Below are 72,089 nucleotides of genomic sequence, written 5' to 3' on the forward strand. Positions count from 1 at the left end.
ATGAAATTTATCCATATTGTTTCGTATACCAGAAATTTATTTAAAAAGTTTCTAACTAGTATTCAATTAGGTAGTTTATCTATTCACCTAGTAAATGATATTTGGATTGTTTCTAGCTTTTTAAATTCATTTTAATTAGTTTCTCTAGAGATTACCGTATGAAATCTTAAATTAATAGTCTTCTAAGAAGTTATATTGAAATATATTACATGCCACTTCAAAAATCATATTTCACAACTGTGTAAATGTTGTGAATCTTGTAATAGTTTAATTTCATTTGCTCCTTTCTTTTTGCTGTGGTTTCCATATATTGTAATTATTTATAGATTATAGGTGGATATTACAATGCTATTATTTTTGTTTCATACCTTCACTTTCCCTTTAAAGAAATGAAAATAAGAAAAATACTATTTTTTTATACATATTTATTGGAGTATAATTGCTTTACAATGGTGTGTTAGTTTCTGCTTTATAACAAAGTGAGTCAGCTATACATACACATATATCCCCATCTCCACTCCCTCTTGCTTCTCCCTCCCATGCTCCCTAATACACCACTCTAGGTGGTCACAAATCACCAAGCTGATATGCCTGTGCTATGTGGCTGCTTCCCACTCGCTATCTATTTTACATTTGGTAGTGTATATATGTTCATGCTACTCTCTCACTTCGTCCCAGCTTACCCTCCCCACTCCCTGTGCCCTTAAGTCCATTCTCTACATCTGCACCTTTATTTCTGTCCTGCCCCTAGGTTCTTCAGAAACTTTTTTTTTTTAGATTCCATATATATGTGTTAGCATATGGTATTTGTTTTTCTCTTTCTGACTAACTTCACTCTGTATGACAGACTCTAAGACCAACTAACTCACTACAAATAACTCAATTTCATTTCTCTTTATGGCTGAGTAATATTCCATTGTATATATATGCCACATCCTCTTTATCCATTCATCTGTCGATGGACACATAGGTTGATTCCATGTCCTGGCTATTGTAAATAGAGCTGCAATGAACATGGTGGTACATGACTCTTTTTGAATTATGGTTTTCTCTGGATATATGCCCAGTAGTGGGATTGCTGGCTTATATGCTAATTCTATTTTTAGTTTTTTAAGGAACATCCATACTGTTCTCCATAGTGGCTGTACCAATTTATAGTCCCACCAACAGTGCAAGAGGTTTCCCATTTCTCCACACCCTCTCCAGCATTTATTGTTTGTAGATTTTTTGATGATAGCCATTCTGATTGGTGTGAGGTGATACCTCATTGTAGTTTTGATTTACATTCCTCTAATGATTAGTGATGTTGAGCGTCCTTTCATGTGTTTGTTGGCATACTGTATATCTTCTTTGGAGAAATGTCTGTTTAGGTCTTCTGCCCTTTTTTGGATTGGGATTTTTGTTTTTTTGATATTGAGCTGCATGATTTGCTTGTATGTTTTGGAGATTAATCCTTTGTCAGTTGCTTCATTTGCAAATATTTTCTCCCATTCTGAGGGTTGTCTTTTTGTTGTATGTTTTTTTATGCTGTGTAAAAGTTTTTAAGTTTCATTAGGCCCCATTTGTTTATTTTTGTTTTTATTTCCATTTCTCTAGGAGGTGGGTCAAAAATGATCTTGCTGTGATATATGTCACAGAGTGTTCTGCTTATGTTTTCCTCTAAGAGTTTTATAGTGTCTGGCCTTACATTTAGGTTTTTAATCCATTTTGAGTTTATTTTTGTGTATGGTGTTAGGGAGTGCTCTAATTTCATTCTTTTACATGTGGCTGTCCAGTTTTCCCAGCACCATTTATTGAAGAGGCTGTCTTTTCTCCACTGTATATTCTTGCCTCCTTTATTAAAAATAAGGTGACCATATGTGCATGGATTTATCTCTGGGTTTTCTATCCTGTTCCATTGATCTATACTTCTGTTTTTGTGCCAGTACATTACTGTCTTGATTACTGTAGCTTTGTAGTATAGTCTGAAGTCCAGGAGTCTGATTCCTCCAGCTCCATTTTTCTTTCTCAAAATTGTTTGGACTGTTCACAGTATTTTGTGTTTCCACACAAATTGTGAAATTTTTTGTTCTAGTTCTGTGAAAGATGCCATTGGTAGTTTTATATGGATTGCACTGAATTTATAGGTTGCTTTTGGTATTATAGTCATCTGCACAATGTTGACTCTTCCAATCCAAGAACATGGTATATCTCTCCACGTGTTTGTATCAACTTTAATTTCTTTCATCAGTGTCTTATAGTTTTCTGCATACAGGTGTTTTGTCTCCTAAGGTAAGTTTATTCCTAGGTATTTTATTCTTTTTGTTGCAATGGTAAATGGCAGTGTTTCCTTAATTTCTCTTTCAGGTTTTTCATCCTTAGTGTATAGGAAAACAAAAGATTTCTGTACATTAATTTTGTATCCTTCTACTTTACCAAATTTATTGATTAGCTCTAGTAGTTTTCTGTTAGCATCTTTAGGATTCGCTACCGATAGTATCATGTCATCTGCAAACAGTGACAGTTTTATTTCTTCTTTTCCGATTTAGAATCCTTTTATTTGTTTTTCTTCACCGATTGCCATGGCTAGGACTTCCAAAACTATGTTGAATGATAGTGGCAAGCGTGGACATCGTTGTCATTTTCCTGATCACAGAGGAGCTACTTTCAGTTTTTCACCATTGAGAACGATGTTGGCTGTGGGTTTGTCATATATGGCCTTTATTATGTTGAAGTAAGTTCCCTCTATGCCTACTTTCTGGAAGGTTTTTATCATAAATGGGTGTTGAATTTTGTCAAAAGCTTTTTCTGCATCTATTGAGATGATCATATGGTTTTTATTCTTCAACTTGTCAATATGTGTATCACATTGATTGATTTGCGTATACTGAATCATTCTTGCATTCGTGGCATAAACCCCACTTGATAGGTGTATCATCCTTTTAATGTGCTGTTGGATTCTGTTTGCTAGTATTTTGTTGAGTATTTTTGCATCAATGTTCATCAGTGATATTGGCCTGTAGTTTTCTTTCTCTGTGACATCTTTTTCTGGTTTTGGTATCAGGGTGATGTTGGCCTCGTAGAACGAGTTTGGGAATGTTCCTCCCTCTGCTATATTTTGGAAGAGTTTGAGCAGGATAAGTGTTAGCTCTTCTCTAAAAGTTTGATAGAATTTGACTGTGAAGCCATCTGGTCCTGGGCTTTTGTGGTTGGAAGTTTTTTTTTTAAACATCTTTATAATTGCTTTACAATGGTGTGTAAGTTTCTGCTTTACAACTAAGTGAATCAGTTGTACATATACATATGTCCCTATATCTCTTTCCTCTTGCATTTCCCTCCCTCCCATCCTCCCTATCCCACCCCTCTAGGTGGTCACAAACCACTGAGCTGATCTTCCTGTGCTATGCAGCTGCTTTCCACTAGCTATCTATTTTACATTTGGTAGTGTATATATGTCCATGCCACTCTCTCACTTTGTCCCAGTTTACCCTTCCTCCTCCCCGTATCCTCAATTTCATTCTCTAGTAGGTCTGCATCTTTATTCCCATCTTGCGCCTAGGTTATTCTGACCATTTTCTTTCTTTTTTTTTTTTTTTTTTTTTTTTTTTTTTTTTTTTTGAGACACTTAGGTTTCTTCCATGTCCTTGCTATTGTAAATAGTGCTGCAATGAACATTTTGGTACATGACTCTTTTTGAATTATGGTTTTCTCAGGGTATATGCCCAGTAGTGGGATTGCTGGGTTGTATGGTAGTTCTATTTTTAGTTTTTTAATGGAACCTCCATAATTTTCTCCATAGTGGTGTATCAATGTACATTACCACCAACAGTGCAAGAGGATTCCCATTTCTCCACACCCTCTCCAGCATTTATTGTTTGTAGATTTTTAATGATGGCCATTCTGACCAGTGTGAGATGATATCTCATTGTAGTTTTGATTTGCATTTCTCTAATGATTAATGATGTTGAGCATTCTTTCATGTGTTTGTTGGCAAACTGTATGTCTTCTTTGGAGAAATGTCTATTTAGGTCTTCTGCCCATTTTTGGATTGGGTTGTTTGTTTTTTTGATATTGACCTGCATGTTTTGCTTGTTGTTTTGGAGATTAATCATTTGTCAGTTGCTTCATTTGCAAATATTTTCTCCCATTCTGAGGGTTGTGTTTTTGTCTTGCTTATGGTTTCCTTTGTTGTGCAAAAGCTTTTAAGTTTCATTAGGACTGTCTGCAAACAGTGACAGCTATTTCTTCTTTTCCAATTTGGATTCATTTTATTTCTTTTCCTTCTCTGATTGCTGTGGCTAAAACTTCAAGTACTATGTTGAATAATAGTGGTGAGTGTGGGAAACGGTGTCCTTTTCCTGATCTTAGTGGAAATGGTTTCAGTTTTTCACCATTTAGGACAATGTTGGCTGAGGGTTTGTCATGTATGGCCTTTATCATGTTGAGGAAAGTTCCCTCTGTGCCTAGTTTCTGGACGGTTTTTATCATAAATGGGTGCTGAATTTTGTCGAAAGCTTTCTCTGCATCTATTGAGATGATCATATGGTTTTTCTCCTTCAATTTGTTAATATGGTGTAACACGTTGATTGACTTGCATATATTGAAGAATCCTTGCATTCCTGGGTTAACTCCCACTTGCTCATAATGTATGATCCTTTTAATGTGCTGTTGGATTCTATTTGCTAGTATTTTGTTGAGGATTTTTGCATCTATGTTCATCAGTGATATTGGCCTGTAGTTTTCTTTCTTTGTGACAGCTTTGTCTGGTTTTGGTATCAGGGTGATGGTGGCCTCGTAGAATGAGTTTGGGAATGTTCCTCCCTCTGCTATATTTTGGAAGAGTTTGAGAGGAATATGTTTTAGCTCCTCTCTAAATATTTGATAGAATTCGCCTGTGAAGACATCTGGTCCTGGGCTTTTGTTTGTTGGAAGATTTTTAATCATATTTTCCATTTCAGTGCTTGTGATTGGTTTGTTTATATTTTCTATTTCTTCCTGGTTCAGTCTCAGAAGGTTGTGCATTTCTAAGAACTTGGCCATTTCTTCCAGGTTGTCCATTTTATTGGCATCTCGTTGCTTGTAGTAATCTCTCATGATCCTTTGTATTTCTGCAGTGTCAGTTGTTACTTCTTTTTCATTTCTAATTCTGTTGATTTGAGTCTTCTCCCTTTTCTTCTTAATGAGCCTGGCTAATGGTTTATCAATTTTGGTTATCTTCTCAAAGAACTAGCTTTTAGTTTTATTGATCTTTGGTATCGTTTCTTTCATTTCTTTTTCATTTATTTCTGATCTGATCTTTATGATTTCTTTCCTTCTGCTAACTTTGGGGTTTTTTTGTTCTTCCTTTTCTAATTGCTTTAGGTATAAGGTTAGGTTGTTTATTTGAGCTGTTTCTTGTTTCCTGAGGTAGGATTGTATTGCTATAAACTTCCTTCTTAGTACTGTTTTTGTTGCATCCCATAGGTTAGGGGTCGTCGTGTTTTCATTGTCATTTGTTTCTAGGCATTTTTTGATTTCCTCTTTATTTCTTCAGTGTTCTCTTCGTTATTAAGTAGTGTATTGTTTAGCCTCCATGTGTTTGTATTTTTTTACAGATTTCTTTCTGTAATTGATATCTAGTCTCATAGCATTGTGGGCAGAAAAGATACTTGATGTGTTTTCAATTTTCTTAAATTTACCAAGGCTTGACTTGTTCCACTATATATGATCTATCCTAGAGAATGTTCCATGAGCGCTTGAGAAGAAAGTGTATTCTGTTGTTTTTGGATGGAATGTCCTATAAATATCAATTAAGTCCATCTTGTTTAATGTACCATTTATAGATTCTGTTTCCTTGTTTATTTTCATTTTGGATGATCTGCCCATTGGTGAAAGTTGGGTTTTAAAGTCCCCTAGTATGATTGTGTTACTGTCGATTTCCCCTTTTATGGCTGTTAGTATTTGCCTAATGTATGGAGGTGCTCCTATGTTGGGTGCATAAATATTTACAATTTTTATATCTTCTTCTTGGATTGATCCTTTGCTCATTATGTAGTGTCCTTCTTTGTCTCTTGTAATAGTCTTTATTTTAAAGTTTATTTTGTTTGATGTGAGAATTGCTACTCCAGCTTTCTTTTGATTTCCGTTTGCATGGAATATCTTTTTCCATCCCCTCACTTTCAGTCTGTATGTGTCCCTAGGTCTGAAGTGGGTCTCTTGTAGACAGCATATATATGGGTCTTGTTTTTGTGTCTATTCTGCCAGTCTGTGTCTTTTAGTTAGAACATTTAATCCATTTGCATTTAAGGTTAGTATTGATATGTATGTTCCTATTCCATTTTCTTAATTGTTTTGGGTTTGTTATTGAAGGTCTTTTCCTTCTCTTGTGTTTCCTGCCTTGAGATGTTCCTCTGCCGTTTGTTTTAAAGTCGGTTTGTTGGTGTTGAATTCTCTTAGCTGTTGCTTGTCTGTAAAGTTTTTAATTTTTCTGTCAAATCTGAATGAGATCCTTGCTGGGTAGAGTAATCTTGGTTGTAGGTTTTTCCCTTTCATCCCTTTAAATATGTCCTGCCACTCCCTTCTGACTTGCAGAGTTTCTGCTGAAAGATCAGCTGTTAACCTTATGGGGATTCCCTTGTATGTTATTTTTTATGTTTCCCTTGCTGCTTTTAATATTTTTCTTTGTATTTAATTTTTGATAGTTTGAATAATAAGTGTCTTGGCATGTTTCTCCTTTGATTTATCCTGCATGGGACTCTCTGTGCTTCCTGGATTTGATTGCCTCTTTCCTTTCCTATATTAGGGAACTTTTCAACTATAATCTCTTCACATATTTTCTCAGTCTCTTTCTTTTTCTCTTCTTCTTCTGGGACCCCTATAATTCAAATGTTGGTGCCTTTAATGTTGTCCCAGATTTCTCTAAGACTGTTCTCAATTCTTTTCATTCTTTTTTATTTATTCTGCTTTCTGGTGGTTATTTATACTGTTTTACCTTCCAGGTCACTTATCCATTCTTCTGCCTCAGTTATTCTGTTATTGATTCCTTCTAGAGAATTTTTAATTCCATTTATTGTGATGTGCATCATTGTTTTTTTGCTCTTTGGTTCTTCTAGTTCCTTGTTAAACTTTTCTTTTATTTTCTCCAATCTATTTCCAAGATTTTGGATCATCTTTACTATCATTACTCTTAATTCTTTTTCAGGTAGACTGCCGATTTCTTGTTTTATTTTTTTTTTTGGTCTCATGGGTTTTTGCCTTGCTCCCTCATCTGCTGTGTATTTCTGTGTCTTCTCATTTTCCTTAGTTACTCTGTTTTGGGTTTACTTTTCACAGGCTGCAGGTTTGTAGTTCCCACTGTTTTCAGTGTCTGCCCCCAGTGGCTAAGGTTGGTTCATTGGGTTGTGTAGGCTTCCTGGTGGAGGGAACTAATGCCTGTGTTCCGGTGGATGAGGCTGGATCATTTGTTTTCTGGTGGGCAAGACCTTGCCCGGTAGTGTGTTTTGGGGTGTCTGTGACCTTATTATGATTTTAGGCAGCCTCTGTGCTAATGGGTGCAGTTGTGTTCATTTCTTGCTAGTTGTTTGGCATAGGGTGTCCAGCACTGTATCTTGCTCCTGGTTGATTTGAGCTGGGTCCTAGCATTGAGATGGAGATCTCTTGGAGAGCTTTTGCCCTTTGATATTACATGGAGCTTGGAAGTGTCTGGTGGACAAATGTCCTGAACTCAGCTCTCCCTCCTGAGAAGCACAGGTTGGCCAGAGCACCAAGAGCCTGTTATCCACATGCCCAGAAGAAAAGGGAGAAAAAAAGAAAGAAGGAAAGAAAAAAATAATGTTACTAAAATAGAAAATAAAATATATTTAAAATTTTTAAAATTAAGAAGTAATAAAGAAAAAAGAAAGAAAAATAGAAGAGAGCAACCAATCCAAAAACCAAATCCACCAATGGTAGCAAGTGCTAAAAACTCTACTAAAAAAAAAAAAGAAGACAGAACTCTAGGACATATGGTAAAAACAACGCTATAGAGACAAAATCACAGAAAGAAGCATATATATACACACTCATAAAAGGAGAAAAAAATTCTATATATAAAAAAAAGGAAGAGAGCAACCAAATCAATAAACAAATCTACCAGTGATAATAAACTCTAAATACTAAACTAAGATAAACATAAAATGAGAAAAATATTAGATGCAGAAAGGAAACCCCAAGTCTACAGTCACTCCCAAAGTCCACCGCCTCAGTGTTGGGATGATGTGTTATCTTTTCAGGTATTCCAGAGATGCAGGGTACATCAAGTTGATTGTGGAGATTTAATCTGCTCCTGAGGCTTCTGGGAGAGATTTCCCTTTCTCTTCATTGTTTGCACAGGTCCTGGAGTTCAGCTTTGGATTTGGCCCTGCCTCTGTGTGTAGGTTGCCTGAGGGTGTCTGTTCCCTGCCCAGACAGGACGGAGTTAAAGTAGCAGCTGATTAGGGGGCTCTGGCTCACTAAGGCCGGGGGAAGGGAGCGGTACGGGATGCGGGGTGAGCCTGCAGTGGCAGAGGCCAGCGTGACGTTGCACCAGCCTGAGGCATGCCATGCATTCTCCCGGGGAAGTTGTCCCTGGATCATGGGACCTTGGCAGTGGCATGCTGCACAGGCTCCAGGGTGGGGAGGTGAGGATAGTGACCTGTGCTCGCACACAGGGTTCTTGGTGGCTGCATCCATAGCCTTAGCAACACATGACCGTCTCTTGTGTCCATGCTGATAGCTGCGGCTCATGCCCGTCTCTGGACCTCATTTAGGAGGTGCTTTGAATACCCTCTCCTTGCACACCCCGAAACATTGGTCTCTTGCCTCTTAAGCAGTTACAGACTTTTTCCTGGACTCCTTCCCGGCTAGCTGTGGCACACTAGCCCCCTTCAGGCTGTGTTCCCTCAGCCAACCCCAGTCCTCTCCCTGGGATCTGACCTCTGAAGCCGGAGCCTCAGCTCCCAGACCCCACCCGCCCCGGCGGGTGAGCAGACAAGCCTCTTGGGCTGGTGAGTGCTGGTCAGCACCGATCCTCTGTGCGGGAATCTCCCCGCTTTGCCCTCCACACCCCTGTTGCTGTGCTCTCCTCTGCGGCTCCGAAGCTTCCCCCCTCCGGCACCCATAATCTCCACCCATGAAGGGAGTGTGTGGAAACGTTTCTTCCTTCACAGCTCCCTCCCACTGGTGCAGGTCCCATCCCTCTTCTTTTGTCTCTGTTTTTTCTTTTGCCCTACCCAGGTACGTGGGGAGTTTCTTGCCTTTTGGGAGGTCTGAGGTCTTCTGCCAGCGTTCAGTAGGTGTTCTGTAGGAGCTGTTCCATGTGTAGATGTATTTCTGATGTATTTGTGGGGAGGAAGGTGATCTCAGCGTCTTACTCTTCCGCCATCTTGAAGGTCTCTCTCCAAAAATACTATTCTTTTTCATTTAGACACATATTACTTTTTCCTGAGCTCTTCTTTCCTTTATATAATCAGTTCCCATTCTGTATCATTTTCTTTCAGCTTGAAATCATATTCCTTTACCATTTCTTATGATATATATATATGTTGGCAACACTTTTTTCATCTTTCATTCATCTAAAAATAAATTTGTTTTGTCCTCGCTTTGTGGAATATGTTCAATAGACCCATAATTCTGGGTGGAAAATCTCCCCCTCTGTTCCCTCTCCCCTTCCCCAAATTCCAGTTCTTTAAATATGGACATTTCTTTGTGTTCTGACTTCCATTGTTTCTAATGAAAAAAGAATTGTCACTATTTTTTCCTTTTGTATGTAATGTACCATTTACCTCTGGGGGCTTCTAAGATTTTTCTCTTTATCTTTGATTTTCAGCAGTAAGTATGACTGTGATGTGAATAGGTTTGGTTTTATTTTTATTTTTTCTACTGGAAGTTAGGTAAACTTTTGGGATCTGTACATCGATATTTTTCACCAAATTTGGGAAAAATTTGGTCACAACTCCTTTACATATTTTCTCTGCTCCATTTTCTCTCTCCCCTTATTATGGGACTCTATGTACACATATATTAAATTTCTTAATGTCTTCCCACAGGGCAATGAAAATCTATTTTTTTTCTACCCTATTTCTCTGCTTTTCAGAGAGGTTAATTTCCATGGATGTCTTAAAGTTTATTGACTTTTCCTAATGCTATTTCCAATCTTTTATTAATGGCAAATAGCGACTATCTTAAAATTTCAGAGGTTATAATTTTCAGAGTTAGTATTTCTATTCACCTTAAAAAGATAATTTCCATTTCTTGATGGAGATTTTCCATCACATCACTTATTAAGACCTATTTTTGTTTAAATCCTTCAACCTGTTTAACAGTTGCTTTAAAGTCATTGTCTGCCAGTTTTATTGTTGGGTCATTACACTTTGATTTATATTTTTCTTGATGATGGATACTATTTTTCCTGCAGCTTTGAATGCATAGAAATTTTTTTATTTTATTGCAAGCTGGACACTGTGGAGTATATATTGTAGAGTTTGGGCTATATTGTCTTCCTTTAAAGAACATTGAGTTTTTTTCTGACAGGCAATTGATTCCCAGAAGGTTTCCTTCATCTTACTGAAGCTCTGTTTAATGTTTCTAAGGACACGTCTAGAGTAGCTGTAAACTAAGATATGGTTCTTAAGAAACTCCTGAGTCCTGGCCATTCTGGAGTTTCAGCTGTGTGCTTAGGATATTAACAATGCTTTTCACTCTCAGTGGGCCAGTATTTCATATTATTCTTTAAAACATCTCCATACCACCATCAACCTTGTAGCAGTAGCAGTCACTCTGATAGATGTTATAGAATCTCACACTGAATATGCATAGGCTAGGACTTGTCCAGGGATCTGAAGAAAACCCCCTTCTTCAGACACTCACCTATGGTATTCTGTTGCCTCTTACTCTCTGCTGTTCTGTGCTACACTTCTAGGTGCTTCTGGAGCCGTGCACTTGGACCTTTTCCTCCTCAGCTCAGTGAGACCACTGAGCTGTGCCTGGGCTCTAATTCTCTGTGCAGTGCTTGGGAAATTATATATACATATATCCCGGCAGAGAACAATATAAATCATGGGGCTTACCTGTTTTGTTTCCCCTATCTCAAGAATTGTAGGGACTTCCCTGGTGGCGCAGTGGTTGAGAGTCCGCCTGCCGATGCAGGGGACACGGGTTCGTGCCCCGGTCCGGGAAGATCCCACATGCCGCGGAGCGGCTGGGCCCGTGAGCCATGGCTGCTGAGCCTGCGCGTCCAGAGCCTGTGCTCCGCAACGGGAGAGGCCACAACAGTGAGAGGCCCGCGTACCACAAACAAACAAACAAACAAAAAATTGTAGTACTGGGACTGCCCTTGTGGTCTAGTGGTGATGAGTCTGCCTTCCAATGCAGGGGACGTGGGTTCAATCCCTGGTCGGGGAAATAAGATCCCACATGCCACAGGGCAACTAAGCCGATGCGTCACAACTACTGAGCTAGCACCTCAATGTGCTTGCCACAAACTACAGAGCCCACATGCTCTGGAACCTGGGTGCCACAACTACAGAGCCTACATGTCCTGGAGCCTGCATGCCACAACTAGAGAGAAGCCTGTGCACTGCAACTAGGGAGCCCACCTGCTGCGACTAAGACCTGATGAAGAAAAAAAAAAAAGAAAGAAAGAATTGTATTACTCTGTTGCCCACTATCCAATGACCGAAAGTAGTAGCCTTATATATTTTGTCCTGTTTTTGTTTGTTTAGGGCAGTGAGATAAGTCTAAGTCTGGTACCTGTTAATCCAACATAGCAGGAATGAGGAATCTTTCAACTGAGTATTATTTTTAAAATTTATTTTATTGAAGTGTAGCTGATTTACAATGTTGTGTTAATTTCTGCTGTACAGGCAAGTCATTCAGTTATATATATATATATATATATATATATATATATTCTTTTACATTATGGTTTGTCAAAGGATATTGAATATAGTTCCCTGTACTATATAGTAGGACCTGTTTTTTTATCCATTCTATATATAATAGTTTGCATCTGCTAATCCCAAACTCCCACTCCATCCTTCTTTCATCCCCCCATCCCCTTTGTAATCACAAGTCTCTTCTCTATGTCTTTGAGTCTATTTCTGTTTTGTAAATAAATTCATTTGTGTCATATTTTAGATCCCACACATAAGTGATATCATATGGTATTTGTGTTTCACTTTCTGACTTACTTCACTTAGTATGACAATCTCTAGGTCCATCTATGTTGCTGAAAATGGCATTATTTCATTCTTTTTTATGGCTGAGTAGTATTCCATTGTGTGTGTGTGTGTGTGTGTGTGTGTGTGTGTGTATCATATTTTCTTTATCTGTTGATGGACACTTAATTTGCTTCCATGTCTTGACTATTGTGAATAGTGCTCCAATGAACATTGAGGTGCATGTGTCTTTTTGAATTATGGTTTTCTCTGGATATGCACCCAGGAGTGGGATTGCTGGATCATATGGTAACTGTATTTTTAGTTTCTTAAGGAACCTCCATACTGTTCTCCATAGTGGCTGTATCAATTTACATTCCCATCAACAGTGTAAGAGGGTTCCCTTTTCTCCTCATTCTCTTCAGCATTTATTATTTGTAGATTTTTTAATGATGGCCATTCTGACCGGTGTGAGGTGGCACCTCATTGTAGGTTTTATTTGCATTTCTCAACTGAGTACTATTTTTTTCTATAAATTTATTTATTTTTTTATTTTTGGCTGTGCTGGGTCTTCATTGCTGCATGCAGGCTTTCTCTAGTTGGGGTGAGCGAGGGCTACTCTTTGTTGCAGTGCACGGGCTTCTCATTGCAGTCGCTTCTCTTGTTGTGGAGCATGAGCTCTAGGCATGTGGGCTTCAGTAGTTGTGGCATGTGGGCTCAGTAGTTGTGGCTTGCAGGCTCTAGAGTGCAGGCTCAGTAGTTGTGGTGCACAGGTTTCATTGCTCCGTGGCATGTGGGATCTTCCTGGACCAGGGCTTGAACCCGTGTCCCCTGTATTGGCAGATGGATCCTTAACCACTGTGCCATGAGGGAAGCCCCTGAGTACTATTTTTTTTTTAATTAATTAATTTTTTTTGCGGTATGCGGGCCTCTCACTGTTGTGGCCTCTCCCATCGCAGAGCACAGGCTCCGGATGCGCAGGCCCAGTGGCCATGGCTCACAGGCCCAGCCGCTCTGCGGCACGTGGGATCTTCCTGGACCGGGGCATGAACCCGCGTCCCCTGCATCGGCAGGCGGACTCTCAACCAATGTGCCACCAGGGAAGACCCTGAGTACTATTTTTGATGATAGGAATATACATAATCATTGTTAAAATTCACTGTGTATGCCACTTTGTTATATGGGAGCCTTGAGTTGCAAGGTAGAGAATTCATTATTAGTTCAGAAATGTGGGTCTACAGCACATAATCAGAGGTCAAACACATTTGTGACTGACTGACTGACAATTTTTTCATAGTTGATGAGAATTTTGTTTCCAAATTCAGATTCTTTCCCTGTTATTCCCAGATTACACAAGCATCTTCACAAAGTGACAGAGATTTTCACATACACAATTCAGGATCAAGCAGGAAATGGCCAGTCTGTGTTGTCACCTGTAACAGGAACATTGATTTTATTTTGTTCATGGTGAAAGGTTAAGGAAAAAAATAAAAGAGAAAAGAGAAATGTTGTATTAAACTTTTTAAACTGCCAATCGGTATGAATCAAATAATCCTTCCCTTATCCCCACTTGCTCTTTCCCTTTAATTCTTTTCTTCATTATATATATTTATTTCTTCTTTTGATTTGTCTTTAATGTTAAGCATTGGATACACATACAGACTTTGCTTTATTTCTCCTTCCTTTTTATACTCTATTCTATCATTAACCACTAGATCAAGGATATAACTAAAGACATTTTAAAACATCTAAATCCATTTCTAAGTCAACTGTAAAATGGTCTTCCTTTTGACAAGTTATTTGAAGGATCCATCTATGTAAGCCTTTAAGTCAGATCTGGAGGAGCAATGCCCGAAAAAAGAAAAATGTCTGTTTATTTTAAAATGTTAAATCAAGCAATTCTTAACTATGAAGTTGGTTTTCAATATGACTTTCATAACACAGTACATCTATTTGCGTTGTTGCTGTTGTTTATGGTCTGTTCCCCTTTTGAAAAGTTATAGAGAATTTTGCTCTTTTTGAATTTAGTGTTTATGGTTTCATGTTGTAATACTTTAGATAGTTCCCCATAAGTCTCTTGGCAAAGGAGCATCAAAACACAGAAGTTTGAGTTACTAATTTTAATATTTTCATTTTAATATAATTCTTTTGCCTCTGGTTTCTTAGCACACTACCCATTTTGGTATTTTCCCCCATTCCTGGAAGAAAAATGACCCTAGGTTCTGTCAACTGACACACCAGCAAACCTTTGTGTCCTGAAATGTTCCTGGAAAAATCTATTCATGGTACGTTGACTCAGCACTGCCCCACTGACCATTCAGCTGCAGAACTAAATTCTTCTCTCAGATACACATTTACACAGCTCCTGTTCACAGTCATATCAAGTTTTAAATGGTGCTGAAATTTCTGATACTGTAAGAAACAGTGGAAAGTGCACCTAACGTGGAACCAGATAAACCTGGATTTGATTCTTGGCTCCATTGCTTGCAAGCTCTGTAGCCCCTCTAAACCACAGATTCCTCACTAGTAACATTCAAATCATAAATATCATTCATATGTCCCACGTAGATAATGTACCTTGCAGCATTTATGGGCCAACATAGGAGCTCTTAGCAAGTGTATCGTATTTGTAATTCTTTATAAATACTAGTCACTTAACTTCAGAAAGCCTGGAGGTAATAGATTCTCATTTCACCAGAGTTGATTTATCAAACAATTAAATGCTTTTTTTTTGTTTAATTAATTCATCTTGTCTTGAGGGAGTCCACACCACCCTTCAGATAGTTGGAGTCAGCGGGCTATCCCATATTGACCAAGTGACTGGGAGCAAAGGTTTTCTGGCTAACTTGGCAATGGACATTTCTCAAAGGAAAACAAAAATGGTTTGTTTTGCAAAAGTCTAAATTCTTTACTCTCTGCAGTAGATCTCATTCGAAGCTCACATCTTACTAGGTTTTTGTTAAGCTGTTTTTAAAGATAAACCACAGGCCCTGTAGCCAGAGAGAAACTGAATAAAAATCCCAACGTTTCTACTTCCTAGCTGCATGCCATCACTCAAATTGCCTATTTTTTATGAATCTCATCTTTATTGCTCATTAAATGGGAATAACATAACCTACTTTTTAGGGTGTTTGTCATGATTAAATGAGGTAGCCTATGTAAAAATGTTCACCCTTGACTGCCATCAAATGTTAACTGCCTTTCCACTTCTCCCTTCTGCCTCTGATCTATGCTACTGAATAATGACTTGAAAGATCTCCTGGATTTTAGAAGCCAACATGTTCAATCTTATGACCAAAAAAGTATATCTTGTACTCTGGTCATTTGTGTTGGTCTAAAAATCCATGCAATTTCTGAATCTGAATTTTACCTTAAAGTTTTAGCATGCAAACCTATATGTGACTGAAATTGTATAAGTAGAATAATTTAAACCATTTGGCATTTCTCTTAATATTATTAAATGGAATACTTCATTGATTGCAAACTGTGAAGCCTACCATGATTTTGGTCACACATTTGGGATAATTCATGTCATATCTAGAATTTTACTCATGTATCAAGATGCCCCTGTGTGATATGTATGACATCAGAGGCCCAAAGTTTTTGAATCAGTGATGAAAAAATGAAAAAACCTGGATTGATATTAGGGCACCTCCCTGTCTGGCTCCAATTAGGCTTTGTTATTTAGAGCATAATATCAAATACCTTGGTAAGTGTACAGATTTGAGATTATTGTGTAACTGTCTTTGGGGTTCCAAGGGACTAAACTGTGTAAATCATTCTAGAAGGAAGTGAATTTTAGTGTGGGAAATAAGTACATAAAAGACAGGTTTTGTGATGAAATGAGAGAAAAGCTTTTTTTCATTTCCCTGGGTCTGAGAGACAGTTTGGTGTAGGTACAGAGCCATAGAGATGACCTGAGCCTTTCTGGCAATGGGGATGGGAAACTGCACTTGGTTCCAGGGAAGCAGCCAAGATGGCTCAGGGAGATGGCCTTTAAAGAACATTGGGAGTTGTCTGGGCTCCTACAGTTTATTGTAAATCATTCTGTATCTTGCTTGTTGCCCTTCCATCATCCCCTGGACCATCTATTAACCTTCATCAAGAGTAATGGAATCTTTCTTATTTTGTGAGAGATTGAAAAGAAGGGCATGTTCTCTACTTGGAACAATATAAGAAAGTAATAGCTATATTGGCTCTCCTGTGTCTAGAGTGGTGATTGCAGCTATGGTAACCAGCAAGGATAGCTGTGTACATTGAAGCAGTGAGCTCTCAGAGGTTGCTGGCAGCAAAAGCAATCAACGGTGGTCCATCAGGAGGGGAAGAACTGGGTTGAAACCCCACAGAGACATTTTTCTGGAGATGGTGCCCTGGAAATCACTGACAAAACTGTGAATATACAAGGGTCTAATTACCAGCAAAGAAGGCAGTGGAAGCTCTTATTTTTGGAACTTGAATTATACATTGACTAAATAGAATTTATTCATAGACTGTTTTGAATTAACATTTTAACATTTATAGTAAGAATTCAGAAAAAATTAAATTATTCGGATTCAGTTATGAAAATATAGTTAATATATTGTATGTTAATCTTGGAAGTGGAGTATTTTAAGCAAGATCATAAAGATTTGTAATCCTTGCCACTAAGAAACATAAATATTTTCCAGATTGGGAAATTGAAAAAAAAACGGGTTGCAGTGGGAAGAAGAGACTGAAGGAATGGAATGACAGGACTTTTATCTCTACACGAGGAACATGTGGCCATGTTGGGGGAGGAGATTTCAGAGCAGCTCTTTGGTGAAGGTCATAGAACACAGTTTATAAAGATATTTGATATAAAGAGAAGGTACAGACTTGAAGCATTTGAGCTGCATAATTACTATCACTTTAAAAAAGCAAAAATTGTTCATTATCTCTTTTTTTTTTTTTTTTTTGCGGTAAGCGGGCCTCTCACTGCTGTGGCCTCTTCCGTTGTGGAGCACAGATTCCAGACGCGCAGGATCAGCGGCCATGGCTCACGGGCCCAGCCGCTCCGCGGCATGTGGGATCCTCGCGGACCCGGGGCACGAACCCGTGTTCCCTGCGTTGGCAAGCAGACTCTCAACCACTGTACCACCACGGAAGTCCCTGCTCATTACCTTTTAATCAGCTTATCTTCTTGTCTCTGTGATGGTACTTCTCCAGCAAGGATGTACCGCTTTATATGGATTATTTTCCTTTCTTTCCAACAGAGCTTGAAATAAACATTTGTGTTAGCATTCTTGTATGCGCTAAAGCATTGGGAAGTTAGCCACCTTTTACTTTTAGGATTTAACATTAAACCAACAGACAATTACAAAGACTACCTAAAGTTCCACATTGTTCCTTAAGAAAATATCTCACTAAGTTAAACCTCTGATTTTATTGGCTCTCTTCTAGGTACAGAACCTCAAAAGGCTGAAGAATATTAAGGATACCATAACATTTTAGCTTTGGAAGTTATCTTAAATGTCATCTTGTCTGATCCTCTTAACAATTCAGGGATCTTTTCTGCATGATCTCTAATGTTTCTTCTGTTTAAATGTCCTACTTCTTATTCTTTATAAGTAATACCATTCGGAGCAACTCAAGAAGTTTTGAACTTTCTGAGGTTTAAGCTATTAATCTTCAAATTACACATAGAGAAGGCCCTGATAAACTTTACCACCCTCTTGCCCCCTTTAGAGACTCAGTAGTCTCCTCTGATCAACAATGAACTTCCCTCCTTTTTCATGGGAGGTTAAGCCCAGTGACCTTTAAGATCTCTGCCTGCTCAAAATCTCTCTCGTTTGGAAGCCTATAGTCGAGAGGCATGTGGAAACTTTGATGTCACCAGATCTCTCTCTAGCTATGTGAGCAGATCACAGATGTTGGGAGATCCTCACTCGTTATTGAGAGATCCAGAGCTCTTTCTTTACTGTGGGATTCTCTGTTTGGGATGCTTCCTCAATTGTCTCTCTGTGGTTCGTCAGAATTAATGTGAATGGAGAGAAACCGTCAACCACAGTGTAGCTAGACACACACTTGAAGTGCTCAGGGATGCAGCTGAACGTGAACCGTAAGCTCTGATTCATAGTAGTGGTCCTGGCGCAGGCAACAGAACACCCCAGGACCTTCTGTAAAATGAGGAAAGCTACAACAGGATTTAATCAGGCAGGATGTTGAAGTATTATACTCATGGTTGGGTCCTCTTCTCCCATCTGTGTAGTATCTCCACATCTCTGCTGCTTCCTTGGACCTGGTGGGTTCTTAGTCTACTTAGCAGGATGTGATGTTAAGCCTTGGATAGTTTGGTAGACATGACTTTCAGAGTTTTGTGTCAACGGTATGGTCCGCAACTATTCACTGAATACCTATTGCCTTCTGGCATAATGCCAGAGGCTTCACCAGCTTTGTCTTACAGTTTTTTTCAGCACTAACCTATAAAGTAGGCATTATTACCTTCAGTTTACAGATAAAGAAACTGAGACACTGAGAAGGTTAAGCAATGGGCTCAAATCACATGGCTAATGAGTGGCACAGTTGTATTTGAATACAAGTTCCTGTATTAGTTTCTAGAGCTGCTATAACCAATTACATAAACTTAGTAGCTTAAAAGAACAAAATTTACTACCTTATAGTACTATAGGTCAGAAATCCAACATGGTCCCCACTGGGCTAAAATCAAGGTACCCATAAGAGCTTCTTTTCTTTCTGGATGCTCTTTGGGTGAATTGGTTTCCTTGCCTTTTCCAGCTTCTAGAACCCACATGCATTCCTTGACTTGTGGCCCTCTTTTTCCATCTTCAGAGCTAGCAACATGGAATCTCACTGACTCTGCTTCCATTATCACATCTCTTTCTCTCCACAGCTGGGAAAGGTTCTTAGATTTTAGGGACCTATCTAAGAGGATTGGGCCTAGGAGAATCTCTGCATCTCAAGCGTCTTAACCACATCTGCAAGTCACTTTGCCATGTAATATATCAAATTAACAAGTTCCTGAGATTAGGATGTAAACATCTGGGGGACATTATTCTGCCTAGCACCCCTCCTTTTGATTCTATTTTCATAAACCTATTGTTCCAGACTAGCCTTTGTTCATAAATTTCGTGACATTTCCAGCATCTAACTTATTCCTGACAAATGGTGAACACTCAATAAATATTTTTGAGCAAATGAATAAATATACTAACATACCAGAATTTGGTGGGGTTGTTTCCCTGCACACAAATGGACTAATAATGGTTGATTCAAGGGGTAATTGTTTGTAACATCATTCTAGACTCTTAAATTGGAGGATAAAGGTTAATCAGTTTTCCCAGAGGAGCAGAGATGCTTACTCGGTGTGCAGTTGAAGCAATACGATGTGCTTTTGCTGCAGAACCCTGGGTAATTAGATGACAGCATTGCTAATGCATGTATTATTGGGAATATTATGAATGCAACTGATCTCTGCTTTAAAGGTGATCCCTTTGGTCTGGGATCCTTCTGGGAAAAGAATATTCAGAAATTTCAAGTAAGCTAAAAAAATTCAAAAGAAAGAATTGATGAAGTTTTCCTTATAAGTTTTTTTTTTTTTTTTAAACCTGGTTCGACTGGAGACTGGGTGTATGCAATTAGTCAGGATGCCAGAAAATAAGCCCCTTACGGATGCACATTAATTGGAGTCAGTGGGAATACTGCAGGAATGCTTCTCTGAATTAAACACATCTAGCATGAGAGGAGGAAAATTGAAGTCTGACAATTTGGTGAAAAATAATTGTTTCTGGTGTTAAGCTTCACTGGACAGGGGGGCAGAATGGGAACCCTGGAGGTGATGACTGAACAAAGGTGGGCTAGCTGATGCATTGCGAAGACCAGTCTGAATGCTGAGACTTGAGGATGGGCTTGGAGCCAGTAAGCTCCCAGGGTAGTGGTACAAGAAACTGCGATCGGTACTAAACCAATTTTTAGACAAAGTGTGAAATTAGATCATGGATCATCAGGGTACATAACAAAATAATACCTTGACTAGGTTTTGGCACCTTTATGCGGTTAAAGAATGCTGTTTAAACAGGGAGTGAAAGATGGCACAGTGCCTTTGGCAGGCTTTCAAAATGCCCAGCATCTCTCTTTGGCTTGCCTCTAGTCTCCCTAGAGACAGGTACCTATAGACGTTACACGAACCCAAACAGGCAGCTGAGCAAGGAAAGCAAACTATAAAGGGGAGACGGTGTGCCTTTAACGAAAAACTGAGGGTGTAGATGTGGGCTTCCCCAAACAGAGATAAATACATGCATTTCTCAGCGGTACTGGAAAATAACTGTGAACAGAACAGCAATGTCACTTCCAATTACTGAATGCTTGAGTTAGGAGAGGCAAATGTTTTATTAATAAACAGGTGGTTAGAGCATTATTTGTTCCCAGCTATCAGAGTCTAGGAGGGCAGGGGAGGCCAAGCTGAAAGTTCCGACAAGAGAAATGATTTACTGATTTCGTGTGAGTGACAGACGAGTGATGAAAAGGGACTCGACTGTGCAGTGTCAGGGGGCAGCTGAAGGGAGGTGGTCAGAGCTCTGGGAGCCCCAGCTTCGCTGGGATGGAGACCTTGCTCACAGGAGCGAGATCCTGTCCTGCCTGGATTGGTTAATGTGGACGTAATCAATCCCTCCTTGGGGAGGAAGGGAGAGACAGAGACAGAGAGAGACAGACAAAGAGAGACGGAGAGGGAAAGAGATGGAGAGGGGAGGGCGGGAGGAGTGAGGGACTGGGAAGGACATATGCTTCGTTTGGTGCAGCGTGTAATTTAGGAACTGCTCACTCATCCATCACAAGCTGGCTAATAGCTAATCAATGATTGCAAAGCCCTCGGAAGGTAGTATGTTTTATACAAATGCTAAATAACAAAAATGCTGGAATTTGGTCAAATCTAGCCTGCCAAGGAAAAGCTGGGAAGGTGATTGGCTTGGGGAAGGGCGAGGGTGACTCTAGGACCCTCACTGTATAAACCACAACCAGAGATCACCATGTGGGTGGCGGGAGGTGGTGTTGAAGAGCTCAGGGGCAGCTTAAGTGTGGTGTAATTAGGGGTACTGCACTCTAGGAGGCAACTCCCCACTCTCCTGGATTCCTGGCCACTGTTTTCAAACTGCCCTGTTCCAGGGACAAGCTCACAGCACTCGTTGGTTTGTATGAATGAAACTTCCGGATTAGAGGCTGCACTGGTTGTGATTTATCAGTGTAGAGCTGTCACAACAAAGTCATTCTAAAGACATCCCTCATTTACTACCAATACAAACCCTTCTTCCTTTTGCAAAGGCTTTGGCTTTCCACAGACACCTGCCCCTTCCCCTAGGAACGAGACCTCACAGTCTGGTAATTCTTCACCCTGTGACAGCTCTTTGAAGAGAAAAACTTAACACACTTTTGATTCCCGAAACTCCGTTTGCCATTTTAAGATCTTTGGTAGTTCTCTACCTATATCGTTACCGTAATCATTTTGTTTATTTTTTAGGAAGAGAGATATAATTCCTCTTCTTTACGAAATTTAATTACCAGGGTATTAATCTGTCAATTTCAGGCTGCTCAATGAAGTCCTACTGCAAAAACAGCTGTAGCCAACAATATTGCAGCGGTGTATTCTTGTCTCTGGAACGTGCCTGCATAAATATTAATTAGGAAGAGAAACAAGACAGCAATGAAACCGTTTCTATTAATTATTTTGACTCCTTTTCAAATTTGTCACAGTTTATCTGACTTTCTTTTTCGGAAGCTCTTGGAATAATCTGTTTTGGCCTATTTATGAACGGAAGGTGTCTGAAAGTCAGGGACTAAATTTACTGGTAAATCCTCCTTAGAAGAATTTTTTTTTCATCTTTGCGAATCTGGGCCCATGGTGAAGGCAGAGAGGAGTTATTTTCACTTCCCCTGTTTTGGCCAGATGGTTCTTGTGGACAAGCTGTTGGGAGATTCCCAGGACTTCTTGGCTTTTATTGGGCCTTCGTCCCAGTAACTGTGGACTCAAACCTTCCCAGAGTCTTGTGGTGCTCAAGAGCTCAGATAGTTCGCACTGAAAAGACAAAAATAAATACAGTGCCAATGAAGAAGACTGTTAGTCATTCAGATGAATTTACCTGGGCATATCCATTCTCTGTAGCACAGTCAACACCCAGAAGCAGAACACAGCATCCTCTGAGCAGCTAAATGAGTGTCCAGAGAGAATTTCCCAGTTAATTTAACATTTTATTTGGTTAAGTTCTAGCCAGTTTGATTATTTTTCTATTTTTTTTCAAATATGTCTATTTATTTATTTGAGCCCAGAGAAGATTAGAAGTAAGACGTGAAGAAGGTAAGTACAGGTAAGCTAGAGATGTGTAAAGACAGGAGCTGGAAGTGATCCCTGATGCCAGATTAAGAGAGATGAGAATAAGGAGATGCAGCAGCAGGTCTGAAAGCAGTGGCTAAACCACTGAGAATGATGAAGACAGAAACCCGCACATCCCCTCCACCGTCAGAGACCTCACCAGAAAATATTCCACATTCTGAACCGCAGCCTTGTATCATCAAGAACAGAATCAATTTAATTCACAAAAGAAGAATCGCAAATGGCTGATAAACGAAGGAAGAGATGTTTGCCACAGGTAATCAAAGAAATGCAAATTAACCCTGAAAGCCATATCTTTGTATCTGTCAAATTGGCAAAGCTTTAAAAACCAAATGACAGCCAGTGTTGCCAAAGGGGCAAAGAAGCAGGAGCTCTCAGCTGTCTTGGGCAGAGTTGTGAACTGGTACAAACTTTCTAATGGACACTTTGACAGTGGATGGAAAAAGCTTTAAAATGTGTACACACTTTGGCCCAGTGTTTCTAAATATAAGACTTTGTTCCCTAAACCATCGTGTGCTCATAATGTGTCAGGAGTTTCGCTAAGCTATGTCATGGCATTGCTGCCTCGGCAACCCTTTTGTTTGGCCAAGTGGCCAGTGGGGGCCTTAAAATGACACTAGCCCCTTTTTGCAAGCTTGTACCCTAAATCACAGCCCAGAGAGCCACAGGCAAATGTAAGTCCCTGTGATCTACAGTCTTCCCCACCTCCCAGGGCCTTGCCCTGGAGCCCCCTTAGGTAAGACCTCCTGTGGAGCTAAGCCAAACTCCTTTCTTTTTGATTTGAATTGGTGAATCCTGCCTTAGTTTGAGAACCCCGAGGCACTTCATCCATGGATCCCCGTAAAAGCAGGTGCCCCAGGTCCTGCCTCTCTCTTTGCCTTCACCCTGCCTTGATTTCCCTGTGTGACCCTTTAGGTGTGCCCTGTACTTCCTCCAGGATGTGTGAGTAATAATCTTCTTGGTTTCAAGTTCTCTTGTGGTCTTTTGTTGAACCTCAGTTCACCATCCAGCAGCCTGTGCTCCACTTAACAAATATGGATTTAACAAAATTGTAACATAAGAATTTAACTTCAAAGATTGTTAGCAGGGCTTCCCTGGTGGCACAGTGGTTGAGAGTCCACCTGCCGATGCAGGGGACACGGGATCATGCCCTGGTCCGGGAAGATCCCACATGCCGCAGAGTGGCTGGGCCCATGAGCCATGGCCACTGAGCCTGCGCGTCCGGAGCCTGTGCTCCGCAACGGGAGAGGCCACAACAGTGAGAGGCCCGCATACCACCAAAAAAAAAAGATTGTTAGCAGAGAATTTTTTGTTGCAAAATAAAAATATTCTGATATTCTAAAAACCAGTTACGACCTAGCCAGGTAAAATAATACAAAGTAGTCACTAAATATGATATAGAAACTCTTTGTTGATATGGAAAGATTTTCCTGATAAATTAAGCGGAAAAAACAAAAAAAGTTACAGAAAAGTTACTGGTATATCTCTAGTTTTGCTTAAAAACACATAGAAAGTAGAAAAACATATATCAAAATACTACTAATAATCTTTGAGTACTAGATTTGACTGGGTTTTACATTTTTAATATTCTATTTTATTCTTTTCCTTTTTGATGAAACATATAATACTTATGTGTTAACATGGAATAAAAGTTTAAAAAAATAACAAAACTTGGTCAATAAATTCTGTTTTATAAGGAAAGTATTAAAAAGACAGACTCCAGTTAGATGCACATATTGTACTTCAAAAATAATAGGAAATGGTGCAGCACATTTTAGAACTATCTCCTTTTTATGATTTGCTCATTTATTCATTTATCTGTTTTCTCGCAATGCTTTCTGAGCACCTACTATGGGCTAGGCACTGAGTATGCAACAGTGAACAAAAAAATATGTTCCCTTCTAGGGATCTGATCTGATATACAGCATAGTGATTATAGTTATTAATGATGTGTTATATACTTGAAAGTTGCTGAGAGAGTAGATCTTAAATGTTCTCATCACAAAAAAATGGTAATTATGTGACGTGAGGAGGTGTTAGCTAACACTATGATGCTAATCATTTTGCAAAATGTAAGTGTATCCAATCAACACATTGTACACCTTCAATTTACACAATATTGTGTGTCAAGTGTATCTCAATAAATCTGGGGGAGGAAAAGTAAATCCTGCCTTAGTGAAGCTTACAGTTGACATGGGGAGATGGACAATCCTGTAATTACACATAACAAAAATTGCAACCTTGACAAGAGTACAAGAGAGACACTAAAGCCTATCAGAGAGAATTAGGATGGGTGCAGAGAGCCTTTGGAGGGAGGGGACCAGGGAGCATGATGGATTGAGGGAAGGTAACGTGCAGCAAGTAAGGGGCTGTTAATGCAGGTTGTGGTTCCATAGGTAGGTGTGAGTGATGGATGGTACAGGGCCTTGAAGTCCATTCTAAGTTTTACCTTAATCTCTTGCCGGGGAGCAAAACTTGCCACCCCAAAATGTCTCTTTGGTATGTGGATTATTTCAGGCTGAAAACAACTGAGGTCAAAAAGATTCAGGAAGAAACTTTGACCTTGCCCTAACTGCCTGAAAGAATATAGATAGAGGGCCTGTTCACTGACTAGAGCTATCACCAGAGGTATCTGCAAGGTATAGTAGCTAGATGTGATGGAGAAAATTTCCAGGTTGGGCTTAGAGACCAGAGTCCACTCTGTGTCCCATTGTCTCTGTGTGGCCCAGCAAACATTTATTTACCAAACATTTGCTTTTCCATCTCCCTGTGCATTACCTTCCTCCCCTTTGAAATACCAAACCACTACCCCCAACATTCTTTTTTGTCTTTAGCTGAAGATGGTATTTAAGGTGAGGTTTTCTGCCATTTTGGCAAGTTGCTTAATTCTCCTGGGTCTCTCCCATGTACACATGTTATTAAATTTTTGTTTGATTTTCTCCTGTTAATCTGTCTCATGTCAAATTAATTCTATGCCAGCCAGAGGAACCTAGAAGTGTAGAGGAAAATTTCTTCCTCCCTAACACCCTCTTAAGAGTAATGGGAAGCTTTCAATGCTTTCAGGCTTAGATGTGAATATTTTGTTTGAAAAGGTAATTCTGACCCTTGTGGAAGACACATGAGAGAAAGGCCTGAATGGCTGCAGACATAAAAATTAGAATGTTATAAAAATAAGGGAAGCGGAAAAGTAGAAGAGGAGGTTGCCTTGAAACATATGGTGAGCACAGTAGAGATTGAGAAAGGGAATCCTATTTGAATGTATGGAGGTTCCTGAAATAACTAAAAATAGAGCTACCATATCACCAAGCAATCCTACTCCTGGGTGTATATCCAAAAGATAAAAAGATGAAAACTCGAATTCAAAAAGATACCTGCTCCCCAGTGTTCATAGCAGCGCTATTTACAATAGCCGCAACATGGAAGCAACCTAAATGTCCATCGACAGAGGAATGGATAAAGAAGATGTGGCACATATATACAGTAGAATATTACTCAGCCACAAGAAAGAATGAAATAATGCCATTTACAGCAACATGGATGGACCTACAGATTATCGTACTAACTAAAGTAAGTCAGACAAAGACAAATACCATATGATGTCATTTATATGTGGAATCTAAAATAATGATACAGATAAACTTATTGATAAAACAGAAATAGATGCACAGATATAGAAAAAAGACTTATGGTTACCAAAGGGGAAAGGAAGGGGAAGGGATAAATTAGGAGTTTGGAATTAAAATATACATGCTGCTATATATAAAACAATAAAGACCTACTGTATAGCACAGGAAACCATATTCAATATCTTGTAATAACCTATAGTGGAAAAGAATCTGAAAAAGAATGTATATATAAAACTGAATCACTTTGCCATAAACATGAAACTAACATAACATGGTAAATCAACTACACTTCAATAAATAAAAAAGAAGCGAGTTTGGTGATACGGTGGATGTGGGGCTAATGGAGAAGAGAGTCAAAGATAACTACTGCTTTGCCTGAACCGTGACTGACAGGATGCTGGTACCATCTCTTGAGGTAAGAAACAAGGGCCAGCAGCCAAGGTTGGGGGCAAGGTGCGATCTGGTAATGATCTGATTTTGGACATGTTGGTCTGAAATGTATTTGAGACCCCCAAGAGGAAATGTCAAATGATAGGTGACAATCCTTGTGAGAAATTAAGAGAAAAGGAAGCATCACAGAGCTTTCTCAAATCTGGTTTATTGTCACCCGACCCTAAGCCAAAAATCTGTCCTATTTTTTTCTTTATTTTCCTCAGAATAACTCCTCCCATAGAGTTCATGTATTTTGAGGCAGCCTTGGCAGCATCTCATAAAGTAAGATCGTCACACATGACCTGAAGTTTAGTTTGATGCAAAAACTGGGATCCACAGTTGATGACGGCCACCATCATGGGAGGTGATGGAGAGACCCATATTCTGGGTGTTTCACTGTGTGTTGCTACTATCATCTCCTTTGAGAGCAGGTGGTGTATTTACATCTTCCTTTGTTTTTGAATAATGCCAAACACGGAGTTGTCATTTCAGTTTGTAGTTGGCCAGAGCTAGCTCAATACATAAATCAACAGATAACTGGCTGAATCAATGTGTGAATTCAATTTATTTCTTCAGTACCCATTGCTCGGTTATGTGTGCCACGCATTTGTGGGATGTAACTGGTGTTTCTGAAGAAGGGATGATGGCGAGGACCTAGAATTCTTGGCTGGTTCCAGTCACTGCCTTGCTGCCTTGCTTTGTTCTTCCTTGCAGGTCTGGCCAGGGCACACTCAATTGCTACTAGAGTTGGCCTGGGCCAGGGGTCCTCTCTTGTTCTATCAGCAGGAAAGTAGTCTGAAGGCATGCTCTAGCTGTCCTTTCATCATTTCCCTCAGCCTGCAGTGACAGGAAAGTGCAAGGGAAGAGTGCACTTTCACAGAGTGAAAATAAGAACACAGCCAATGGCGAGAAACGTGGTAAATGAAAAATAAGTAACTTAAGCAGTCAATTCACACATACAAAAGGAAACATCTATAAATATACAAAAATGGACTAAAATAAATGATTATAAGAGTTACATTGTTATCAGATTTACAAGAATTCAAAGAACTGATCCCAATTAATACCGACCAGGGTACTGGGAAAGAGACACATTTACCCACTGTTGATGTAAATTGGTACAACTCTTTTTTCGTGGAGGGGGGCATCCATTCAGCAACCTATGCTCTTGGCTCCAGCAGTATTACTTCTGGATATTTACCATCCTTTCAGTAATACTTAAGATTTTGGAGCTCTGACCATGTGCCAGATGCTAGTTTATGCTCTTTACAGGTATTAAGCTGTTTATTTTTCACAAAACTCTATGAGATAGTTCCTATTCATATCCAGTTGCAGAGGTGAGGAAATTGAGTCCTAGTAAGGGTAAGAAATTGTCCAAGTCCATGCTGCTAATGAACTACGGATCATTACAGACAGTTCATTACAGGTACTTACCTGTACCTGTCTTTATTGTCTTCTTGTACAGATGGGCCAAAGGCATGGTGTTGAAGAGTTCAGGTTCTCTGAAAACTGCCCCACCGCCCCTTTGAACTGAACTATAGACCCATCACAAGAATAGCAGGAGCACCCCCGTTCCACTGGACTTATAAGTGGGGTTCAAAAATAGGCAGATGTTCTATGTCTGAGCACAGACATTTTGACACACCTCTGTGTCCTCCTTTCTGATTTACCTGACACTGTTCTGCATAAGTTTCCAGGGTACCTGGAACTTCTCTGCACATCTTTATCAAATGCTAGCTCCAGGGGTGGGTGTGGAAGCAGGTCCCTGCTTCTGTTTCCCAGGTGAGAAGCTAGGCTGAGACTAGCCCTTGGAGGTCCTTAAATAACAGGCTGCATTATTTTACTCTTTACTTTTCAGTAATAATTATGATGAAGATGACGATGATGATCATGTACAAATTATAACAAATAAGAGAGCCAGTCTATGAGTTCTAACTAGGCACTAAGAACCTTTATATATATATATATTATATATATAGATACATATATATATACATATAATATACATATATATATATAATCTCAGTTAATCCTCACAAAATCCCATGAGATAGACACTAATATTATCTCCATTTTGTAGAGAAGACTTGAGCAACAGAGTGACATTATTTGACTGATGCTTTAGAAAGGTTTGTCTGGGAGCCTAAGTGTGAATTCACAGTCAAGACAGAAAGTAAGAAAAGTCTGGACTGGACTGGTTTGGGAATGAGGTAAGGAAAGGGGACAGATGTGGCCAAAATCGTGGAGGTAACATCCATAGGACTTAGTCACTAACAAAATATGGGTGACTTGTGGGAGCCAGTCACCATTAATCTTCTTGGGCTTTTAAACCTAGGGAACTGGAGGGATAAGACTGATTTATATTCATAGACTAAACTCTACCAGCTAGTTGTATTGGTACCCTTGAGTTGGTAGGGGTTGGGGATATGCCAAACTACTCACCAGAGGAAGGTTATGATGGGCCAGTCATTTGATTACTGAAAGGCTTAAAATGGACTTTTTCTTAGATGAGGAGAAAATGAGTTCAAAATTACTCTGATCTAGTTTCAGAAAGAAAATGCCATGATATCTATTTTAATATTAGGATCAAAAGGAAGGAATCTGATGATTGTTGTGAATTTACAGTGTTAGGTAAATTTATGTAGTTCATAGTAAATATTTATTTACCTGAGTTGGAATTATTTTCCAGTTATCATATATAGGTGAGAGAAGTAATTGGCCCCTGGTCACATGGATGGTAAATGTCAGAGCCATCTTCTGACTCTAATTTCAGTGCACTTCAGACCACCAAAAAGCCCAACATTGCTGTTTTCCTACATTTTTCTTTTCTGCTTAAAAAAAAAAAGATTATAAAGACTGAGCACTCATCCTAGTTTCTTCAGCAGTCCCGTTCTTGTCCAGTGGTCCCACTCACACACACCAAACTTCTATGAATCTTCTGGTCTGTGACTCACATAACTCTTATCACTGGGCCCTGGCACAGCCCAGTAATACTTGCCTCTGAGGCATTTCATCTTCTTATTTACCACCTTCAGGCCCTGGTCTTGGAAAAAATAATATAAAATAATTTGCTTTTGGTGTCCTTGTTTTCGCCTACCTCTTCCGTTTCATTAATCATGTCCATCATTTCCCTGATGCCCTTCAGATGCTCAGATATCTGCACTGGAGGCAAATCGGTTTATTTTATTTTATTTTATTTTACATTCTATCTATTCTTTTCTATTCTATCTTCTCCATAGAATGTATTTATCTTGTGTATCATTCTTTCAGAGCCTAGAGAGCTGAATAGCTAATTTGATATAGGATTATGATGACTGTTTTCTTTTCCTATTAAAATTTGCCCATATTACTCACGATTCTCCAGATAAACGTAACCAAAGGGATATGTGGGTGTGCGTGTACATATGTGTATATACAAGTATATATGTATATATATGTTTATATATGATTCGTTATAAGGAATTGGCTCATGCAATTATGGAGCCAAAAGTCCAAATCTGCAGTATTCCTTGGCAGCCTGGAGACCCAGGAAAGCCAATGGTGCAGCTCTAGTTTGAAGGATTACAGGTAAAGACCCAGATTACCCATGCTGCAGATGAAGTCTGAAGGCAGTCTGCTGGGAAATTCCCTTTTGCTCTCGGACGTTTTGTTCTATTCAGACTTTCAACTGATTGGATGAGGCCCACCCATGTTCAGGAGGGCAATCAGCTTAGTCAAAATTAACTGATGTAAATGTTAATCTCATTCAAAAACTCTCCAAGTTGATTCATAATATTAACCATCATATTCTCTTACTTGTTATTCCTGCATAATGCATTTCAAATGGAATAATAGGTGACCTATTGGCAAGTCAAGAAGAGGGGTTTGAGTAAGAGGTTTTTCCACCGTCCCGTCCCTACCCGCTCACCATATAATTAGCTAATTTTTCTTCTGTTTCATGAGAATGAGCTGTTTGAAGTCATTTTGCTACAACATCTGTAATCTAAGGGTGTCACTTATTTTATTTTTAAAAGAGTGTGTGTGTCATCCAGTGCCAAATTCACATGAATTCGGCGAATTCCATTAGCTCAACAAACATGTGAGCTGCTGAGGCTACTGAAGACAGAGGGTGGTTTTCCATTTGCTTCCTCATTTATTTCCTCAATCCCCAGAACTCTCATTGTGTAGGTCATAGTCTAACTTTCTTTGATGTCTCTCTGGGTATCCCTAGAACTTGGAAATGTTTGCCTGCATCGGGTGTGCCACTTTTGTGACTGGGCTGATAAAGAATACATCACAGCGGCAGCTTCTGGGTGCACACGTAGGGAAAATACATAAACAAATAAGAGAAAAAAAATCACCGACTTGTAATTCTTATCTAGCTGTATTCTCCAGTTTATTCTGTAGAGCCGACTTAGACACGTGCATTGTACAGCAGCCTGGACTCCTTCCCTTCAGTTCAGAAGCCTCTTGAACATTGGACATCCCTTTCTGTATGGGACCAAGCTGTACAAACTGGGACCTGAGGTGCTGTTCCTCAGATTTATAGATGTTGCTGCTGCTGCCAGAGGTTTTGGTATTCTTACTAATATCTGTATGATATGTTTGGGGGCCTAAATAGATGTTTAACAAAGTTACAAACCTTGAATATTGGGAGAATGTCCAATAGGACAGAATTCCAAACTCATATGCCTATATGGAGCCAGAATGGTAATACATATGTATGGTGAAAGAAGGACTTGGCAAATTGGAGAGCTTATGCTTCCTCTAACAGAGGCAGTCACTATTCAGGTAGAGCTATAGAGAAATGAGAGCCCACTATGGCCAGTTCTTCATGCTTTTGTTTTTTTTTTTATGGTACACGGGCCTCTCACTGTTGTGGCCTCTCCTGTTGCGGAGCACAGGCTCCGGATGCACAGGCTCAGCAGCCATGGCTCACGGACCCAGCCGCTCCGCGACATGTGGAATCTTCCCGGACCGAGGCATAAACCCGTGTCCCCTGCATCGGCAGGCGGACTCTCAACCACTGCGCCACCAGGGAAACCCCATGCTTTTTAAAATATATGGATTTATATGTGATCTGTTCAAATGGACTGATAGGTAGAGGATCAGTGACATTTAAAAATGAATGAGGATATAATGTTACTTAGATGACTGGATTTTTTATAAGGGAAAACAGTAAAGGTCCCTAGCTTACTCCATTCACCAAAATAAATTATAGATACCTAAATATTATTAGGTTTTAAAATTCATAGAAGGATAAGAAATCATTATAGATGAAGATTTATATGACCCAAAGGGAAAGAATTTTCCAAGAACTATATCAAAGTCAGAACCAGAAAGCATGAAGAAATTGATGGATAGATTTGACTACTAAAACACTAAAGCTTAAAAGTAACTTTTTGACAAAAAATATATCCTTAATAAAATTATGAATTGATGGTAAACTATTTTTGACATATAGGAGTGAGAAAAGGTTAATATCCCTATTGCATGGCAAAGTATTTACAAGTATTTGACCTAAAGAAAAATACTTTCAGAATAATGGGCAAAGGATATAAAGAAGCAGTTCACAAAAATGCAAAAATGTTTAGGCTCATTAGTAATATAAGTTTCAAATTAAAATGTAATATAATTATTCCCCAACAAAATTGGAAATATTTTAAAATGATAAGTAGGAGGCTGAGGTGGTGAGAAATTACAAATCCCATACGTTGTTGATGGGGAATGCAGTTGGGAAAAAAATTTTGGAAGGCAATTTGGCAAAAGGTATTGAAAGACTTAAAAACATGCTTTCTGTTTAACCTGAGAATTTTGCTTTTCAAATCTACCCTAAGATAGATATATATTTCAATCTCTACCTCTCGCTGCCTCTGTCTCTGTCTCTTCTCTCTCTCTCTCTCTCTTTCTCGCTCTCCTTCTCTCTTTCTCTTACTCACTAGAATATAAGGTTCATGAGGTCAAGGGACTCTTGCCTATTTAATTCCCTATGCTTTTACTTGAGCCTAGAAGACTGCCTGTCATGTAGTACGTAATTAATAAATGTTTGTTGAATGGATTGCTGTTACTTTTTTATTTACCAAGGACCTTGGCATCTTAGAGTGTGTCTAGGGAAGAATGACTAGGATGTTGAGGAATTTGAAATTAGATCATGTAAAAGCAAGAGAAAAGAACTGTTGGAGGAGTTGCCAGAAAAGGATCTGATAACTGGCTTCAAACGTTGGAAGGGATATTATGTAGAAGAGTGATTTGACTCATTTTGTACAACTTCTAAGTGAAGGAATAGATCTGTGGATGAAATAAATAGAAAGGCAACATGAGGGCTCTATTTAAAGAACTTCCAAACAACTAGAGTTGTCCAGAATGGATTTGACTACCTTGGGAAGAAACAATTCACTATGGCTTAAAATATTCGAGCGAAAATTCTTATAGAAAGATCCATAATGCAGAATAAGACCTTGACTAGATAACTGCAGATTTCCTCTGCTAAGAAGACTCACCTCCTTTTCTTCTCTAACATCACATTCTATATCTTCTCTCCTTTCAAAAGTAAGTTACTCCTTCTTATTTTTCAGATGCCTTACTAAATGTTACCTCTCTCTAGAATGCTTTCCCGACTACACATCACAACATAGTGTTGTTTGTTTATGCCTCTTAAAGACGTCTCACTTTCCCCTTCATGTCACTTAGAGTTCATCATAATTTTCCTTTTGCCTGACTGTCCTCCACTAGGATACAAGCTTTATGGAGGCAGAAACTAGTTCTATCTATGTTGTTTTTTTAACTGAAGTATCGTTGATTTGCAATGTTGTATTAGTTTCAGGTGTACAACAAAGTGATTGAGATATATATCTATATACATACTCTTTTTCAGATTCTTTTCCATTATAGGTTATTATAAGATATTGAATGTAGTTCCCCGGACTATACAGTAGGTATAGTTGTTGTTTATCTATTTTATGTATAGTATTGTATATCTGTTAAACCCAAACTCCTAATTTATCCCTCCCCCCATCTTTCTATCTTGTTCCTCTTTTTATACCTATTGTCTAGTACAGTGCCTGGTACTTAGTAAGATCAAATTAATCTTAATGAGGCATGTACAAAGGTTGAAATAACTTTATATTTAATTTCCTTGGGAACCAGGAGTTATTAAATCATGGACGCACATCTATTTTTTTCCTCATTTGTATTCACAGTTTCCAACACCTCCTGGTTCTGTTCATCCTGTGGGTGCATTGGCCTATGCATACACCTTAGGGGTTGTAACCAGAGGACTTACAATGGCCTTGCACCATCTTTGCTCCTGCAGGCCTCCAACCACCCCACATGGATCCACTTAGTCAGTATGTACAGGTGCAGTGCACCCTACTTGTTGGCCTAAGTCTTTTATCAGGGAGATTATGGAAAGCTTGGTAAAATTTTCCAGAGGTTCAGCATGCTCAGCTTTGATGCAAGCCTTTCTCAGATATTGACTCAAATTCTGGAAAAAGACCTTTTTGTTTTTCCAAATTGGAATTAGGTTTGTTTTTAAATTAAGAATGTCAAATATAATTATTATAAAAAAATCAGCTAAAACAGGGATATAGTAAAATCAGCCACAATCTACCTGAATATGATGTTTATTAACATTTTTAGTATATACCTTTCCAGATTTTAAGAAAATAAGCATTTTATGACAAAATACTATCACTGTATAGAAACTATCTTATAACATACTTTTCCATGTGATATATTGAGAAATCCTCACCAGGTTAATAAATATATATTTATATTATCCTTTTATCATGCCTGTATAGCGTTCCACACTATGAGTATTCCATAGTTTAAACGATTTTCTGTTTTAGGATATTTGGGTTCTTTCAATTTGTCACATTTAGGAGCAATGATACAATAAAACTTCTTGGTTGCATATCTAATTGCATATAATCAATTATTACATTAACCAAAATTTAAAGATAAAAACCTAGAATTAGGATTACTGGATCACAAGATACCTACAGTATTTTAGCTTTGGTATATATTATTGTCAAGTTGCACTCTAGAAAGTAGTAATTTCCACAGGTCCAGTTAGCATAATTCCATTGATGGGATTGGCCAACTTGATGTTTTGTGGATTTTAAGATAAAGCTCATTTCAAACTACATGATGGGAAACAGGAAAGTTGATAGAGCCCTGAGGCAAGATAGTAAATATATACTGTTATCCTTGCCATGTGTAGGAAAACTGTTCCTGATTGTTTCTTAAAGTTGATAGGAATGAGGAAAAAGTACATTTATTAAGTTAAAAGTTACACATGAAGTTCCAAAGGCTGCATTGGTTTATTGACAAAAAGTTTTACATTTAAACACACCTGTAATTTGCATCATCTATTGAATAAAGTATCCAGCTTTCCTTTAGTTGAATAGACCCAGGTGTATGAACTGGCTTAGATCTAGAAATTGTGCTATATAGGTTATGGATCCTCACTACTGATGCTTAATTTAGATTTCTGTCCACCAGACCTCTATGTGCCAAACTGTATCTTAGTGGGCTGCTTATCTATTTTATTTCTGGGAAACTTGTGATCAATTAACTATTGCCACAGAACCCTATGAGTCAAAACATTCTGATTATCAGTTCTCCATGTTTTATTGTGGCAACTTCATGCATCTTTACTCTGAGAGTTAAGTGCAGCTATTTGGTTTACCACTCTAGCATCCCATTATTCCCTTTGAAGTTAGGGACCATCCAGTGTAGCAGTCACCACCATCCTGTCCAGTCTACAGAGGACCACTACATAAAGCTCTTCAGGAAAACTGGCACTCCCTCTCCCCTAATATTAAAAGTAATATTTTTCATACTAAGAAAGAAGTATCTTCTGAATTTTCCAATCAGATATAGTTTAGGGGGTGGATGAGAACAAAATTGATTCATTCCATTGTTCCCCTTTCCTTAAGTCATCTGTCTTTGTTCTAAAATATACCTGGGATTTTGTTTTAATCAAGTATGATAAGATGACAGATGTGAGACAACTCATGAGAAAACTGCCTTGAAAGAAGGTTTATTTTTCACAGCTCCCAAGAGAATGGGACGTGCCATGCCATGTAGGGTCATATAATGAAACACCTGGGTTAGTCAGGAGGCAGAGGAGCAAAGGGAAACATGACCAGAGGCTTTATGTATTTTTTGAGGGAAGAAATAGACAAGGTAGGGTAGGTATGCTGAGTAAACTTAGGCTTGGAAGCTGTGGGTTATTGGGGTGGTTCCTAGTTGTCAAGTACCTAGCTCTGGGGTGATTCTGGGCAGGTGGAATATTGGCTTGGTGTGTGAGAGTTTGATAGAGAAAGTGGTTGGGGGGGTATGTCCTCTGATTGGCTGGTTTGCATATCAAAAGTGTGCTTGAAGGCAAATTTTTTGTTGTTTCTAGGAATTACTTAACCTTGGGAAGGACAATTTCTTCCTGGGTCTGCAAGGCTCTAAGATGTCAAAGCATCAAAAATATAAAAAATATGATTAGTGCATTCATTGTCCTCTGCAATACACCAGGAAAATTATGGCATTTTGAACTCATTAACTGTAGACCACCTAGCAGTCAACTAATGCCAATCCTACACATTTGAGCCAACATTAGGTGAATAAACACATCTCAATGAATTTGGGCTAATCGTGGCTTTGATTTGTTTGCCATTTAATGACCTTAGAGTCCACTCCCATAAAATCCAGACTCATGGTGATACAGAATGACATGGTTCTATAAATTTTTCTGTTTATAGGCTATCTCATCCCACAGAAGAACAGGTATTTCTCAGTCTGGACTCTATTGAAATTTAGCTCTTAAATATGGACCTGGAGGTAATAAAGGATGCTGTGTAGGGGTCCTTAGACAAATTGACATCAGGTGGTGAGGCATTGTCCCAGCCTTCATCACTGAACAGCTTTTATGCAGGGGAATCTCAGGTCCTTAATCCTGTCAGGGGAGGGAGTCTCTTTTGCTAATAAAATTGATTCAAGCAGATTTAGGAGTTCAGAATTCTCAGCCTCAGGGTTTTACTTTTTTCCAACCAATGTATAAGAGATTTGGTGGAGTTCAGCTCTAAATTGAAACGCTGTTTTGCACCTTTTACAATTAGGTCCTAGATTATCAGTAAGGCAGCTCTGTGACCACATACAGGAGATGAGGGAATTATTCTATGTTGCCATTAGGCTTTATGATTTTCCTCACTGTGTTCTTAATTGCATACCTTTTAATTTCTTATTTTCTCTATTCCTCTGGCTCTCTAGGGCCATAAGAGGAAAGTAGGTGACTTCATAATCTCTGTGATCATCATAGCACTAAGTGTTATAGGCCACTTGATATCCCAATTTGCCCTCTACTTGCATTTCATCCCATGGCACTACTAGAGATAATTTCAGTAATTTTGCTGCCACCAATATTGTGGATTACTCAAGTTTCATTTGCCTTCAACTGGAGGTTTTCTATGTGCTCTTCAATTATGTATGCAACCCAATCTCAAAATACCATATTTTGGGTCTGTTTTGTGGGATCATGATCCCAATTACTATACCAGTTAGGAGTCTAACAGAAGATAAATGACAAACCAAAATTAGCACCTTAAAATGACATCCTAAAATAAATGATCTAAAATTGGGTAATTTTAGCAGATTTTGATAAAGAGATGATTGATAAAAATACAGGCCTAGTGTAGGGAAATTGCAAGGGATAAAGTGGTTCACAGACCTAGCAATAGTGAAGGATGTTACCATTTCTAGCTCTGAAGGGTAAGGGGTGGGAACAATTATCAGAACCTGGAGACAAAAAACTCTGGGAAAGGACTATTTAACAGAATTTGGAACCTTTGGTTATGGGACATAGCCAACTGCCAGGGCTACTCATAAGAGCAGGAAAATAAATAGCTTGATCTCTTCATCCTTTGTTTTGTTCTCCTGTAGCTTCTCCTCATGGATTGAACTTAACTAAAAGACAAAGTAACTCACTGATATAATCCTTACAAATCAGCCTCCTGGAGCACAGAGGACTTCCCTTGGGTGGGCTGTGGATACGCAAAGGCTCAGTTTGTGCCTTGTGGTATATTCTAGCTTGATTTGGGCTAGACTTGCTCTCTAAAAGGGTTGAAATCTATGACCTGACTTCAACAATCCATCCATTTAGTGCTGTCACCTAGAGAGGCTGGAAGGGACAGGAAATGGGGCCAGCTCCTGGTGGGGAGTGCATCAAAGAGCAATTCCTGGTGAGTTAGGGAATTTACTCTATGTTCCGGTATTTAGGACAGAGTTTTAGTCCTTACAGCAGAGCCAGCAAACTTTATGCAAAGTGTCACATAATAAATATTTTAGGTCTTGCAGGTCATATGGTCTTTATCACAGCTACTTAACTCTCATTATAGTTCAAAAGCAGCCATAGGCAATACCTAAGCAAATGGATGTGAACAGTTTCTTATAAAACCTTATTTACAGATTAGGTTGAGGACAGCATTTGGCTCAGGGGTCATAGTTTCCAGACTCTTACTCTATAGAAGCTGGAATCAGAAAGAGGAAATTGAATTAGAAGCTCATTATATAGCCTGAACCAACCCAGCAATAATTGGTGAATGCTGTGAATTAGTCAGCAATTTCATGCTCAGGCAAACTGACCTATAGCAGTGAGTCTATGACTACAAGATTAATTTCTGATCCCTCTGGCTGTAGGGTTGATGATGCTGAAATGCTGTTTTTCTAGTTAAGTTTGGTTCAGGAACCCAGCGGAACCAAGCCTATAGGTAGGAGGCACCCTTGACTTTTGAGAAACATAAAGGTGTCAGCTACCCTGTTCCAATGGACTCCTAAGACATTGGCATGAGCCTCACTTTCCTACCAGACCCTCCCCCATACTTTCTTGCACTTAGGCCTCTCCTGTTGCTCTGAATTTCAATCCCTTGCTTATTCCTGGGTCTCAGAACAGATCTGCACTTATCCTGTCCAGTGGGCCAGCTCTCCAGATTCTAGCTTTTCTTTATCTGGCCAGTTCTGATTAGGCAGGACATAGATTAAGATTGCTTCATTTCCAGCTAGTATATTTGTACATTTTTCATTTACTTTCACTGCTAAAGCTTTGGTTGTATTTTACTGGTTATTTTAAAAATTGACCTGGACTTCATGCCTATATTTTTAATCCATTAAAAGTTTTAATTGCATATTCAGGAATGGAATCCATTTGGATCTCCAGATTTATTCGGCCTTGAATCACACATAGCAGAAACCAGAACATTGGAGGGCTCTCATCTGGATTTTGAGTTACTTCCTTGCGGTTTCAGCATAGAGAAGACCCAGTTCAGGGCTTTTAGCTCCAGATTCATACACTTGACTGTATAGAGCTCTGGATTTCTTCCAAAAGTTCTGGCACTTGAAAAAAGTTATGCACTTTTCTTTTATAGTGGCGGGAATGGCTTTCCATGCACATAACAACTTTCCTTAGCTCCCCACCTATTTACTTTTCTGACCAAGGGTGTGCATTTCAGTGAAAGGGGTTGGCTTGAGAGTGTGGCCACATGCAGAGCCATGATAACTGGCCCATGCAGGAAGAATTGAGCTTTGTTTGTGCCTTATTAATTGGACTAGGCAGAATAGTGAGTCACCTGAAGTAATCTCAGAAACAGACCAGCTTACCACCCGTCTAGTCTAGTGGCTGTTTGCCATTCGTAAGGCAGGATGTGAAAACCAGCAGCAGTGGCTGCTAACTCAACCCTTCTGGAGGGCATCCAGAGCAGCTGGAGGGGAGCACAGAGTTAGGGTGGAGGTTCCATTGGATTTCTCTCAAGACACCAAGCTGGGGTTATGGCTTCCCACAATTCTGACTACCACGGAAGAGTTAGAACAGTGACAGAAAGGAAGTACCTCTGCTTGGGGACCTAGACAGGTACATGCATTCTGTGGAGCTTCTGAAGGCCTGAGCTTGGGCAAGATTACAAATTGGAAAGAGTCTTTGATGGAGGAACACAAAATCAGGATTCCAGTCCTAGCTTTGCCTTAATTGCTATGTAAGTGAGGTCTAATCATTCAGCCTTTTCTGGGAGTTGGTTTCCTTATCTGTAAAGTAGGGATAATTAGTCCTGTCCTGTCTCACTCAAAGAGATGATAAGTACTAAACGAGAATATTAATGAATGTGAAAGAACTTCAAAAATTGTATGAAGCAAAGGAAAAAGACATTATTATGGCTGCTGCTAATAAAATCAACTGACTCACTAGCAACACAGTGCTCTCTGTACCAAACACGAACTCCTCATCCAGGCTTGCAAATCCTTCTTTCAACTGGACTTGACTTTATTGAGAGATTGATAAGCTAAGCTATTCTCACAATATTTCTTTCCGCAGCACATTTTGCTCATTCCCACCTATGCGTTTTCTATATTTTGTTTGTAGTTTTCTTCTACCTCTTTTTTCAGCTCCCTCCTCATCCCCCACCCTGCTTCTTTTTTTTTTTTTTTTTTTTGTGGTACACGGACCCCTCACTGTTGTGGCCTCTCCCGTTGCAGAGCACAGGCTCGGGATGTGCAGGCTCAGCCACCATGGCTCACGGGCCCAGCCGCTCCGCAGCATGTGGGATCCTCCCGGACCGGGGCACGGACCCATGTCTCCTGCATCGGCAGGCAGACTCTCAACCACTGCACCACCAGGGAAGCCCACACCCTGCTTCTTAAAGCTAGTTCTATAAGGGCTCCCCACTCAGCTCCCTTCTCACTCAGAATAGTCCTTTGAAGATCACTTCCAGTCCTGTAGCACCAACTATCATCTATAGGCAATAAGTTCTTCTCATTTTACAGTTAATGACAACACCACCTTCCCATTGGAAATTAGACAAGATGTAATCTTCTCCTTGCCTTCATCCTTTCTCTCATCCTCCCATTTTCTTAGACATCAAGTCCTGAGCATCTGTCTCCGGAATCTCTGTATCATTGCCACTGCTTTACTCTGGGCCCAAATCTCTTATAACTTGGATTATTGTCACAGCTTACTGATTAGATTCCCTGTTTCCAGTCTGTTTTCCTGCCAATATATCTTACACTCTTCTGCCAAACTGATGTTTCTAACACGTAAATCTGATCATGCCATTTCCCTGCTTCGAACGCTTCAGTAACTCACACTTTTCAGAATTAAGTTCAAACATAGTACAGTAGCACACAACTTTCATCGTGATCTGGCTCCCACCTATCTCTTTCCCTGCTGGTATGAATCCTTTTAGGTTGAACTCATGTAAGAATTTGAGGCAACAGAAAAATGTGTAGGTAAAGATTTGCAAACAAATGATGATTTGCTCTTGGAGCTCATCCCTGCCACCCTTATGGGTCACTACATTTGTGGTCCCTCTTCAGCTTTCCTCCCTGCCATTCCTCACCCAGACACTTGGCTCTGGTCATGCAGACGTTCTTGGAGTTCTTCAGTGATGTGTGGCTTTTGGTGCCTTTGTGCCTTCATATTTTGTGTCTCCGCAGCCGGGAATTCCCTTCTTACTGTTTTTTTTTTTGTTTGTTTGTTTTTGCGGTACGTGGGCCTCTCACTGCTGTGGCCCCTCCCGTTGCGGAGCACAGGCTCTGGACGCGCAGGCTCAGCGGCCACGGCCCACAGGCCCAGCCGCTCCACGGCACGTGGGATCCTCCCGGACCGGGGCACAAACCCGCGTCCCCTGCATCGGCAGGTGGACTCTCAACCACTGCGCCACCAGGGAAGCCCATCTTACTGTTTTTATCCCACTAAAGACAACTTGTCCTTCAACACTTAGCTCAAAAATTACTAGCCCTATGATATCTTCTCTGATTCTTCATCTGATTTATCCATTCCTATCTTGTGGTTCCAGAGTAGCCTGAATAGTCTTCCGTCCCACCTTCCCTCAACAGTTTTAATCCATTGTGTGTTTACTTGCTAGATGATTTGAAGGCAGAGATCTTGTCTTAACTGACTATGCATTTGCAGCTTGCAGCATGTTAACACTCTAGATAAAATGTTTGCTGAACGAAATTGAGGTGTTCTTATCTAGAATACTCTTTTCCCTCTCTCACCAGCATATATCTTATAGTTCTCTTAAAGTTAATCCGAAGACAATCTCTTTATATAATCTTGCTTTATTATCCCATCATCGCGAATGATCTTCTTCTCTTTGAATTTCTTTATAGCTAGTGTGTGGTTTTTAGCATTGTATGTTAATTTAGAGGTGGCTTTGAAATATACCATCCCCCAACCATCATTATTGTTTAAGTATAAAATGCAATGCAGGGTAAAGTATCCCGGGAAAAGAGTCAGAGACCTTGCTCTAGTTTTACTCTGCCATGAACTAAATGTGTGGCCCTGGGCAAAATATTGATTGTTTTCCCCCTTGGTTTACATTTTCTTATTTTGAAAATGAGGGAATCTGTATAATCTCTAAGGTACCTTCTTGTTAAAAGAGTACATGCCACTGATGTCTTTAATTCTTTCACTTATCATTTCTCACATATTTCACTTTTCCAATCCCACTGCAGTTTTTGAATGCAGGAGATATTTTGTGCTGCAATCCCTTTTGTCTATGTGTCACTGACTACACATCTATATCTGTATCTACATAAAATGAGCACTTAGTAAACTCTAAGCATCTAAACTCTGGAGAGTGTGTGAAAGAATAATGTAACAAAGGGTTAATATAATCATTTTTTTACAACTTCAAATCTCTAGATTACTCCATGAGTTATGTGTGGTTAATGTATCCCATTGATACATCCCTATAACCAGGCTATCCTTCAGAAGGAGGGTTAGATTTGGATCTTCAAACTTTTTGAAGTAGGAATTTCCTTCCATGCTGGGAAAAGATGTATGCTGATTCAAAGAGGGAAAAAGTGCTCTAAGAGACCCTTAAAGGGCTTCAAAGGAATTTTTGGAATCCAAACTTTGCCAAGAAAATTAAGCAAAAATAGATCATAAAAAAATAATTGATTTTTTCTTCTTAATCTAAGGGAAGAGGTGCTGCTGTACAGAGTATAATTTAGGGTTTCACCAGACTATGACTTTTTTACTGGTGGTCAGAGACATTTTTCTGATTCCAAGAAAAGACCAAAGGTTAATGGCCTCAGTAATAAGCTATGACATTTGTTACCGTCATATTGGCTTTAAAAAAACAAACAAACAAACAAAAAAACTGTGTTCATCCAGCACAGGTGCTCTTCATCACCTTTCATCTTAGCTTTTGAAAATCAGCAGCCTCCTCCCTCAGCAATGGCTGTATGTAGAGAGGACGCAAACCTGGGTTATAGAGATCAAAAGAATTGCAGTTGAAGCAATTCTGTAGAGCTGAATATTGGGTCCTAAACACCAAACACTGTCTCCTAAAGAATAAATACAGTTGTTCCTTGACTAATTCAGATCAACTCTGTTGTTGAACCTGCAACAATCACTAAACACTTAATCCGCCTCAATCAGCTGTTTCTTCTCTGTTGGTCAACTTAAGTGGGAAATGACCTTGTTTTTCTAACTAAAGGAGTCAGTGATAGTAACCACACATTTATTGTAAGATTTGCATGTGTAATTATTTGTTTACTTTTATATCTCTACCAATAGCATATTCAGAATTAACACCTAGAGCAGATCAATCTTGAACCCTCCCCTCCTCTATACCACAACACTATTTCTTGTAATGATTATTATTTCCTGTGGTACTTGGTACGCTACACTATGAGTTCCTTGAAGTCAGAGATTATGTCTTATTTATCTTTGAATCTCCAGGGTCTAGGATTTTGCCTGATTTTTTAGGAGGTGCTCAAGAATTGCTTATGAATTGAATAGATGAATCAATAAATGGATCGTCCTCTGTAGCATGGCCAAGTTTGATTACTAAGTGACTTAGCATGCTAGAGATAATACACTGTATTAAATAGAGGTCTACATTTTCCTTGATATGCCTAGACAGTGCCTAGAGAATTCTTTAAAGGAGTTATATAGTTCTACCAGAGAAAGCCTATGGACTTGACAATAGGTTCATATATTCCCATGTCAAGTCTGATCTCTTCAACTCCTTCAAAACTATAGCTCCTGGGCTTCCCTGGTGGCGCAGTGGTTGAGAGTCTGCCTGCCAATGCAGGGGACACGGGTTCAAGCCCTGGTCTGGGAAGATCCCACGTGCCACGGAGCAGCTGGGCCCGTGAGCTACAAATACTGAGCTCTACGCGTCTGGAGCCTGTGCTCCGCAGCAAGAGAGGCCGCGACAGTGAGAGGCCCGCGCACCGCGATGAAGAGTGGCCCCCGCTTGCCACAACTAGAGAAAGCCCTCGCACAGAAACGAAGACCCAACACAGCCAAAAATAAATAAATGAATAAAAAAAAAAAAAAAAAAAAAAAACTATAGCTCCTGGCATTTCAAGTTCTACAGCTTTAGGCCCAAAGTAGGTCAGTTGCCTGAACTGTCACAGTTAATTTGTCCGTACTATTGAAACTCTGTGCTGGATGTCAGAAATCACACAATTATGTCTCTTACCCTCCAGTTGTTACTCAATTTTCATTTTTCACACTCATTTTGCAAGCACTGAAGTACAAATTAAATAGTAATCAGGGGCTAAAAACACACAACGACACGATTCTTCAGTCACACAATACCAGTTGCTGCACAGAAATTCTTAGTAAAGATGTCAAACCAAACACCACCATTCAAATAATTTGAGTGCTCTGTCACTCTGAGGGTGATCCATTTTAAAATAACCTTTCTGCTAGGACTTCTGTATATCTACGGCTACAAAAGCAAGTAAGAAAGCAAGAATATCAGCGTTCTTTTAAAAAGTAACTCCTTTGCCTGTTTCACAACTTTACCCTGAAAAGCAGTAGATTCATATCAATGACTAAGATCTGAATTTGTTTCCCAAATGATTGAGACATTTTTCCACCCTGCAAGTGTAATAGAGGATTCATTTGTCCAATTAGTAATATCTTAAGGAATATCAGGCCTTAGGAGGCAGGCAATACGTTGTCTTACAATATGCTTTGGAAATTCTTCAAAGTGGCCCAGTCTTCAAAGTAGAACCAGGCTGGTGGGAGGAGTGTGATCTCTGTGATTTCCCATGATTCGGGATGGGGGGCAATATTCTCCCTCTTGTTTTGTGCCCTGGCAGTTCAGAATCTTGGCCAGATAATGATGTACAGAAGAAATTCCAATGGCCTAGAGTAATTCCTTTTTTTTTTCTTTTCTTTTGACATTTGCTGGGTTCTATTATTTGTATTTGCTTGGCACGCTGCTAGGGCAACTTTGCATGAATTAGATAATTGACTTTAATTCTCACAATAACCCTGGGAGGTGGCTTTGATTTCTCTTCCTTTGCACATGAGGCAAAGGAGATGTTCAGGTAATCAGCCAATATTTAAAATCAGATTTTCTTATTATTTCATGTACAGTATTCTTTTTATAAGATGATAGCAAGAACAGTGGGGAGGTGGTCAATGGCCACTGAGTGACTTTTTCCTTTCTAGGCTCTTCGCTTGCCCATCTTCCTTCAAACATGAGTTTTAACCAAATTGACCATTTTTCAGTTCGTCAAGCTTGCCATGTCTTCTCTCACATCTCCTGGCTTTGCACAGGTTATTCTCAGAGATCACTCTTTCCTTTCTCAGTGCCTGACAGAATTCTCCCTACTGGAGCCCTCATAAAGGTTTTTACCACCTCTGGGAAGTCTGCAATTTCCCTTAGCTCCTGGCACTTCTACAATTATAGCTCTGATTACACTGTGTGCTAAAGCCCTGCTTATTGTACTGCCCATAGCTGTAAATCTTGTGAAGCAGGGAGGGGCCACGTGCAGCACCCAGCATAGTGCCTGGAGCCTAATAGGTGCTCAGTGCAGACCATTGATTAACTGTGGTTGAGTCTGATTGTAATTTCCCTGCTTCCTCTTTAAAACCCTTAGTCTAGAATATGCAAGGAACACTAACAGTGGTGGTCTCTGAATGTGGGACTGGAAACCAGGTGGGAGGGGAGCACACTTTTCTCTGTACACCTTTGGTGTAAATAATTTACTATGTGCATGAATAAACTTGTAAATAAAGGCAAAAAGTATTAAAAAGAAAAACAAAAACTCTGGCAAGTTGATTTTGAAAGGCTGTACTTTTTTTCCACGTTGTCTTTATCGAAACTCTTTCTACGTGTTGGCAAACCAAGAGCTCTCAACAGAATCACCAATGGAGCCATTGGTGAAATATTGGTACAGGAGCAGGAATCTTCTGTCTAGCTCACTCAGTAGCCCTGGCTGTGAGCCACAATCTGCTGCTACTGAACGTAGCATAGAAAACCAAAACTCATCAGGAAAAACTCTCACATGCAAGGCTTAGGAAAGAGCCATGCCGATGTATTTGTTTGATCTATAAAACACTTTAATTTTCCCCAATATATATTATACACCATAAATCACTTGGAATTTGAGGAAAACTGGGATATTTTGGCTGAAATGTAATAGGAAATTCTCTTTTGATAAGAAAACAATATAAATACACTAGATATGAATCAGCCCCAATAAATAATCCAAGGGATTCTTAAGGTAGAAAACAAAGTTTTTCAAGTCTATAAATCCATAAGGAAATAGACTGCTAGAGAATATACTGAACCAACTGGGAGGCAAACTCCATTAAAGGAAAATTAAATTAAAAGCTTGGAATGACTTCAAAGTGCCCTTGTTTTGGGGGAAAACATGGAGACCTGCAAGTGGAAATGGTATGTAGAGTAGTTGATCATAAATATGATCTGTCAATAAAGGAGCAGAAATTAAAGTTATCTTAATTCAACAAATGGTTATTAAGTTCCCACTCAGGGAATGGAGTGCTCTCTTGTGTACTGCAAGGTGTATAGGATGTAAGGCCAAGTCCTTCCATTAAGGGAATTTACAATCTAAAATGGCGGCGATGATAAGACAACTATTAAAATAACCACAATGACCAAAAAATTTGAATTATCACCTGAGGGATATACACAACATCCTAAAAAGTAGAGTTGGGGGACCTCACACAGTAGAAGGTCAAGGAGAGACTTCACTCATGGCAGTTGGGGTTTGGGGTCTGCAGCAGAGCAGGGAGCATTCTAGAAAGAAGGAATAATCAAGAACAGAGAGTTGGTGTTAGGAGCAAATGAGGTAAGACGGTCAAGGCTAAAGAAACACACACATAAAAATCATTATTCCTATCGTTGGGAGGGTTTCAGATGGAGAAACTAAGCTGGGCTCTACAGCCAGAATTCAGTCATGTGTTTCTTGCTACATTTTGGTTCCTGAAATGTATTTCTGTGAGTACAAATTCTGAAGTCAGACCTGGACTTGAATCTTGACTCCTTCACCCTGGTGAACTCTGCAATTTCTCTGAGTGATGGAGATAATAATTGATGGAATGTATTTAAAGTGCTTAATAGAATGCCTGGCAACTATCAGAAGTTCAATAAATTATGACTGTTATTATTACTTTTATTATTATCATTATTTTTATGCTTGGTTTCAGGGCAGTAGGCCAGGGTCAGGGTGCAAATGTATTGGTCAGTTATATTTTCTGGTAATACAATGCCATAGAGTCATGCCTGAGACCTAGGGAGAGATGTGACGATAGTACAATGGGTGAAAATTAGAAGAGTGAATTCTCCAGGTGTACTAGGAGCATGAGGTAGCACAGTGTTGTAGCCCGTGGGACAGACTGATGGGATGCTTAAGGATGAAGGTTATTGGAGCCTACTGAACATGGTACCCAGCCATCAGAGCCACTGATCACACTACATTTGGAACAAGGAAAATGACACGAGGCGGAGGCACCTTTGTCATGGACATATGTAGCTTCTACAGCAGCGTCACTTCAGAGATCCAGAAGGGAAGGGAAGGAAAATGGTGAAAGGCAATGTGTTGCTAAGGGGAGAACTCATGAGGTGATATGTCTGTCACCTCTCTGAGGACTTTGGGAACTCAGGGAGAAATTAGAGGAAGCTGGGCTAGGAGGCAGTGACTACTATTTACTGATTGTTTCTTGCCTTTTGCTCCCCTGCACCCCTCCCTTCCCCAAGCTGATGTGAGGTAGGGCAACACCAGTTACACTGAGAGAGGAACAGAACTAAGCTTGGGAAGATGGCAACCTGCAGGGGGATGGGTTGCGGAGAAGCTGGAGCAGAGAGATTCCTCCGATACTTCAAGCTGTGTTCTCCACCCCAGAGTGTGGGCAAAACAGTTAATGATCAGAAGGAAAGAAAACGTTAGATATGCAAGATCTATTTCTCTAGCAAAAATAAGGAAAAAAACTCAACTCACCTAACACTTAGGTTCTATTTGATACCCGCTTCTTGACTTCATTTCTCATATTAAAGGGCAAGAATCCTAATTAAGGCCTACCACGTTAACTATTAATCACTTTTAATTGGCTTTGGATAATACCATCTTGTGGTTCAATAGATGAGTCTTTGGTTTATTGCACTCATGGCAATTAAAGGCTTTAGACAACTTGTTATTTTAGCTGCTTAATAATGTGTTGCTATTTCAATATTTAATATTTAGCAGCACATGCTTTTGGTGACCATCTAGTATTATTCCAATGTACCCCTTGATTCCTTGGCCCCTATTCTCCTTAGATAGTTATAAAATGGGTTTTCATTTCAACCTGCAGGTGACTTTGAAGACATATTGCCATATGGTGCTAAGAACACTATAATACATCAGCACTTGTTTGCCAGATGTTGTTCTTCTCTGCTAGGCAGTGATTCAGATGCTCTGGGATGATTTTTCAAAATGAATCTTGCTAAATGAGAGAGTTTTCATCGTCACGTCCCATCTCGTTATTATTAGCTGGATATTTCAAACATACGAGAAAAATGAACTATTTGAAAGGAATCCATTAGATAGGCAAATAACAGTATTTTCTGCTCTCCAGGTGCCTGCCAGCCTTGTTTGTGATGGCATCCCCATTTCACAGAGTGGGAAATAGAGTCATAGAAAACTGATTCCACAGGGCAACTTGGATGTAGACGGGCACTGTCAAGTGTTCTTTCAAGGCACTGGGATTTCAAACTGCTTTGTATGTTGTGTGAGCAGAGACAAGTCCAGCCGTTCTCTAACTGAACAGCCAGTTCTTTTGCGGCATGATTCAAGAAGGGCCAGGAAGGTCTATGCAACAGTGTCTACATTTCCACCATTATTGATTTAGCATTTGAAGTAAGGAAATTTTTCGCCAGAATTTCTCTTTAAAATTGTCCTATATTACAAGGGTGGGGCACGGTTTGTAGCGTGCAAGGGTTAAAACTCAGTCAACTGCATTTGGTTTCCTTTTTCCTGTACCCATCTTCACCTTGGTATCCTTAGTACCAGCTGAGCACTCAATGAATATTCATTGAATGAGTAACTGAATGAATGAATGCATGAACAAAAGAACGTGACCGGCCTCCATAGGAAGAGCACTGGTGAAGAATGTGTGCCTTGGCATAAGTATAAAGTAGACAGATGCTTGGGATGGGAGGACAGTAAAATGGCAAGTCAATTCACTACCTAAAATGCCTTGGAATTCCAGGGCATGTTTTGGCAGAAAGACTGCTGCTGGACGTCGTCTCTGTAGAGTTACAGAGTGCAGCTTTATGAACGATACGTGTACCCCCAATGCTGTGTACAATACAGCCATTTCTTCGTTGGGATGGGCCTTTCTACCATTAGTAGATGAGAAGGTTTTCTCCAGACTGCTCTGTACTGGTCATGGTATAGCATCAGTTTTTTGCCCAGCCCAGGGTCAAGGTCAAGTCTGTCCAGTTCCACTGTTATTGATGGAGCTGCCAGTCTGGTGGCCAACAAGTCCACCACTGGTTTTCTGTCAGATGCTTGCCCTCAAGTTTTGGCAGTTGGATCACAAGTCTTTTCCTGGCAAAAATACCAGATTCTTATAAAAGTACCTTTAACAGAGATAACCCTGGAAATTGGAATATATTTGAAATCATTAGACCAGGACCTGGATTCATAGTCAGGCTTTGGTATACATGACCACAAAGGAAAACATCAGATACTGGTGGATTTATGATAGTCTAGAAGGAAAGCTTAATTCAACAAGGTGAAAAGGTAAAGCTGAAAGAAAAGACTGTTCTTCTTTTGAGTCCTTGGAGAGGACTGTAGGACAAAATTTAAATTTTCACTGTGTGAGTTCAAACTATGGTGAGAAAATGTTTAAATGTTCTATCATAGAGGCTGGAAATTATAAGGTTTGAAATTGTTGGTGGGTTACACAAGTAATTCAACTTCTTTCGGTTCACTTTAGAAGGAAATAGGCAAAACTTCATATCAACAAGTATTTGATATATACTTGCTATGATAATAGTTGCTTGGGCATTAATTACCTGCTAAGCATAGTGCTAAATGCATTTTGTTTGTCATTTCTCTTTATTCTCATTACAGCCCCATGATGGTACAGGCATATCTAGTTTTATTGTGCTTTGTTGTATTCCCCTTCATAGATATTATGTTTGTTACAAATTGAAGGTTTGTGGCAACCCTGTCTAGAGCAAGTTTATCGGCACCATTTTCCCAGTAACATTCGTTCACTTCATATCTTTGTGTCACGTTTTGGTAATTCTCCCAATATTTCAAACTTTTTCATTATTATTAAATTTGTCATGGTGACCTGTGATCACTATGTGATCTGTGACCTTCGATGTTATTGTTGTTTTGGGGTACCAAGAACTGTGTCCGTATAAGACAGCGAACTTAATCGATAAGTACTGTGTGTGTTCTGATTGGCCGTTCCCTCATCTTTCTCCCTCTCCTAAGGCCTCCCTATTTCCTGAGACACAACAATATTGAAATTAGACCAATTAATAACCCTACAATGGCCTCTACGTATTTAAGTGAAAGGAAGAGTCACATGTATCTCACTTTAAATCAAGAGCTAGAAATGATTAAGCTTCGTGAGGAAGGCATGTCAAAAGCTGAGATAGCCCCAAAACTAGGTCTCTTATGCCAAACAGTTAGCCAAGTTGTAATTGCAAAGTAAAAGTTATTGAAGAAAATTAAAAGTGTTATTCCAGTGAACACATGAATGATAAGAGAGTGAAACAGCCTTATTGCTGACATGGAGAAAGTTTTAGTGGTCTGGAGAGAAGGTCAAACCAGTCACAACATTCCCTTAAGCCTAAAACTAATCCAGAGCAAGGCCCACTGTCTTCAGTTCTATGAAGGCTGAGAGAGGTAAGGAAGCTGCAGAAGAAAGGTTTGAAGCTAGCAGAGATTGGCTTAAAAGGCTTAAGGAAAGAAGTCGTCTCCATGACGTTAAAGTGCAAAGTGAAGCAGCAAGTAGTGATGTAGAAGCAGCAGCGAGTTATCCAGAAGATCTAGCTAAGATAATTACTGAAGGTGGCTCCACTAAGCAACAGATTTTCAATGTAGACAAAACAGCCTTATATTGGAAGAAGACGCCATGTAGGACTTTCATAACTAGAGAGGAGAAGTCAATGCCTGGTTTCAAAGATTCAAAGGACAGGCTGACTCTCTCGTTAGGAGCTAATGCCGCTGATGGCTTGAAGTTGAAGCCAATGCTCATTTACCGTTCTGAAAATCCTGGAGCCTTTAAGATTTATGCTGAATATACTCTGCCCGTGCTCTATAAATAGAACTACAAAGCATGGAAGACAGGCCATCTATTCACAGCATAGTTTACTGAATATTTTAAGCCCACTGTTGAGAACTACTGCTCAGAAAAAAAGATTACTTTCAAAATATTACTGCTTATTGACAATGCACCTGGTCACCCAAGAGGTCTGATGAAGATGTACAGTGAGATTCATGTTGTTTTCAAGCCTGCTAGCACAACATCCATTCTACAGCCCGTGGATCGAGGAGTAATTTTGACTTTCAAGTCATTATTTAAGAAAGACATTTCATAAGGCTATAGCTGCCATAGATCATGATTTCTCTGGTGGATCTAGGTAAAGTCAATTGAAAACCTTCTGGAAGGGATTCACTATTCTGATGCCATTAAGAACATTCATGATTCACAGGAAGAGGTCAATATATCACTATTATCAGGAGTTTGGAAGTTAATTCCAATCTTCCTGGATGACGTGAGGGGTTTGAGACTTTGGTGGAAGAAGTAACTGCAGATGTGGTGGAAGCAGCAAGAGAACTAAAATTAGAAGTGGAGCCTGAAGATGTGGCTCAATTGCTGCAGTCTCATGATAAAACTTCAGCGGATGAGCAAAGAAAGTAGTTTCTTGAGATGGAATCTACTCCTGGTGAAAAGGCTGTGAAGATTGTTGAAATGACAATAAAGAATTGAGAATATTACATAAACTTAGTTGATAAAGCAGTGGCATGTTTTGAGAGGATTGACTCCTATTTTGACGGAAGTTCTTTGCAAGTAGTAGACTATCAAACAGCATTGCATGCTACAGAGAAATCATGCTTGAAAAGAGTCAATGAATGCAGCAAACTTCTTTATTGTCTTATTCTAAGAAATTGCCACAGCCAACTCAACCCTCAGCAACCACGACCCTGATCAGTCAGCAGCCATTGACACTGAGACAGTACTTTGTAATGGCAAAAAGATTACAACTTGCTGAAGGGCCAGATGATGGTTAGCATTTTTTTAGCAATAAAGGACTTCTTAATTAAGGTATGTACATTGTCTATTTAGACATAAAACTATTGCATACGTGATAGATTACAGTCTAAACATAATTTTTACACACACTGGGAAACCAAAAGAAATGATTTGCTTTATTGCTATAATCTTTTTATTGCAGTTGTCTGGAACCAAACCTGAATTATCTTCAAGGTCTGCCTGTGTTATTGTATCCATTTTACAGGTCAAGAACCAGGCTTAAAAAACCGGGCTTAAGACTTGGCTTAGGTCACACAGCTAATAGGTGTAAATAGCAGAGTCTTAAGAATAAATTTAGGTTTTAAAACGGGCTCTACTCTATACACTCACCCTCAACCCCTTTGCTAGGCACTGTGGGAAAGTGGGAGATGCTGTGATACCCACATAGATCCCCTGTCCCAGGCCTGTGCACTCTACCCCTAGCTGCTGTGTGAGCTGCTCATGGCTTGCAGTTGCTCCATCCCCTTCTCCTGGCTACCTTGCCCAGGGTTACTTGTCCCTCTCCACCACTGTGGCTCACAGCAGGTCGATGCTTCAAGGCAGGCAACTTTGTGCCGTGGTTTATGTTCTATAGAGCCTTAGACCTATGCATGGGACCAAGAATGTACTTGACTGGGACCACTTACCACTTTCCTATCCCATTCTCTTCCCTCCCTTACAAGCTCATCCTTAAGAGCACTTTGTTAATAAGTCACATTCAGCTAAATCCCCATCTCAGGCTCTGCTTCTAGGCAACCTGACCAATGAAGAGTTTCTTTCTCTAAGAGTCATACAATCTTAATGCAGGGAAGAAGTTTCAAAATAGCCAGTGTCATTTAAAGATGGAATAAATGGTCTGGGTCAATGCTGAGTTGCCTCTTTTAGGAAGTATACATTATAGGCTGGGTCCATGACCATTTGGGCAGGGAATCGTGTAGCGACTTCAGGCATGAACCAGAAGGAGGTACTAGATAAATTTTAACTCCAAGATTCAATCTTTCCATGAGCTGAGACTTGCTGATAATAATTTTTATATGTGTTTTGTACCTTATATTTTCTACAGAAATAGTATCGCCTCGTGGTTTAGAATACAAATGCCATAGACTGACTTCTTGGGTTCTAACCCTAGCTCTGTTGTTTATGTGTAGTATAACCTTGGACAAGTTTCTTTACCACACTTAGTTTCCTTCTCTGAAAAATGGAGATGTAATTGTACCTATCACGGGGATTAAATGAGCTGCTAACATGTGAAGTGCTTAGAACAATACCTGGCATATAGTAAGTGCTCAATAAATATTAGCTACTGTTTTATATCTCTCTGTATGTGTGAAACAACTCACCAATGCCTGTTATATTGCATAGTGAATACGTTTGGTTTGCACTGTAAGTGATTTCCCTCTTTTTCCTTTCCACTGTGTTGTAAATTCCTTGATTAGAAGGAACTCTGTCTTTGTAAAAAATTAAGATATAATTTACATACCATAAAATTTATTGTTTTAAAGTCTATACTTCTGTGGCTTATACGATATTCACAAGGTTATGCAACCCTCTCTACTATATAATTCCATAACATTTTCCCCACCCCAAACAGAAACTTATGCCTATTAAGAGTCACTTCAGGGCTTCCCTGGTGGCGCAGTGGTTGAGAGTCCGCCTGCCGATGCAGGGGACACGGGTTTGTGCACCGGTCTGGGAAGATCCCATGTGCTGCGGAGCAGCTGGGCCCGTGAGCCACGGCCGCTGAGCCTGCGCGTCCGGAGCCTATGCTCGGCAACGGGAGAGGCCACAGAGTGAGAGGCCCGCGTACCGCAAAAAAAAAAGTCACTTCACATTGCCCCCTCCTTCCAGTCCCTGGCAACAACGCATCCTCATTCTGTGTCTATGGATATTTTGTATAAATGGAATCACAATAAGTGGGACTTTGTGACAGACTTTTATCGTTTAGTGTAATATTTTCAAGGTTCATTCATATCATAACATGTATCAGTGCCTCATTCCTCTTAATGGACAAATAGTATTCCATGCTTATATTCATTGGTTGGTGGACATTCATTCTACTCATTGGTTGGTGGACATTTCCCCCCCACACACACTTTTTGGCTATTATGAACAATGCTACTAAGAACCACGTGAGTATGTTTTCGTGTAAATATGTGTTTTCAGTTCTATTGGGTGTATGCCCAGAAATAGAATTGTAGGATCATATGATAACTTTATGTTTAACTTTTTGAGGAACTGTCAAACTGCTTTCCAAGATGGCTACATCATTTTACATTCCCACCAACAAATATGATGGTTCTAATTTCTCCACATCCTTGCCAACAATTTTTATTGTCCATCTTTTTGATTATAGCTATCCTAGTGGTTATAAAGCAGTATCCCACTGAGGTTTTGATTTGCATTTCTATGATGACTTATAATGTTAAGAATCTTTTTGTATGCTACTGACCATTTGTATATCTTCTATGGAGAAATGTCTATTCAAATCTTTGCTCATTTTTAATTGGGACATTTGTCATTTTATTGTTGAGTTGTAATAGTTCATTATGTATTTGAATATTAGGCCTTATGAGATATATGATTTGCAAATATTTTCTTCCATTCATTGTCTTATCATTTTATGATAGAGTTCTTTGAAAAACAGAAGTTTTAAACTTTGATGAAGTTCACTTTATCTATTTATCTTGTACTTTTATGTCATATATTATGCTTGTACTTTAGGTGTTATATCTAAGAAACCATTGCCAATACATGAAGATTTACACTTATGTGTTCTTCTAACTTTGTCTCTTTTGACTTAGAATCCTTAATGAAAAGCATGATGTCTGGAACCTAGTAGATTCTCAAAAAATATTGGTCGAATTAATGACTGGGTACATTGGAATGGCTGGCTAGACTGTGTGCGCATGGATTGCAGTATTTTATTATCCCTGCATTTCCACTCAGCGTTTGGCATTGCGTTTGTACTGTAGGTAGTACTTCAAGTTTCCTTGACACTTGCTTGATGAAATCAATAAGACTTACAATAGTCTCACTACAAAGTTGTGATTGAGGCCAGGTAGGTATTATTAGTCCATTTGATAGATGAGAAAACTGAGAACCAGAGATTAAATGAAGTACCAGATGCTGGATAACTAGTGGTAGAGCTCTCTCCTCAGGGCTCCCCCATTTGGCTCAAATATGTGGGCTCCTTTCTCTAGGCTTAGCAGTCACCATGGTTTCCTGGCTGTGTTTTCCTTCAGTCACACTTTTATGGCTGTCTCTGAGACTTCTAAATGAATACCTAGCCCTGTGTGCATTGACTACACTGAAACTCGATAAGTATTCAAACAAATAATCCCCACAGTCCTTATTCTCACGCTCTTTTCTCTTTGCCTTTGGCAATATTTGCTTCATTTCTTTTCTCTTCATGGACAAACTCGACTTAAGACCTGCAAAGCTTGTTCTCTGAGCACCACCAGTATTCTATTGCCTGTGCCACACAATTCACCATTCTATTGCTATATGGGATGCCCTAGGCTGTTCTTCAATTATTTTGAATATGAGGTCCTTTTCTACTCAATTTAACTGTAAGGTCCTTGAGCACAGAGATTATACCTCATCTGTTTTTCACGTCTCTCCACAGTACTGGCAAAATGTTTCTATTATTCTCCAATTTAGATTACTTTATTTGTTTTATATTCCCATCCTATTTGTCTACTTATTTACTGAACATTGTTCAGTTTGTCCAGCACCTTCTCCAGGAAGCCTTTGCCAAGCATTGCCTTCTTCTGAATGCACATGATGCCTGGTTTGAATAGCTCATGTGTCACTTATTCCACACTACCTTGTGTCATGGATAGTTACAGTCATGCCTTATTTTTCTTACTACTCCTACTCAATTCTAATGTTCTTGAGAGGAGTTATTATTTATTATCCAGTTTTATGCTTTTCTGTTTCCAACAAAATCAGTGGCTTGCTCATACAAGGGCTCAAAACAAATATATTCTTCTTGAGACTCCTTAAAGTTGGGGAAACTGGATAGGGTTTAGACTCAAGACCCAAGTTGAATTTCCATCTCTGCTATTGTGTGATCCCTGACAAGTTACTTCTTTTTAATGGACCTCAGATTCCTCATCTATAATAATCCTTAGCTCAAATGAGAGCTGGGAAGTTTAAATAGTTATATATATGGCATAATGCAAAGTTTATTAATGTTAATGATAGCTGTTTTTGTTACCACTCTGAAATAACAGACAAGACCTGAGTTCATCATCAATAAACATATATTGCATTGAAGCATCTTGTTCCTACAAAGCCAGTACCAGATGCTGAAAATCAGATGAAAAGAAAGAAAACTATCTCAGGATGTTCCCAGGCATAGGTTCAGTGCTCAAACATGTGCATTTTGATGGTGGGCATAACCAGCTCTGTGTCTTTTTATATAATTCAGTTTGCAAGTCTGCCACTTGCTTATTATCCCATTGTTGACCGATATAGTGCAGCAACAGAGAAGGAAAACGTCTCTATGCAATAGAGTTTCCAGCTCACTGTTGGTGTTCAATGAATGTTAATATTAGATACCTAAAATAGAGCAGGTCCTATTGTAAGGAGAAAAAGCATTTAATAAAAGTCAGCCTTTCTCTCTACTTATTAACATACAGACACCCTTATTAAAGAATTGCTACTAAAACGAGTTCAGTACCTTGAATGTTCTCTGTGAAGAGTGAGTGTACTTTAAAACCTTGCATGGGGTACTTAGCACAGAGTCTCACTGCTAATGTTAAGGAGCCTGATTCCATTCAGTTCATCATCCACATTAAAAGCGAAACTAATAGGTGCTCAGCACTCTCTTCGGTGCTGCCAGGCAAGCCTAGTAATTGATCTTCCATTGAGTAGGCATTTAAGGAGGGGGGCTTCCCTGGTGGCACAGTGGTTGGGAGTCCGCCTGCCAATGCAGGGGACACGGGTTCGTGCTCCGGTCCGGGAAGATCCCACATGCCACGGAGTGGTTGGGCCTATGAGCCATGGCTGCTGAGCCTGCGCGTCCGGAGCCTGTGCTCCACAACGGGAGAGGCCACAACATGGGAGAGGCCCGCATACCGCAAAAAAAAAAAAAGAAGGGAGAACTGCATTACTTTTTGTTATTATTATTTTTTTAACCAGTAAATGAGAGCGTGGAACAGATCCAATGTAAATGGAAGGCAGTCCTGTCAGCCTTTCATCCAGTGCTGTGCCTCCGCATCATTCTTCCTGTGGCCTTGGTGAGCAATCACTGTAGATCCCTTTGTAGCATCTTTATCCACTTCCACGTCCAGGGTCTTTCACTGCAGAATGGGAGCGGGATAGACATGTAATGATAAGTGGTATAGTAAAGATGTTTCTGTGTGAGCTCCAGAAATAGGAAATTCAGTGAATGCAGTTACTTCTAGCATGCAAAAAGTCTCAGCTAATCCGTGGCAGACAAATTTGACAAAACATGATGAGATATTTATATATCTCAGCTATATGTTAGGAATTAAGAAGCTGCCTTCTTAGTGATTATTTTGAAAACCCCAGGTCCAATCTAAAATATTCAGAGAACGTCCAAAGGTAACAAAACACTGTTATAGTAGGAGATGTGGCATTCATTCTTTCAGGCCTTCAGTCACAGACATTTCTAAAATACCTACTACATACTGGGTACTTGGGATACAGACATGACGCTATCCTTTCATAAGGAATTCACAGCTTATGGTTAATAAGCAAAAAAAAAATATCTCTACCTTCAGGGATTTACAATCTAAGACAGAATACAAGTGGAAAAATACAAAAGAGAGAGAACAGCTAAATGATACAGGTGATGAAAAATGCAAACAAAATTTTTCTTAACCTTTTTTGGGTACAAAGATCTCTTTGAGGCTCCAATAAAATACAAGGATAATTATATTTACTAGAAAATAGAATATGAGCATTTATACATAAAAATTCAAAAACAACTCCAGGGAAACACAAACTCATTGATGACACCAAGATAAGGAGCTCATGTGATACGTGTCTGGATAAATCATATTTCATATAAAATACTTTCTCCAAGGTAGGCTGTGTGAATGAATTAGGACTTGAAGAAAGGGAAGGAGAGAGAACATAAAATGAGATAATTTTGGTATTTTTGGTGATATTATAAAGGAGTATTACATTGCTAAAACAAAAAAATTTGACGGGGTGGAGACTTTGGAGACAGGGATTCTGGCTGGGTCAACTTGCTTGAGCAAAAGCAGAGACTTGAGGGATAAGCTTGGTGTGTGGGTACTAATTTGCCAACCTGGGATGGAGATTCATGATTGGAAGTATTGAGATGCAAGGTTAGACGGATAGTGAGATATGAACTTGAGAGTCATTGCTGGCCTTTGTATAGGGACTCATTACAGAATTAAAAAACCCCAAAGACATATCTGAGCTGATTGAGTCCAACCTCCAGACATCCCAAAACCTCTGGCAAGCGTTAATTTAGTCTATGTTTGAACATATTAGTGGGTGAATCACAAAGTGCTATGCAAACTATTCCATTGTTGAATGGCTCTAATTGATAAAAATTATTTCTTCATACCAAGATTAATTAAAAAAAAACTTCCACCTCCCATCCCATGTATAGAAACATGATTTTTGTTCTCTGGAAACTCAAAATAAAGCTAATCCTTTATTCACTTGACAGTCCTTCAATTTCTTAAATGTCGTATTCCCCTTAAATATTCTCCTTAAAGACTACGCATCGTCAGGCTTCAGTCTTTTCTGGTGAATACGATATTTAAGAAGATTAGTTTGGCAATCCTGTGTGAGAAAGATTAGATCAGGAAGAAAACTACATTTGAGGAGACTAGTTGGAATGTTATTGGAATGGTGATGGTTCGAGAAAAGTAGAAAGGAAATGCAAAAGTTCTAGATGGAAGAACTGACAATACTAGGGGACAAGTGGTTATTGGAAATGAAGAAAAGATGTGATTCAAAGATATTTTAGAGTTCTGGCCTGGATACTGGAAGACTGATCTTACTGTAACCATCAGTTTTCAGGAGGAAGGTTTGACATCTTTCTTCTTAATAGGAGGTGTTATGGTGTAGTGGTTAAGAGCGTGAGCTCTTAGTGGCAGAATGAATGGGGAGGTTCATATTCTGGATTTAACACTTATGTTACGTGACATTGGGCAAATTACTTGACATATTTGTATCTCGATGTTCTCATCTATAAAATATAATATTATAATGCATGTAAAGGTTTTAGCTTCACTGGCAGAGAAGAAGCTCTAAATAACAACAATCTATTAATACTCTCATGGGTTTAATTGGAGGAAGGTGAAGTCCAAACTGAGAACTTCCAAACAAACTATCTGGGAAGGAGACAAGCAGTATGTGGTCAGGTCATCATGTTAGGGTAGGAGGAGATATTGCAGATGGAAATGCGGTTAGAACACACAAAAGAGCAGAGTCAGTTCCAAGGCCAGAAACAGTGGAGGTCAGACCGTAGAAATATAGGTAATTTGCTACTTTTTCAAGATACATGGCAGAAACAGATCATGTTGGAAGAGGCATTTCTCTAGCCCAGGAAAGTAGGCCTTACATTTTAAATATCTGTCTCGCCATGAACTGTTTTTCTTCAGCTGACCCTGGTTTATGGGTTAACCCTTATATCCACAGATTACCTATTTCTCCACGGTGAGGAGGTTAAGGTCACCCGGTTGAGGATGTCAAACTCCAGGCAATGGGCAAACACACAAATAGAGGTGTTTTATGAGCAGTTAGAGCTCAGCTAGAGATGTAGCTGATGGCAAGGAGAGGTCAATTTATAGGTGTTGGTGGATGCATGGGAATGGTTGAGCTTACCACGTATTAATGCATTTAGGTGTCGGTATCTCCCAGGACTTCTCTCCTTGTTTTGGTGTCTGCCGTCATGAAAGAATCTCTTCCTATCCTATCCTTAGAAGTTATAAGGTGATTTGCAATCCAAGTTTATAAAGTACATGCAAGCTCGGATAGAGCAATACAGATGGTTTTAATCAAGGGCAAGTCAATTGCCTTTCTGAGCTTGTTCCTTCATCTGTAAAATGAGAATAATAACAACACCTACTTTGTGGAGTTATTTTAAGGAAGGATCACGGTGAGACAGCATTTACACAGTTTCCTTGCATAGCACCTGGCACTCGGAGGCCCCCAAATAAAAGTTAGTTTTAGTGGATGATGACTATTATCAATTACTTATTGAAACCCATATTGTGAAAATATATATGGAGTAAGCTATGGTGGAGAAGCTATTATCTGGGTCTAATTTGCTTATTTTTTAATATGATTTTTATTTAGTCTATCTACTTTTTACGTCAATGTTTCTGGAAACCAGGCAAGTGTCATCAGAGGTGTTTTCTTTTGTTGTTGTTGTTCTTTTTTTCTTTTTTTTTTAAATGCCCTTGGCTCCAAATGCTTGGCCTGAAAAAATCATTCCATATGTTTATTCACCTTGAGAAGCTGAGTTTGCTGTGTCCAATTTCCCTGTTTACTCTTCCCATGCTAATGTTGCTGAGCATGTGAAAATATCGTTCTTTATCATTCCAACTAGCTCTTGGGTTTAATTACAGATTATGAGAAATGAGCTGAATGTCTGAGCGTTTTGCAGCCTGGTGAGACTGATACGTTCAGAATGGTTAAAGGCATTTTATTCCTCTGGAAAAAAAAAAAAAAGCCTGGTGTAGCTCATTTGTGCTACATGAAAGATGAAGTGTGGCTGGAGTCAAATGATGGGACCCAGACCTCGTTCACTCACATCGATTCATTAGGACCTGTGTCAACTTCCCCCAAGAGGTGCACACACACTCAGATGCTCAGGGGATGGAAAGGACATATGTGACCTCTCAGGAAGAGAAGTTGGCATAGAGCATTGTCCTTTGAGTTGGTTGAGGAGTGATGAGGTTGTGTGAATTACCTAGCAGCCATTCTCTTATGCCTCTCTCCTGTGCATCCCAGGGGCTGTGCTTGGTAGCAGCATCTCTCCCCTACAGGGGGATTAGGACACTGTGGGAAAGCTGCACCTGGCAGACAATTTAAAATACATTGGTTTAAATTCATACCTGGTCTCCTTTCTGAATAGGGGTACTGAGGAAAACTAAGGAGACAGGGAAAATATGGAAGCATTTAAAGAAAACCTTGTTTATGAATTCACTATAGGAATTCTAAATGTATAAAATAAGGGTTAGGCATTTCAATGGGACAAATGATACTTCTAATAAGAGCAAGTGAAAATTCAAATTCACTCATTCATTTATTCAGTCTTTCATGCAACAAACATTCCTTGAACTCTTATCCTACTAGGCACTGTGCGAGCCACAGAAAATGAAATAACAAACAAGACAAAAGACAGTCTTTGCCGGGAGTCAAAAGGCTCACACTCTAGTGTGGAAGACAGGATTGAGGGCAAGTGATTAAATCTAGGGTGAAGGACTCTATGACTGAGGGGAGCCCAGGGACATGGAACACTGAACAGCAGGGGAAAGAAAGTTAAGTCATTCTGAGGAATAGTTCAGAGGGTCTTTCATGAGGAAGTGGTAGAGAAACAAGGACTGGAAAGAGGAAGAGGAGGTAGCCAGTTGACGGAGGGGGAGGAAGGACTTTCAGGTGCATGGAACTGCCATGTGCAAGGACTCAGGGCTGTCAGGACCACAGAAGTGAAGCGAACTGCACTTCTGTGTTTACATCAAAGGGTGTGATGGGAAAACTACGAGAGATGTTTCTGGTGGAGGCAGCAGCTAGTTGAAGTTTTTCTCATTAAAGTCTTTGGGGAAAGATAGCTTTTATTTATGGTACAAGTGGCCCTCAGAAAGTTCCTCCAAACCAGCTAAGCCAAGCACATGGCATATAAGAATCATGAGACTTTCGTTACAATCGATGGTGAATCTAGATCATCTAAAAATTCCCAAAGTCCCTTTTACTCTCTTAGTAATATGTGTTTCACATGTTCAAGATCAAGCCTTCATCTCCTCATTTTATTCCCATTCATACATCAGCATCTGTGATTCCCAACAATGATGGCTGGGGGAAAATACAGAAACTTGGTGAGACCAGGGATATGACTGGTCCTTGTTCAATGAAAGGACGGCCTTGATTAGAAGCTAAAGTTGATACTTTTGTGCCTGCTTTTGGCTCTAGCTTCTCAGCCACGTGGTCACATAGGCAACTCAGCACAAATACAAACATGGTGCTCAAGACTGAGTCACAGAGTGTGCTTTCTTTCTTCAGTCTCACAGCGTTGCTGCAGTGTCTGTGACCTGATTTAGAGTGTTTGTGAAAAATGTTAGGTCCACAGTCACTGGGGATTGGCTCAGGGAAATACTGTATATCAGAGGGGGAAATCCATAATCGGCATAAAAAAGGCATTGATAAGTGTACAGATAACTCTGCTACATGTACATACAGATAATTGAGATACTTAACTTTTTTGTTGGTAACTCCAGGAATATCTAAGATAATACTCTCTAGTTGGCCTTATCTATTCGGATGGTCATGAACTTGAGTATGGTGTGCTGCAACTCAGGTAGGTCAGGGAGGCCTAAAAAAGATAGGTATGATTCCCCAAAATGGGAAGTTTGTGGGCCCTCAGGTCATAAAAATTCCAAAATGTTTTTCTGTATTATTTTTCACTTTTGCTTCAGATCCATAGTACTCAAAATTCACCAGCTTTGACACATTTAATGTGAAATGTCATAAACTTTGCTACTTAATTTAAACGGTTCAATTTAAATATATACAACCAAGCCTCATTATTCACAGATTTTGTATTTGAAAATTCGCCTACTAGGTAATTTATTTGTAATCCTCAGATCAATACTCACAGTGTTTTCATGGCCATTGGAAGCCAAATGCAGAGCGATGAAAAATTTGAGTTGCCTGCCATGTGTGCTCCCAGACGAGGTCAGACAACACATCTCTGCCTTCTTTTTTCATTTCTCATACTGTAAACAAGTATCCTCTCTGCAGTCTAGTTAGTGGTACTTCTTCATTTTTTTTTGTGCTTTTCGTTGGTGATTTCCCTATTTAAAATGGCCCCCAAATGTAATACTGACATGTTGTCTAGTATTCTAAATGAAAGAAAACTGTGATATGCCTTAAGGAGAAAATGTTCCTGTTAGATAAACTTCCTTCAGGCATGAGTTATAGTGCTGTTGGCTGTGAGTTCACTGTTACTGAATTAATAAGAATATTAAATAAGGTATCTTTAAACAGAAATACACATGAAACAAGGTTACATATTGATTGGCTGATGAAAATATTGTGACCAGAAGCTCACAGGAACCGAATCCAGTGTTTTCCCTGGGAGTAACGGTTCAATATTCACTAATTCAGCATTTGCGGTGACTTTGTAGAATGTAACCATCTTGAGTAGCGTGAATCAATTGTACATGCACACATATATATGTATATATACACACGAATAGGTATACACACACACTCATATACAAATACATAAAGCAAAAGTGAGTGAACACAAATGTAATGTTAGCCACTGGTGGATCGAGATTCCAGACATATGAGTGTTCACTGTACCATACTTACCAATTTTTTTTAGGTTTGAAAGCTGCTCACCTACCTCTCTGGGCCTTGATTTCCTCAAAGAAGGGAGTTTAAGTTGCCTCAGGAACCTCTTCCAGCTCTGCTATTCTGGCATTTTAAATGAGTCCCAAACAGGAGCCATTTAATTTAGATATTCAGTAGAGATTCAGTCATAGAATCCAGTCCAATGCTAACTGCATGATACTAAAGTACAGAGTTTAAAAAAGAAGGCTGCCACTAAAATGATAACTTGATTGACAAATACTCAAGGCATGGAGTTCCTCTATACAAAGTCAGGCATATTAAACAAACAAATAAAAACTTTCGGGCTTCCCTGGTGGCGCAGTGGTTGAGAGTCCGCCTGCCGATGCAGGGGACGCGAGTTCGTGCCCGGGTCCGGGAAGATCCCACATGCCGCGGAGCGGCTGGGCCCGTGAGCCATGGCCGCTGAGCCTGTGCGTCCGGAGCCTGTGCTCCGCAACGGGAGAGGCCACAACAGTGAGAGGCCCACGTACCGCAAAAAAAAAAAAAAAACTTTCAAATAATATAGGAAGCATCTAAGGACAAGATAACCTTGTCATTTGAACAGTTTCTATCTGTTCCCATTTCTGATTAAGTCAAAAAAGGCTTATCATAGACAAAATTAGTCATTAGGAAAGATGTGCCGTGTATCCATAGCCGTTTTTTAAAAATTTTTTTAATTTATTTATATTTATTTTTGGCTGTGTTGGGTCTTCGTTTCTGTGCGAGGGCTCTCTCTAGTTGCGGCGAGCTGGGGACACTCTTCACCGCGGCGCGCGGGCCTCTCACTGTCGTGGCCTCTTTTGCCGCCGAGCACAAGCTCCAGACGCGCAGGCTCAGTAGTTGTGGCTCACGGGCCTAGTTGCTCCGCGGCATGTGGGATCTTCCCAGATCACGGCTCGAACCCGTGTCCCCTGCGTTGGCAGGCAGATTCTCAACCACTGAGCCACCAGGAAGCCCCATAGCTTTTTCTTTAAGAGTCTTGTAGGCACCATTGTGTAATGGAAGGAGCATGGGGTTTGGAATAAGTCAAACCTCAATTCAAAAATTCTGTTTTCTCCAATAGCCTATTTGTGTGATCTTAACAGAATTATGTTTCTTCTCTGAGCCCCAGTTTCCTTATCTGTAAAAAATGGTGATAATATTTTCCCTGCAAGGAGAAGATTATATGAAATAAATTTGTAAAAACACCTGGCAGCAAGAGGGGTTCAAAAATGTTAGTTTTCCTTTTTTTCAGCCCATAATAAACCATTGTTTTCTAGAAAGACTTATAACATACTAGTTAAGAGCACAGTCTTTAGAGCTAGACTACCAGAGTTCAGATCCCTGATCTGCCATTTACAAGCTGGGTGCTTAAAGTAAGTTACTTAACCTCTCTGTGCCTCAATGTCTGTCTGCAAAATAGGGATAATAATAGCACCTACCCCACAGAGCTACTGTATGGATTGAAATATTAATATTTATATGTTACTTACAATATTGGGAGCCATATTAGTGTTTGTTGCTGTTATTATTATTTCTAAGAATGGCAAGGAAGCAAAATTTTAGAGTAATAGGAAGTCCTGAATTGCATAAGGACTTAGCATGAAGGTAACTCTAAAGGTAAACTTGATTTTGTACTTTTAGACTGACCAGAGGAAGGACAGATCCTTAGTCATTGATTGCTTGGTTGCACTGTACTTTACTAAAGTGCAGTGATTGTGTTTTAAAACCTTCACCCTTGATTTCAAATGTTGGAATGCATCGCTAGTTCTTCCATGTTACTTCTGGTAGAGCTGTTGAAATGCATGCTTTTTATTCATAATAATGGCTACTTTTGTTGAGCAATTCCTAGGTGTCAGGTCTGGGATGTAGCCCTACTTGTTAGCTAACAGGTTAATCTGTGTTATGGATGCTGAGAAGACACAGGCTGCTGGATCAGAGATACAGAACTTTTTATTGCTCGTGGTACAGCAAGCATCATGAGCATCAGCAAATGTGGTGGTTCTCCTTGCCCTTCCCCACGTCTCGCAGAGACGATGCAATAAGGGTCACATGGATGCTTTGCCATACTCAGATTTCATTGCAGCCAAGGAACATCACATTTGGGGAACTCACCATTTTGTAGCTAGCAATAAACAAGCGGTCTCTTAGTCCCAGAGGGAGACATTTCTTCTTCCTTCAAGGGTGCTCCCTGCAAAAATTGATACAACTCTGAGAAATGCTTGGGTAAAGAGCATTTGGTCTTTGCATTCTTGGTACATCCAGCAAGAGGTGCAGGGTTCAGGGCTCTTGGCAGATTGCCTTTCCCAGCACTGGGTTCCAGGAACAATGCCAAATACTTTAATTGGGACAATGTTTCCTGGTAGATCACTTTTTAGCTAATATTCTATGTATATCTTACTCATTTTAGTAGGGTTGCCTCTGGGCAGTATTATAAATTGGGTCCATTGTTTTTGTGCCCCCCACCTTCTTGTGGAAGCCAGTTTTCCTTGAGCAATCCCCTCACATTCAAGACTCACATTTTTAATGGTTTTGACCTGATCTTTTAAAAATTTTTTTATTTATTTAAAAAAATTTTTTTTCATTTTTTGACCATGCCCCATGGCATGTGGGACCTTAGTTCCCTGACCAGGGATCGAACGCATACTTCCTGTAGTGGAAGCATGGAATCTTAACCACTGGACTGCCAGGGAAGTCCCCTAACCTGATCTTTGACTGCCTTTTTTCCTGCCTCCATGCCATGTTCAGCTCATTTCTTTTTCCTCTTTGTCCTGAAACAAAATTTACCCATTTTGTGGCCAGTCTCTTAGAACCCTTCTCTCTTGTAAGACAGTCACTGAGAAACAAATGGAAATTAAAATATGTTAATGTATAGAAGGGTGACTCACCAGAGAACATAAAATTTTAAGAGAGACCTTTTGAGGACATGCTGCTTTAACCAAGGAATAATCGGAATGGTGGGAATTTGGGGTTTCAAGATTATATATACAACTCTGTATGCTTCCTCTGTGCATGATGAGCCCTGGGTCTAAGGGATAAATTTAGTTTTGATTTTATATGGAGCATTGATTTTGTGTTCTCTGAGAAGGAAAAAAGATATTTTGAGGTATGGATTTAAATGCCATTTCCTTTTCACTCCCTATCATCTGAGGGTTTGTGAGATGAAGTTTTTGATTTTAGAGAAAGCTATAAGCAGTTGTGACTAACTCTTTATAAGTCTTCGTAATATCAGGAGTTGCTCTCCTACTAATAAGCAAACCATTACCCAAACCATAGTCCTTAATGGAGGCCTGCCAAAGGGATTTCATGGAACCGCATTAGAACGTGGAAAATAAAGCTTTCTTAGACCACAAAGCAGCCACTCCATGAATTAACGCTTCTATTGGCACCTGCATTTGGGGTCTGTAATGTTTTGCTAACTGTGTTTTCAAGACCCAAGTGATTTGAAAAGAAGTGACTGAGTTCATAAAAACGGGAGACTGTAAACCAGCATAAATGTCAGTTTTTATGTTGATATTTACATTTATCCCATGGAGAGACTGAATTGTGTAGCAATGTGATTCAATATTTGGGGTCAAATATTTTGGTAACATTTACAGGTCAATAAATTAGACACCTTCCATCTTAAATGATCAAAAATAGCTTTGTTTCCCAATGTGAGGCCAACTTAAATTTTCCAGCAGGGAATATTCCTTGCAGAATTGTTAATTGTATGGATGCTATAATAGTATTACATTTTAACAACAACTGTGTTAGATTTTCAAGCATCTCAGAGGTTATAAACTAGTCATTAAAATTCATTCCTGTTGGCAGTTGGGTCTGCGGAGCCTTTATCCGGAAAAGCACACTTGTAATGTTTATGTGATTTCCATTTTAACACAACTGTTTGAATTACTTGCAATACTCTAGCCTTTGTAATGTGCTCCCTTTCCTATGCTTCTCCTACAAGCTCTCACTGTATTAACCTGATAAGGGTGAGATTCCCTACATTAGAAAACTGTTTCTCTCTTCCCCCCACCACCCCATGACTTCTTTTAGCAAGGGCTCGTGTGATAAAGGCATGTTGCTTAGAATGATAGAGGGAAGGCCAGTTTTATACTGCTCACATGAAAGAAACAAATAGGGAAAGATATAAGCTGTGTGTACTTCATCACAAGGGAATATCAGATAGAAATCTGGTACCATTTATTTCCAGGTCCTTAAAAAATAATAGACCAGGTGGTCACCAGGGAGCTGGCTGTACCTCCCAAGACATTGATTTGTCTCACTCTTCTGGCCCATCTTGGTTTTCTTTCCTGAGTGTGACTTAACATTTCTACCTTGTCTAATAGTCATCTCTTCCCTCATTTCCCCTTAGAGTGGATGCTGCTGAGAGCAGGACCCATCCATGTGTAGTCTCTCCCTCTTCGGCCTAAGCATCTAAGTCAGTCCCCAGCAGTTAAAAGATGCACCATAATGTGTAGAGTGTTAACGTTCTTATGGATTTGTTTTATTTCACTTAAACTTGAGGGTTTAGTTCTGGGCAGACCTTGACACTTTAATTCCAGTCTATTTGATTAAGTTGGAGCCAGCTGAAATGAACATTTATGAATTACCTACTTGGCAATTATAAAAGGTAGAAAATGTGATGTGGTCTCTGTCCTTCGAATAATTCGAAATAGTAGAGTGGGAGATAAGAAAATTAAGAGAAATAAGATATTATAAATGTTATAAACCCAAACTAATGAATTTAAAAGGATCACACCCAACTTGTATGACCTGGAATATATTCATGGAATATTTGATGTATAGCTTTCAAAATGAAGTGGGATACAGTAGAAGTCACTTGAGATAACTTGGGAGAAAAGTGTTTTGATTAGGGGAGTGATATGATGACATGTTAGGAAGCTTAATTTGGATGTGGTACGAGGATAGATTTGAGAAAGTTTGAATTAGAATGCAGTGTGACTAGAAGAAAGGAGATAGATTAGGAAGCTTTTGATACAGTTTAAGTGAGAGGTAGGTGATAGTGTCCTTCTAGTGATCTTATGGAAGCAGAATTAGCAGGACTTGGTAAGGAAAGGAGTTTAACGTGACTCTGATTTTGAGCCTGCATGGCTTGGAAAGAAGAGTTGATGACATTAACAGAAATAGGAAAGGCAGGATGATGAATGCCATAGGAAGCAAGAGGAGAAAGATGGTGACGTTGGATGTCAGTGTTTTTAGGTGTTTTGGACACTGTGAAACCTCCTGGGTCTAGTAAGTAGGGAGTTGTAATAAATTAGGATAGATAAGGCTAACAAAGGAGATGCCATTAGTCTGACGGACAAGGAATCCTGTTAGTTGCCAGCTCTGTGACCTAAGGCAAGTTATTATCTGACCCCCTCTGTTTTTCATTTTCCTTGTAAGTATAAGAAAGCTTTTGTAGAAGCTAGATAAACAGATTGATGAATTCCTGGCAGGTATGAAGTGATTTGGAAACTGTTGAGAGATTCCTTGTGGGCCAAGGGAATTTGCCCTGGATTCTCTACTTACTTTGGATCAACACTGTTATCTCCTTATGGTCCCTCCCCAAACTTGGAGATTTGCTGCCACTGTGGTCATCAAGGCTGCTCAAGTTGATGCTCATAGATGCCACCAGGGCCTCTGCCTTCTGAATCATGAATACACTTGGTGAAAAGGAGGCCTCTACAAGATGTATGCTGTCAGCTTTGCAAAAGCCTACTTCCATTAAAAAAAAGGCCCAATCCACTCAATCCATTGCTTTTTACCCCTTTTCCACCTTTTGATAAAAATATAAAACACCCTTATAATTTCCATGGAGAAAGATGGGAGCAATCACAGATTATCTTCTCTGATTTTATGAGAAGTTACTCACTGTAGTAGTTAAGTCCTCAGTTCCCCTTTTAAGCACCTACATTGTAATTCAACAACATTGGATTGGATAGAGTGACGTTGCCAATATTCAGTCAGAGTTAACTCAAAATAGAGAGAGCAAATGATGAAAAATGTTGTTCAGGTGATTCACCTGCATCTGAGGAAAACATTTGACTTTCTGCTTGAGATATTTTCTTATATAATTAGAAATGTATAAGTTTGGTATTTATAGCTGGGAATATTTACCTGCTGGTTTTCAGTTCATTTTGTTTCTCATTAACCTTTATAACTATTCTAGTTGGAAATACCCTTTTATTTAGAATACAGTTAGCTAGAGAATGAAATAATGTTTTAATATTCCTGTTAGTTTCCTCTATCAACCATCCTGAGAGAACCAGAGAGAAAGGCAATGTGGCATTCTTGGAAGAATTTGGGAGTTACAAAAACCTGGAATTCCATTCTGGCTCTGTGATTTACTAGCTGTGTGACCTAAGGCAAATGATTATCCAGTCTTTCCTGGTTTTTGTTTTTTCATTGATGTGATAGGGTAATACCTGGACATCCCAGTGTTATTGAGAGGATCAAGTGGGATAATGGTGACATTTGTCCTAAGTTCTCTATGCCCTGGGGTTCTAGAGTTATACTCCATGGGCCCAAATCCTGATTATACTCTGGTCAAGATATTTTACTTCTCTAAAATCCTTTCCTCATCCATAAAATGAGGGTTGTAATAGTGCCTATTTTATAAGCTACTTGTGATGGTGAATGAGCAAAGCTGTTAAAAACATAGTGACTGGATAATATTAAATATGCAGTAAATATTAGCCATTTCAATTAGCACATAGTAAGTGCTCAGTAAACAGAAGCTTCTCTCATTTTTCTCCTTCATTTAGGCACTTAAATAATCTTTCAGGGTTTCTCTTTCATATGTTAAGCAAAACAACTCTTAGAATGTTGGAGAAAACAATCCTTACCTCTGTGCTGCTAATCTATAAAACAGGATTATTTGCTGATCTTACCTAGTGCCTTCCTTTGAGTATAAGCCTTGGGAACTCCAAGCTGAAGGAAAGGCTCCTTTCTTTAAAATAGCTATAAATGTGTGCAGTCTTCTAGTTATCGAAATTGTAAGCTACCCTGCCTATCCCCAATCTATTGTCCTAGCTTCAAAGACATTTTAAAACACCCTCTGGGTGCTATCTTTCTTCTTGGTTATCCTTTGCCTCACTTCTCCCTTTCTTATGAGAAAACTTCTCAGGCTCCTCAAGGCACCAATTTCTCTTATGACAACTTTGAAACTTGTAGGTTTCTGTAGAGACTATTTTCTTTGGGTTAAAAAGCACTTTAGTTAGTAATGCAGCAGAATTTAAAGTCTAAGAAATAATAACTAGTCTGCAGTTTCCTAAATCCCCCCTAACTAAGATATTTAAATTAGGCAGGAAATAACAAAAATGCTTCACAATTTTCCAGAAGTCAGAACGTAGAAGAAAGATCAGAGGCCCTAGCACAGTTCAGGATGAGCTATTCCATGCTTATCTACACATCTGCTCAATCATCTCTCACTTTTCAGTTACTCGGTATCTAATGTAGGAAGGTGGTTGTTAGAGCATTAATACTATACCAGCAACAGTAATTGTTAGGGGCTGAATTGTGTTCTCCCCAGATTCATCATGTTGAAGCTCTAACACTCAGCGCTGCAGAATGTGACTGTATTTGGAGACATAGCCTTCAAAGAGGTAACTAAATGAAAATGAGGCTGTTAGCATGGGCCCTAATCAAATTTGACTGGTGTCTTTATAAGAAGAGAAAATTTGGCAGCACAGAGACACTGAGGTGCTCACGCACAGAGAAATGACCATGTGAGGACACAGTGTGAAGATGGTTCTCTGAAAGTCAAGGAGAGGGGCCTCAGTAGAAACTGTACCTGTTGACACCTAGATTTTGTCCAAAACTGTGATAAAATAGATTTCTTTTGTTTAAACTACCCAGTCAGTCTGTGATATTTTGTTTAGTATCCTTAGCCAACTAATAGAGTAATATTATAAATTTGTATTGCATTTATAATTCTATAAATTTCATATTTTTTTCATATACATGGTAAAGCATAATGGTCAAAAGCACTGACTCTGAAACTAGACTTTCTGGATTCAAATCTATCACCTGGGTGGCCTTAGGCAAGTTACCTAACCTCTTTGCTCAGTTTCTTCATCTTTAAAATGGAAATGATAATAATATTGTCTACTTTATAGAATTGCTATCTGCATTAAATGAATTAATGTTTATAAATTAATAGTGCTCAGCACATAGTAATATCTAAAAAGTCATTTCTTAAATTAATAAAATAGAATGCAGGCCTTAGTTCATTTTATTCCTCTTAAATATTGTGAGCTGGGGGAGAGAAGGTAAGGGATATAATATTTACTGAGTATTTATTATGCAGTAGATGACATGGTGACAATTGAACTCACATTCGCACATAGGAGATTAAATTATTGCCAACGTTTATATACTGCTAAACAATGGTAGCCTTGGGCCATTCTCCCATCTTAAATCTAAATCTACTGATTTTTATTTTTTCAGCATTGCCCATCTATACCAGGAACAGAACC

This window comes from Neophocaena asiaeorientalis, unplaced genomic scaffold (assembly GCF_003031525.2).
Source record: "Neophocaena asiaeorientalis asiaeorientalis breed wild unplaced genomic scaffold, Neophocaena_asiaeorientalis_V1.1 scaffold143, whole genome shotgun sequence".
Taxonomy (NCBI): Eukaryota; Metazoa; Chordata; class Mammalia; order Artiodactyla; family Phocoenidae; genus Neophocaena; species Neophocaena asiaeorientalis.